The following is a 72,089-nucleotide window of genomic DNA, read 5'->3' as shown; positions in this document are numbered from 1 at the left end:
ACCTGGCACTCTACTATGCTTAATTCAATTTGTCAATCCCCATCCTAGTGCTTTCCAAATGATGCTGATATATATGCTTGTCTCAGGAAAAGATAAATGGACCATCTAGCTTGTGAAATGCAGAATCAAAATAGCAATAAGACAAACAAAAAGTTGCCTGCTGAGGAAGGCACTTACTTTTTGGGATAAGTGTACATTGGATATAAGGTCTTCAGTACGCTTATCATATCAGAGACTTTTACTGGTTTTGAACTGCAGATGTACCGTCCAGACGCCTCTGGATTTTCATATGCCAATAGAAGAGCATCGGCAACATCACGGACATCCACTACATTCCTGAGTTTATTTTCTACAGTATCACGTTCTCCTGCAAGAGAAAAGTGTTTCATTTCTACAGAAACAGAACTATAATATAAGAATAAGCAAGTTTGGTTTTTTAAACAACTTGATCTTAAAGGTTGAAAGGTCCATTGTGCTATTGGTTAATATGCTTTGTTCAGTTCAGACATCAATTTATGATGACCCAGTTTAAACAGAGCAAGGCTGAGCAAATTATCACTCTTTAATATAAATTGCATGTAAGATGAGAGAACACTGAGATAAACACATCTACCTTTGAGATAATTAAGGAGAATATTACTGCTTGTATTTACTGTAGACTGCATCAAGGGGCCAATTACCAACGACGGGCAAATAGTTACAATATCCAGCCCAGTTTTTGCTGCATAAGCAAAAGCCTCACGCTCTGCGAGTGTTTTGGAAAGGAAATACCAATCCTGCCACAATGACAACACATATAGTTTATTTCAAATAAGTCATCCGGACCAAGGAATCACAGCATAAGATCATGGACATTCTGTGTGGCTAGCTGAAGAACATCATATTATTAGAAAGCATCGAGGTTATTTGTGCAAAGATGCGGCTCACCTTTATACTGCTACCTTCATCCTAGGGCGAAACCATTAGCTCACCAAACAAGAAGCCTACTATTAAATCATTGGTAATCATGCCTAACAGTCGGTCATCTAAGCTATCGGCCAAGAGAAGTGAGAGCTATTCAAGAGTTGGAGCTGGTATGTTATTAGTCCCTTGATCGGGTACCGAAAGTTTGCTTCGAGGAAGCAGTGCTATTTGGTTCTTCTTCTTTCACGTCCATCCACAAATGATTTATGAAAGGAGGGAGTATATTCCAAATCAATATCAATCTGTGATTAATTAGCAGCTGATGTAGCATGCTATACTGTGAACTAAACAAGTTTCTTGGCAGAACAATGTTTAGCAAACGCAAAGGCATTGCTTACTTACCTCACCCTTTCTGCAGAGATCCTCGTCTGACCAGCTATCTTCATCAAATAATTTATCCTTAGGCCAGTTAGGATTATTGGACACAGCAGCAACTGAAGACACCATGACAACTCGCTTAACTTTCGCCTCGTAGCAAGCCTTCAAGACATTCAGTGTGCCTGTTACAGCAGGGGCTATAACTTCTTCCTGCAAAGAAGTAAACAACAGAATATTAGAGTACACACTTGTTTCTAGAAATTAAACATTAGTAATACATCTGTATAACAGCACTATATAAAAGAAAGAGATAGGTTACAAAATTCAGACAGGCTGATGTTGCACAAAGCTGAACAAGTTGACAAACTTTGTCTGTTTTCATGAACTTGTTTATGTAGGGAAACAGGATGGTTAAAAAATTACAGATTTCGCATTATGCGGTGAATTCAGTATATCTCCTATGAATAACAAATGGTCATGTTTGGGGGAAAATCCTTGAGAAAATCCATCAAGGCCTCAAGGTTAAGTAAACTTTACATCTAACTTGGGATGCAAAGCCACGTATAGTTGCCAATAAAATTGCACTATGCTAAATCACTCGTTCACCTGCTATTTCCTCTCTTGTTTACCTCAAAACTTCACAAAACCGTGAAAGTGAAACACATTTTCTTGAAAAAATCACCTCAGGATTGGTTGATCTGCCAGAAGGGACAGGGCTAGCAACATGAAAGACGCCCTCACAGCCAGCAACCGCTGACGCAATGCTGTCGTAGTTCAGCAGGTCGGCGCTGAGCAGCTCCAACCTTTCCCCAGCACCTTCTAGCGCCTTAAGGTGAGCATTCTTAGCATTACCTGGAGCATATGGTCACACACAAAACACACCACCATCATCATATACTCACATATAACAAATTTCTTGGGTCCATCACAACAAAGTATGCCCAAGCTATTTTTCAAAGTTTCAAGAACTAACAATACGTCGGAGCTCACAATTCCTGCAATTTCCTCTCAACATTTACACATCCTGTTCGAGGAATCTGCTAAAAAGCATCTAAATCTAATACTATCTCAAAAAGCTCCTGTTCACTTCCAACTTCCAAGAACAACATTATTTTTAGGGGACTGCTTCCCCTCAAATATGGTTGCCTGGACTGCTTCCCCTCGTTCGGTTTTCACTTTTCAGCAACAGCATGCTATTGATATATTCCTAAAAAAACACATCTATACATCCTCCTGGATAAGCATAGATCTTCGACGGCACAGCCAAGAGGAAAAGGAATCTTCGGGCGGGAGGTGGGAAGGACGGACCGAAGCGAGGAAGGAAGGCCCTTACCGGGATCGCGCACGGTGCCGCGGACCGCGTAGTGGCCCTTAGAGAGGAGGAGCTTGACGAGCCACGAGGCGACGAAGCCCCCTGCGCCGGTCACGCACACGCTCTTCCTCGCCGCCGCCGCCGCCGCCGCCGCCGCCATGCTGTTTTTTCTCCCCGCTCCGGCTAGTCCCCTCTGCTGTGCGGAGTTTGGTTGCTCCGCGTCTCGCCACGCTGCGCTGAAGTGGACAGCAGACGCCAATCCAGAGCGGTCGAGGCGGTTTCGACTTTCGAGAGTCTTCTCTTTTTACAATTTTGTCTGTTTGGTCCTTCTATATTGTTTCTCTCTGACTCTAGTCCAGTCAACGGCTTCTTTGGAAACAAAGGAATTCAAAAAACACAGGAATTTGACGGGATTGTAGGTGCAAAACAGAGGATTACAAAATAGAGGAAAACTACAAGAATGGTCATTTGGATGGAACACAGGAAAAACACAGGAAAAGTGCCTCGATCCTACGCGAATCAGTGTAAAAAAGAGGTTATAGTGGATGTTGAAATTCCTATAGGATTGAGGTGTAGGAATGCATCCATAGAAATTTTGGAGGTGTGGTTCCTTTGATCCAAAGGGCTTCTTTAGGAAAAAATCTAATGGATTGGAATCCTCCAATATTCCTATGAAAATCCTTCAATCCAAAGAGGCCCTAAACTGTTTTCGAAAGTATGTGAAATACTTTTGCCTGAGGTCAAATCTGTCAATTTTGCCCCTGTCAACATAATTTATCAATTAACACTGAAAAATGATATTCTAGAAGAAAATAAAGGATAAACATATATATATATATAGAGAGAGAGAGAGAGAGAGAAAACATTTTCTTTGGACAACATAGGAACTACGAAAATATTCACAGTTTTCTCGATCATATTTTTTTACAACTTTCATAAAAAAAATACTCCCTCCGTCTCAAAATAAATGTCTTAACTTTGTACTATCTTCAACAAAATAGCGTAAAAAAGAAATGACAACAAAATCTTGTACGACATTCATGTACCTGCAATGCCAATTTCAAATATCTTTCTTTCTTGTGAAATTAATTTCTTAGTTTCTTTCTTGTTTCCATGCAATGATGCACTTGAAGTTTCAAAAGAATAACGCAAAAAGAAGAAATGGCAATGAAAATCTTGTGTGACACTCATGTACCTACAATACCAATTTCAAATGGAGAAAGGTTCTTTAAAAATATCTTTCTTTTGAAATTAATTTCTTAGTTTATTTGTTGATTATCACTGGATTTGTCACATCCATGAAACCATCCAAGAATGACATGACTGTCCTTGACACGGCCTCAAACATTCTCTAACCAATCACCAGAAGCTAGCTGATACAAACAATACATTCTAGGTGAATCTAACTTGAGCCTTAGGAAGATCATCTAAAGTTATTATGCTAATTGTCATCCCATGCATGAGTCCTTCTACACCAAAAATTCAGTTTCTTGGATTAAACAAAATCAAAACAAAACTTTGAAACAGTTATTGCAAAAAATTAAAGTCAAGTTCTATGACGAAACTGAAAATTCTAGTTAACTGACCGCTCATGTTTGAAATCGAGCAAAAGTAAGGCCTTGTACAAATAAACCAAGTTTTTTAAGCACCAATTTCATCTCTACACGAGGAGCCTCTAATTAAGCGTATATCCTCTACAAATAAGCATTGGTGCTTTAAAAAGCTGATTTATTTCTCTAAACACCTCTCCTAAGCAAAATGCATTGTACGATGCCTAAACATTTATAGGAAAAAAGCGTGGGTGCATAAGTGCATAACGATGATCTTCACTACGGCATGAGATTGTAACACTAATAATGAGCCATGAACTCACCATGCTAAATATACCTTACTGGCAAACTGGTGGATATAGTATTCACGTGCACCCAAATGGCAGACCGGGGGATACATTATACATGGAGAACCCTTCGTCTACTTGGCAGAAGGCTATTTGCCATGGTCTAGACCTCTTGAGAAAAGGTTTAGTATGGCAGATTGGCAATGGGCAGAATGCTAGGATCTGACGTGATCGTTGAATCGCCCCTGAACCTACAATCGGGCTAATTTCCACTTAAGGCAGATGTAATTCCGCTCGGTTCCTGAGTTGGTGGACCAATGGGTAATGAATGGTTCATACAACCTATTTGTGATATGGATGAATCAATGTGATTTCCGGTTTATGATGTTGCTCGGTTTCTGAAATGAGTTGGTGCACTCCAAACCTGCCCCTCCAATTGAAGTTTCTATAAGGCTAGTCATAGTGGGAGTAACATAAGTAGTAACATAGATGCCACATAAGCAAAAAAGATGACGTGTCATGTAATTAAAGAGGAGAGAGACAAATAGAGTAACATAATATGTTACCATCACATAGCGGTTTCCAATACAAAATGAGTCTAGAAAGCAATAAATGAAGATATGCATGTTACTACACCTATGACATTTCGCACTATGAAGATGGTAACATGGACTAGTAACATATGTATGTTACTAATCTAAGTTACTCCTCACTATGACTAGCCTAAGATTCCTCTCAAGCTATTTAGCTACTCTTCACTCTATTGAGATGGATCCTTTATTACAACCCAATGAAGGGCAAAGCTCCTAGAAAAACATGATTCCTACACACTAGGAGCACATGTCATAATGGTTAGCTTCTTTCGGTTTCATGCACTTGGACTCCTCCGAATCCGGGCCTAGTCAAACTTAATTAATACAGATGGTTTACTTCTTGGATGGGTCCGCAGGGGCTGGAATGGTCTTGAGAGATCACCTGGCCAACATTCTTTTAGTTCTTGCCAGCGGCTGTTTTCATACAATGATGCAGTTGAAGCTAAAATTATAGCCCTCACGAAAGGGTTATCACTGACCTTAAAAATGGAGTAATCTGATTGTTGACATTGAGTCGGTCTGCTTGGAGGCCGTGAGGATGGTAAAGAACGATAATAATAAGAGATCAAGATATGCCATTCTTATCCATGAAACAAAAGAAATCATGAAGGAGTGTGATTCTTGTATTGCTTATATTAGACGTAGTCAGAATAGTGATAGTCATTTTTGTTGTGGATCGTAGCAGAAATTTAAAATTTTCTATGCATCACCAAGATCAATCTATGGAGTAATCTAGCAACGAGGGGAAGGAGAGTGCATCTACATACCCTTGTAGATCGCTAAGCGGAAGCGTTGCAAGAACGCGGATGAAGGAATCGTACTCGTAGCAATTCAGATCGCGGTTGATTCCGATCTAAGCGCCGAACCACGGCGCCTCCGCGTTCACCACACGTGCAGCCTGGTGACGTCTCCTACGCCTTGATCCAGCAAGGGGAGAAGGAGAGGTTGGGGAAGACTCCGTCCAGCAGCAGCACGACGGCATGGTGGTGGTGGAGGAGCGCGGAACTCCAGCAGGGCTTCGCCAAGCACTACGAGACAAGAGGAGGGAGAGAGCTAGGGCTGCGCCAAGAGGGAGATGATCTCGTGTGTGTTGCAGCCCCCAATACCTCAAGTATATATAGGGTAAGGGGAGGGGCTGCGCCCCCATCTAGGGTTCCCTCCCTAGGGGCGGCGGCAGCCCTAAAACCCATCTAGGGTTGCGGCCAAGGGGGGAGAGAGAGGAGGCGCACCTAGGGTGGGCCTTAAGGCCCATCTGCCCTAGGGTTTGCCCCCTCCCCTCTAGGAGGCGCCTTGGGCCTTGGTGGGAGGCGCCCCAGCCCACCTAGGGGCTGGTCCCTTCCCACTATTGGCCCATGTAGGCCTCCTGGGCTGGTGGCCCCACCTGGTGCACCCCCGGACCCCTCCGGTGGTCCCGATACACTACCGGTGATGCCCGGAACACTTCCGGTGGCCAAAACCATACTTCCTATATATTAATCTTTACCTCCGGACCATTTTGGAACTCTTTGTGACGTCCGGGATCTCATCCGGGACTCCAAACAACATTCGGTAACCGTGTACATACTTTCCCTATAACCCTAGCGTCATCGAACCTTAAGTGTGTAGACCCTACGGGTTCGGGAGTCATGCAGACATGGCCGAGACAACTCTCCGGTCAATAACCAACAGCGGGATCTGGATACCCATGTTGGCTCCCACATGCTCCACGATGATCTCATCGGATGAACCACGATGTCAAGGATTCAATTAATCCCGTATAAAATTCCCTTTGTCTAGCGGTACGATACTTGCCCGAGATTCGATCGTCGGTATCCCCATACCTTGTTCAATCTCGTTACCGGCAAGTCTCTTTACTTGTTCCGTAACACATCATCCCGTGATCAACTCCTTGGTCACATTGTGCACATTATGATGATGTCCTACCGAGTGGGCCCAGAGATACCTCTCCGTTTACACGGAGTGACAAATCCTAGTCTCGATTCGTGCCAACCCAACAGACACTCTCGGAGATACCTGTAGTGTACCTTTATAGCCACCCAGTTACTTGTGACGTTTGGCACACCCAAAGCACTCCTACGGTATCTGGGAGTTGCACAATCTCATGGTCTAAGGAAATGATACTTGACATTAGAAAAGCTTTAGCATACGAACTACATGATCTTGTGCTAGGCTTAGGATTGGGTCTTGTCCATCACATCATTCTCCTAATGATGTGATCCCGTTATCAACGACATCCAATGTCCATGGTCAGGAAACTGTAACCATCTATTGATCAACGAGCTAGTCAACTAGAGGCTTACTAGGGACATGGTGTTGTCTATGTATCCACACATGTATCTGAGTTTCCTATCAATACAATTCTAGTATGTATAATAAATGATTATCATGAACAATGAAATATGATATAATGATAACAAATTTATTATTGCCTCTAGGGCATATTTCCAATAGTCTCCCACTTGCACTAGAGTCAATAATCTAGTTCACATCGCCATGTGATTAACACTCACAGGTCACATCGCCATGTGACCAACATCCAAGAGTCTACTAGACTCAATGATCTAGTTCACATCACTATGTGATAAACACTCAAAGAGTTCTGGGTTTGATCATGTTATGCTTGTGAGAGAGGTTGTAGTCAACGGGTCTTGCCATATTCAGATCCCTATGTATTTCGCAAAACTTTATGTCATATCGTAGATGCTGCTACCACGTTCCACTTGGAGCTATTCCAAATTGTTGCTCCATTATACGTATCCGGTATCTCTACTCAGAGCTATCCGGATAAGTGTTAAGCTTGCATCGACGTAACTCTTTACGTCGAACTCTTTATCACCTCCATAACCGAAAAACATTTCCTTATTCCTCTAAGGACAATTTTGACCGCTATCTGGTGATCCAGTCCTAGATCACCTTTGTACCCTCTTGCCAGACATGTGGCAAGGCACACATCAGGTGCGATACTCAGCATGGCATACCGTATAGAGCCTATGACAAGAGCATAGGGGACGACCTTCGTCCTTCCTCTTTCTTCTGCCGTGGTCAAGCTTTGAGTCTTACTCAACTTCACACCTTACAACTCAGGTAAGAACCCCTTCTTTGACTGATCTATTTTGAACTCCTTCAAAAACATGTCAAGGTGTGCGTTTTTTGAAAGTATCATCAGGCGTCTTGATCTATTTCTATAGATATTGATGCCCAATATGTAAGCAGCTTTATCCAGGTCTTCCTTTGAAAAACACTCTTCAAACAACCGTTTATGCTTTCCAGAAATTCTACATTATTTCGGATCTACAATATGTCATCCACATATACTTATCAGAAATGTTGTAGTGCTCCCACTCACTTTCTTGTAAATACAAGTTTCTATCAAACATTGTATAAACCTAAAAGCTTTGATCACTCTATCAAAGCATGTATTCTGACTCCGAGATGCTTGCTCTAGTCCATAGAAGGATTGCTGGAGCCAGCATACCTTTTAGCATCCTTAGGATTGACAAAACCTTTTATTGTATCACATACAACTTTTTCTTACGAAAGCTGGTAAGAAAACTTGTTTTGACATCCATCTGTTAGATTTCATAATCGAAAAATACAGCTAATGCTAACATGATTCCGACGGACTTAAGCATCGCTACGGGTGAGAAATTCTCATCATAGTCAACTCCTTGAACTTGTGAAAAGACTCTTTCCCATAAGTCGAGCTTCATAGACGGTAACATTACCGCACACGTCCGTCTTCTTCTTAAAGATCCATTTATCTCAATGGCTTGCCGATCATCGGGCAAGTCCACCAAAGTCCATACTTTGTTCTGATACATGGAACCTATCTCGGATTTCATGGCTTCTAACCATTTGTCGGAATACGGGCCCACCATCGCTTATCCATATCTCGTAGGTTCATTGTTGTCTAACAACATGATATTTAAGACAGGATTACCGTACCACTCAGGAGTAGTACATATCCTTGTCGACCTATGAGGTTCGATAGCAACTTGATCTGAAGCTTCATGATCACTATCATCAACTTCCTCTTCAACAGACGTAGGCGCCACAGAAAACATCTTTCTGTGTCGCATCACTCTCTGGTTGAAGTAAAGGTTCGACAACCTCATCAAGTTCTATCTTCCTCCCACTCAATTCTTTCGAGAGAAACTCCTTCTCGAGAAAGGACCTGTTCTTAGCGACAAACAATTTGCCCTCAGATCTGAGATAGAAGGTATACCCACCTGTCACCTTTGGGTATCCTATGAAGATGTGTTTGTCTGCTTTGGGTTCGAGCTTCTCCGGCTAAAGCCTTAAGCATCGCAGCCCCAAACATTAAGAAACGACAACTTTGGTTTCTTGCCAAACCAATGTTCATACGGCGTCGTCTTAACAGACTTATATGGTGTCCTATCTAAAGTGAATGCAGCTGTCTCTAATGCATAACCTCAAAATAATAGCGGTTGATCGGTAAGAGACATCATAGATCGCACCATATTTCATAAGGTTCAATTACGACGTCCGGACACACCATTACCCTGTGGTGTTCCAGGTGGCTTCAATTGTGAAACAATTCCACACTGTCTTAAGTGTTTGCCAAACTCATAACTCAGAAATTCTCATTGATTAGATCGTAGGAATTTGATCTTCTTGTTATGATGATTCTTAACTTCACTCTGAAATCGCTTGAACTTTTCAAACGTTTCAGACTTGTGCTTCATTAAGTAAATATACCTATATCTACTCAAATCGTCAGTGAAGATGAGAAAATAGCGATATCCACCGCACGCTTCAATTCTCATTGGATCGCACGCATCAGCATGTATGATTTCCAACAAGTCACTTGCCCGTTTCATTGTACCTAAAAACGGGGTCTTAGTCATCCTGCCCATGAGGCATGGCTCGCATGTGTCAAGCGATTCAAAATCAAGTGACTCCAAACATCCATCGGCATGGAGTTTCTTCATGCATCTTACGCCAATATGACCTAAGCGGCAGTGGCACAAGAAAGTGGTACTATCATTATTAACTCTACATCTTTTGGCGTGAACATGTGTATTACCACGACCGAGATTCAATGAACCATTCACATAGGGTGCATGACCATGAAAGGTATTATTCATGTAAACAGAATAACCATTATTCTCTAATTTAAATGAATAACCGTATTGCAATGAACATGATCTAATCATATTCATGCTCAACATAGACACCTAATAACATTTATCTAGGTTCAATACTAATCCGAAGGCAGATGGAGCGTGTGATGGTGATCTCATCAACTTTGGAAACACTTCCAACACACATCGTCACCTCGCCCTTAGCCAGTCTCCGTTTAGTCCGTAGCTTTTGCTTCAAGTCACCAATAATAGCAACTGAACCGGTATCCAATACCCAGGTGCTACCAGGAGTACTAGTGAGGTACACATTAATAACACGTATATACTTTGTTGAAGTTGCCAGCCTTCTTATCTACCATGCATTTGGGGTAATTCCGCTACCAGTGACCGTTCCCCTTACAATAGAAGCACTTAGTCTCGGGTTTGGGTTCAACCTTGGGTTCCTTGACTGGAGCGGCAACTGGTTTGCCATCCATGAAGTTTCCCTTCTAGCCCTTGCCCTTCTTGAAACTAGTGGTCTTGTTAAACCATCAACACTTGATGCTCCTTCTTGATTTCTACCTTTTGCGGTCTTAAGCACCGCGAACAGCTCCGGGATCAACTCCATCCCTTGCATGTCATAGTTCATCACGAAGATCTAGTAGCTTAGTGATAGTGGCTAGAGAACTCTATCAATCACTATCTTATCTGGAAGTTTAACTCCCACTGCTTTAAGTGATTGTAGCACCCAGACATTCTGAGCACATGCTCACTAGCTGAGTTGTTCTCCTCCATCTTGTTGGCAAAAGAACTTGTCAGAGGTCTCACACCTCTCAACACGGGCATGAGCCTGAAATCCCAATTTCATCTCTTGGAACATCTCATATGTTCTATGGCGTTCAAAACGTCATTGGAATCCCGATTCTAAGCCGTAAAGTATGGTGCACTAAACTATCAAGTAGTCATCAGGATGTGTCTGTCAGGTGTTCACAACATCCACAGACGACGTTGTAGGGGTTTGCACATCGAGCGGTGCATCAAAGACGTAAGCCTTCTGTGTAGCAGTGAGGACACTCCTCGGACTACGGACCTAGTCCGCATCATTGCTTACAATATCTTTCAACTTAATCTTGCTCTAGGAACGTATTGAAACAGGGAGCTACAACGTGAGCTATTTATCTACAACATATTTGCAAAGACAATTTAGACTATGTTCATGATAATTGAGTTCATCTAATCAAATTATTTAATGAACTCCCACTCAGATAGACATCCCTCTAGTCATCTAAGTGAAACATGATCCGAATCGACTAAACCGTGTTCGATCATCACGTGAGACGGACTAGTCATCAACGGTGAACATCTCATGTTGATCATATCTTCTATACGACTCATGTTCGACCTTTCGGTCTTCTGTGTTTCGAGGCCATGTCTGTACATGCTAGGCTCGTCAAGTCAACCTAAGTGTTTCGCATGTGTCCCGAGGCCATGTCTGTACATGCTAGGCTCGTCAACACCCGTTGTATTCAAACGTCAGAATCTATCACACCCGATCATCACGTGGTGCTTCGAAACAACGAACCTTCGCAACGGTGCACAGTTAGGGGGAACACTTTTCTTGAAATTTTAGTGACGGATCATCTTATTTAGGCTACCATCATTCTACGCAAATAAGATGTAAAACATGATAAACATCACATGCAATCAAATAGTGACATGATATGGCCAATATCATTTTGCTCCTTTTGATCTCCATCTTCGGGGCTCCATGATCATCATTCTCACCGGCATGACACCATGATCTCCATCATCGTGTCTTCTTGAAGTTGTCTCGTCATATATTACTTCTACTACTATGGCTAACGATTTAGCAATAAAGTAAAGTAATTACATGACGTTTATGTTGACACGCAGGTCGCAAATAAATTAAGACAACTCCTATGGCTCCTGCCGGTTATCATACTCATCGACATGCAAGTCGTGATTCCTATTACAAGAACATGATCAATCTCATACATCACATATATCATTCATCACATCCTTTTGGCCATATCACATCACAAGGCATATGCTGCAAAAACAAGTTAGACGTCCTCTAATTGTTGTTGCAAGTTTTTACGTGGCTGCTATAGGTTTCTAGCAAGAACGTTTCTTACCTACGCGAAAACCACAACGTGATATGCCAATTTTGTATTTACCCTTCATAAGGACCCTTTTCATCGAATCCGATCTGACTAAAGTGGGAGAGACAGACACCCGCTAGCCACCTTATGCAACTAGTGCATGTCAGTCGCTGGAACCAGTCTCATGTAAGCGTACGTGTAAGGTCGGTTCGGGCTGCTTCATCCCATGATGCCGCCGAATCAAGATAAGACTAGTAACGGCAAGTAAATTGACAATATCGACGCCCACAACTGCTTTGTGTTCTACTCGTGCATAGAAACTACGCATAGACCTAGCTCATGATGCCACTGTTGGGGATCGTAGCAGAAATTTAAAATTTTCTACGCATCACCAAGATCAATCTATGGAGTAATCTAGCAACGAGGGGAAGGAGAGTGCATCTACATACCCTTGTAGATTGCTAAGCAGAAGCGTTGCAAGAACGCGAATGAAGGAATCGTACTCGTAGCGATTCAGATCGCGGTTGATTCCGATCTAAGCGCCGAACCACGGCGCCTCCGCGTTCAACACACGTGCAGCCCGGTGACGTCTCCTACGCCTTGATCCAGCAAGGGGAGAAGGAGAGGTTGGGGAAGACTCCGTCCAGCAGCAGCACGACGACGTGGTGGTGGTGGAGGAGCGCGGAACTCTAGCAGGGCTTCGCCAAGCACTACAAGAGATGAGGAGGGAGAGAGGTAGGGCTGTGCTAAGAGGGAGATGATCTCGTGTGTGTTGCAGCCCCCAATACCTCAAGTATATATAGGGTAAGGGGAGGGGCTGCGCCCCCATCTAGGGTTCCCTCCCTAGGGGCGGCAGCAGCCCTAAAACCCATCTAGGGTTGCGGCCAAGGGGGGAGAGAGAGGAGGCGCACCTAGGGTGGGCCTTAAGGCCCATCTGCCCTAGGGTTTGCCCCCCTCCCCTCTAGGAGGCTCCTTGGGCCTTGGTGGGAGGCGCCCCAGCCCACCAAGGGGCTGGTCCCTTCCCACTATTGGCCCATGTAGGCATCCAGGGCTGGTGGCCCCACCTAGTGGACCCCCGGACCCCTCCGGTGGTCCCGGTACACTACCGGTGATGCCCGGAACACTTCCGGTGGCCAAAACCATACTTCCTATATATTAATCTTTACCTCTGGACCATTCCAGAACTCCTCGTGACATCCGGGATCTCATCCGAGACTCCGAACAACATTCGGTAACTGCGTACAAACTTTCCCTATCACCCTAGCGTCATCGAACCTGAAGTGTGTAGACCCTACGGGTTCGGGAGTCATGCAGACATGGCCGAGACAACACTCCAGTCAATAACCAACAGTAGGATCTGGATACCCATGTTGGATTCCACATGCTCCACGATGATCTCATTGGATGAACCATGATGTCAAGGATTCAATCAATCCCGAATACAATTCCCTTTGTCTAGCGGTATGATACTTGCCCGAGATTCGATCGTCGGTATCCCCATACCTTGTTCAATCTCGTTACCGGCAAGTCTCTTTACTCGTTCTGTAACACATCATCCCGTGATCAACTCCTTGGTCACATTTTGCACATTATGATGATGTCCTACCGAGTGGGCCCAGAGATACCTCTCCGTTTACACGGAGTGACAAATCCCAGTCTCGATTCGTGCCAACCCAACAGACACTCTCGGAGATATCTGTAGTGTACCTTTATAGCCACCCAGTTACATTGTGACGTTTGGCACACCCAAAGCACTCCTACGGTATCCGGGAGTTGCACAATCTCATGGTCTAAGGAAATGATACTTGACATTAGAAAAGCTTTAGCATACGAACTACACGATCTTGTGCTAGGCTTAGGATTGGGTCTTGTCCATCACATCATTCTCCTAATGATGTGATCCCGTTATCAACGACATCCAATGTCCATGGTCAGGAACCTGTAACCATCTATTGATCAACGAGCTAGTCAACTAGAGGCTTACTAGGGACATGGTGTTGTCTATGTATCCACACATGTATCTGAGTTTCCTATCAATACAATTCTAGAATGTATAATAAACGATTATCATGAACAATGAAATATGATATAATAATAACTAATTTATTATTGCCTCTAGGGCATATTTCCAACAATTTTACCGCAACCTTTGATAGATCTCAAGGCCAAACTGCTTTGTTTGGCTAGGATCGGGTCCATATGACATCTTGAACATCAACACACATGATTTTAACTAGAGGCCAACGCGCGTTTCACCACGCCGTTCTTCACTCGCGGGTTTAACACTTCTGTCTCTGGAGGGTGTTGGGGAACGTAGTAATTTCAAAAAAAATCCTACGCACACACAAGATCATGGTGATGCATAGCAACGAGAGGGGAGAGTGTTGTCGACGTACCCTCGTAGACCGAAAGCGGAAGCGTTAGCACAACGTGGTTGATGTAGTCATACGTCTTCACGATCCGACCGATCAAGTACCGAACGCACGACACCTCCGAGTTCAGCACACGTTCAGCCCGATGACGTCCCTCGAACTCCGATCCAACCGAGTGTTGAGGGAGAGTTTTGTCAGCACGAAGGCGTGGTGACGATGATGATGATGTTCTACCGACGCAGGGCTTCGCCTAAGCACCGCTACAGTATTATCGAGGTGGACTATGGTGGAGGGGGGCACCGCACACGGCTAAAAGATCAACTGATCAATTGTTGTGTCTCTAGGGTGCCCCCTACCCCCATATATAAAGGAGCAAGGGGGGTGCGGCCGGCCAGGAGAGAGGGCGCGCCAGGAGGAGTCCTACTCACACCGGGAGTAGGACTCCTGTAAGTGCATCTAGTGCCACCCCTAGTTGGTTTTGGAGTATTGACGACAAACCTAGTTGAGGGACTAATGTGTTTGTGAGAATTGCAGGATAACACAGGTAGAAGTCCCTCATTGATTTGGTTTTCCTACCAGAGATGACCCCTAAAAATGTATGAAGACATTGATGTCAAAGGTGGTATATGAAGATATTCTCATTGAAGACTATGACAAGAGAAGACATCACATGAAGCCTATGGAGCTCGAAGACTCAGATCCTTCACAGTTCCCTTTTCTTCTTTATTGAGTCATAGGAACCACCGTACTGTTAAGTGGGGTCCAAGAGAACCAGTCAGAATGACTGAAGTGATGCTTAACCAAAACCTATGTCTTCGAGTGAAGACTATGAGAGCGAATCTTGTCCAGAGTCGGACAAGTCAGCTTTGCTTGTAGCCCAAGTAAAGTTGCCGTGTGTGTTTGAAATCTGACCGTTGGAACACGTGTCAGTTCCTTAGTGTCCGAGGGTCATTTCGGACAAATCAGGTCGGGTTGCCTAGTGGATATAAATAGCCCACCCCATACAACCATAAACGGTTGGCTGCTTAGAGTTAGAGTATGGCTTTTGTCGTTTGAGAGCAACCCACCTCGAAGCCTTTGAGAGAGAATTCCTTGCGAGGATAAAGCCCTAACCACCCAGAGCCAAAGAGTGTTAGGCATCACTTAAGTCTTCTTGTTTGTGTGATCTGAAGACTTATTACACTTGAGGACTGTGAATCCTCCAGCCGGTTAGGCGTCGCGTTCTGAGCATCCAAGAGACATTGTGGATCGCCGGTGAACAAAGTCTATGAAGGTTTGGGAGTCTACCTTGAAGACTTACCAGAGTGATTGGGCGAGGTCTGTGTGACCTTAGCTCAAGGGGAATACGGTGAGGACTGGGTGTCCCGAGCTGCGTGTTCAGGACTGGGTGTCCGGGACTGTGTGTCCTCAGGTTTAAATACCTAGCCGCCCTAACCAGACGTATAGTTGTCACAGCAACTGGAACTGGTCCAACAAATCATTGTCTTCAACGAGTCACTGATTTCATCCTTACCTTCCCTTTACTTACTGTTGGTCCTTGTGAAGTCATTGTATGATTGCACTATCTTTTGTCTTCACTGAGTGACTGCGTGTTCTGTTGGCTTCATAATATCTTCCTACCTGATCCTTACTACCTAGCTGCTATTAGTCATTGTGCTTTCACTTCATTGAATACTTGACTATGGTTTGCCTAGTGTAGTCTACCTTCCACTGCATGGTAATAGGTTTATTTCTATCGTTTGTCTTCGAAACTTCGACGTTTTGAAGACTTTCATAAAAAATCGCCTATTCACCCCCCCCTCTAGTCGATATAACGCACTTTCAATTGGTATCAGAGCGAGGTACTCCCTTGTTCTGTGTGATTCGGTTTAACCATCTGGAGTTTTAGCTATGTCGACTGCAGGGATAATTAAAGTCTCCGCTGCGTGCCCGTCTTCGATGGAACTGAATATCCCTACTGGAAGAATAAGATGCGCATGCATCTTGAAGCCATTGACGTCGACCTATGGTATGTCGTCAAGAACGGCGTTCCCAAGGCTGGAGAAGGTGTCACTGCTGCTAACGTGAAGAAGTTTGTTCAACTGGATTCTACTGCCAGGAATATCATCTGTGGTCATCTGACCAAAGGACAGTATGGCCGCGTGAGTGCTTTGGAAACATCTAAGCTAGTCTAGGACTGGCTCTCCAAGGTCAACGAAGGCGTCTCAACCCAGAGAGATCAGAGAATCAGTGTCCTTCGCAACCTCTTCAACCGCTTCAAGAGAAATGACAATGAGAATGTCCAGCTCACGTTTGATCGACTCACTGACAGAGCTTCAAGCCCTCGGCGCTACTGAGATCACCAAGCATGAAGTCGTCAAGACACTACTGAGATCACTTGACAGTTCGTTTGACACCCTAGCCCTGATGATTCAAGAATGTCCTGATTTCAAGACACTCGATCCGTCTGACATACTTGAGAGGCTCAACACGCATGAGTTTCAGCTTTCTGAGAAAAGATATATCTACGGTCCAAACTATGGGCGAACTCGTGCCTTGAAGGCAAAAGTTGTCTCCTCATCTAAAGAAGAATCTGACAGCAGTTCTAATGATCCTGAAGACATTGGAAAGGAACTCGCTATGCTTGTGAAGAAGTTCCAAAAATTCACCAAGAAGAAAGGCTTCAGAAAGTCTTCACGATCAAGCTCAAGGAATGATGAAGCTTCTGCTCATGACTACAAGAAGAAAACATGCCACAAGTGCAAGAAACCTGGCCACTTCATCTCTGAGTGTCCGCAGTGGGACAATGAGAACAAAAGAAGAAGAAGAGCAAGGAATATGACTCTGACGACAAGAAGAAGAAGAAATACTCAAAGTCTTCTTCCAAGTCTTCCTCAAAGTCTTCATCACACAAGAAGAGCTCATCTGGCAAGGCACGTGCGTTTGTTGGCAAGGAAATGGATTCAGAGGAGGAGTCCGCTTCTGAGGAGGCGGAGGTGGAGTCTGAGGAGGAGTCCGATTCTGGCATTGCGAGTCTGGCTACAGCATACATTGCCAAGTCCATCTTCAACACTGAAGACAACGACTCCATCACCGACACCTATGCAAATGACAAAGACTACTCCACTCCTACCTACTGCTTCATGGCACGCGGTGCCAAGGTAAACACACGCACTACTCACTATCAAACATCTAGTGACGATGACTCTGATTGTGGTTCCAAACCCAGCTATAAAACACTCGCTAAAATTGCAACTGAACAACAGAAAACCATGGAACACATTCAAAAACTGTTAGACAAAAGTGATGATCTGTTAGACGCTGAAATGACTCGATCTCAGTCCTTAATTGAAGACATAAAAAATCTTCACGTTAAGTATGAGGAACTTGAAAGTCGTCATGAAACGCTCTCAACAGCTCATGAAAGGCTTTCCTATGATTATCTTCAAAGGAAGCAAGATCTTGAGAAATTTAGAGCGACTCATGAAGATCTTCAGAAAGAAAACGAGTCGCTTCGCGCCAAACAGATCAGTTCCGCTCAGGAAGGATTTGAACCACCATGTCTTAAATGCATTGAGCGTGATAATGCTACTTCTGTTGCTGAATGTTCTACTGCTGCTACTGTTGCAATATCTTCAACTGTTGATGTGGGAACTAACTCCTCTGCTGAGGATACCACTGCTATTGCTGATGAGAATGCTAGGTTGAAGACATTGCTTGAAACAGGGATGTACAAAAGTCTTAAAGGGCATCAGACACTATGTGATGTCCTCAAAAGGCAGATCCTGAACCGAAACCCGAGGAAAGAGGGTGTTGGGTTCGTAAGGAAAATGAATGCTGATGGCTCTTACTGGAAACCTGAGCAGTACCCCAAAACCACATGGGTTGCTGCAAAGGAACCTTCAGCAGATCCATCCACTCTATCTGGCTTCACTTGTGCTAACCCCATTGTCATTGATGAATCCTTTGATGCAAACTATAAACTGTTTAAGAATCAGAATGGTGAAGTGTTTGCCAGGTATATTGGTACTAACTGCAGGAATGGACCGCCTATGAAGAAGATCTGGGTGCCGAAAAAGTGTTTGGAGAATCTTCCTGTGAATGTCATCATGACACCACAGGTGAAGAAGACAAACCCCAGACCACAGGCTTCATACGGTCCAAAGGCTTCATACAGACAGAGGACTCACCTGAGTCGCACTAACGCAAATGTTTTGCAGGGAAACCATACTCAGGCCTATGAATATGAGCGCGGTTCATCAAACCGCCATGTTCATAAGACCAAGAACTATTCTGCTTATTCTTATGAGTACTATTGTCCGCCTGCAAGACTTTTTGCTAGGGCTCCAAAGCCAAAGTTCTCAGATGCTGCACTTAGACTTATTGCTTCTAAGCCACCCTTGAAGATGTGGGTGGCTAAGAAAGCTTAACTCTCTTTTGCAGGGAAAGGTCTCCAGCAGAAAACCAAAATCGTCTGACGCTATTGCTGGGGACCTTAAACATCTTGTAGGGCGCAAGATCAAATGCCCGAATGGTCTTACTATGTACTTCGTTCCTGAATCGCTTGCTACTCTCCCTATCAGTCCTAATCTGGATCTAAGCTTTCATAACCCACTGGTTCGTCAAATGTTTTTGCTTCACAATTCTCTTCGTGAAGCCTATCCCCCTAACTGCACTGTAGGGTACGACACCAGCGTCTTCAGAATGGATTATTGATAGTGGGTGTACCAATCACATGACTGGCAAAAGAAGCCTTCTTATGGACTCAACCTTACGTCCATCCGACAAGAGTCACATCACATTTGCTGACACTGGTAAAAGTAAGGTATTGGGTCTAGGTAGAGTTGCAATCTCAAAGGATCAACACATGGATAAAGTCATGCTTGTTGAATCCCTTGGCTTCAACTTAATGTCTGTCTCAATGCTTTGCGATTTGAACATGATCGTAATGTTTGGAAAATATCGTTGCCTTGTTCTAATGGAATCTGACAAGTCTCTAGTGTTTGAAGGGTATCGGAAAGATGATTTGTACGTGGTAGATTTCTCAGCAGGACCACAGCTTGCCGTATGTCTTCTAGCAAAAGCTTCAGAATGCTGGCTCTGGCATCGGAGGCTAGGGCATGCTGGCATGAGGAACCTCCACACCCTTGCAAAGAAGAAGCATGTCATAGGCATCGAGGGCGTCAAGTTCAAGAAAGATCACTTATGCGGTGCCTGTGAAGCAGGAAAGATGACGAGGGCCAAACATCCCTCGAAGACAATCATGACAACTACTCGACCCTTCGAACTGCTCCACATGGATCTTTTCGGTCCCACTCATTACTCAACTCTTACTACTACTGCTTGTCTCTATGGCTTTGTCATTGTTGATGATTATTCTAGATATACTTGGGTGCACATAATCCTCTACAAGACTGAAGTGCAGGATGTCTTCAGACGCTTCGCCAATCGAGCAATGAACAACTATGGCGCCAAGATAAAGCACATCAGAAGTGACAATGGCACTGAATTCAAGAACACTGGCCTTGATACATATCTTGATACTTTGGGCATCACACATGAATTCTCAGCCCCGTACACGCCACAGCAGAATGGCATCGTCGAACGCAAGAACAGAACACTCATTGAGATGGCCCGAACGATGCTTGATGAATACAAGACTCCAAGAAAATTCTGGCCTGAAGCCATTGATACTGCATGCCATACAATCAATCGTGTTTATCTTCACAAGCTTCTAAACAAGACATCTTATGAGCTCCTTACTGGCAAGAAGCCAAATGTCAGTTACTTCAGAGTATTTGGCGCCAGGTGCTGGATCAAGGATCCACATCACACTTCAAAATTTGCACCAAAAGCACATGAGGGTTTTATGCTTGGATATGGAAAGGATTCGCACTCCTACAGAGTCTTCAATCTCTTTCATTATAAAGTGGTTGAAACAGTGGATGTGCGGTTCGATGAGACTAACGGTTCACAAAGAGAGCACCTGCCAAATGTGCTAGATGAAGTTCCATCCAGTGAATCAATCAAACTAATGGGAACTGGAGAAATCATACCCTCTGAAGCTCAACCTGAAGAGGAACTTATCATCTCCGCACCTGATCAACCTGAAGACAATGCTCAGCCTGAAGGACAATCCCTCTAACAATGACAATGATCAGCAAGAGCAAAATCTTCGCCCTGTACATCCTCGTGTTGCCAATGAAGTGCAGATTGAGAGAATAATTGATAGCATCAATGCACCCGGTCCGCTCACTCGTTCAAGGGCAACTCAGCTAGCAAATTTCTGTGGGCACTTCGCATTCGTCTCAATAACAGAACCCAAGAAAGTTGAAGAAGCCTTCATGGAACCTGAATGGATTCAAGCTATGCAAGAAGAGCTTCAACAGTTTGAGCTGAATAATGTATGGGAACTGGTTAAGCGTCCTGATCCTCGGAAGCACAATATAATAGGCACCAAATGGATATACCGCAACAAGCAAGATGAGCATGGTCAAGTTGTCAGAAACAAAGCTCGTCTCGTTGCTCAAGGATATACTCAAGTGGAAGGATTGACTTCGATGAAACATTTGCTCCTGTGGCTCGACTTGAAGCCATACGCATACTGCTGGCCTATGCAAATCATCATAACATACTTCTATATCAAATGGATGTGAAGAGCGCTTTTCTCAATGGCAAGATTGAAGAAGAAGTGTATGTTGCACAACCGCCTGGCTTTGAAGATCCAAAACATCCTGACATGGTATACAAGCTCAACAAGGCACTGTATGGCCTCAAACAAGCCCCTCGGGCTTGGTATGACACACTCAAATACTTCCTGAAGAGCAAAGGCTTCATACCTGGTTCCCTCGACCCCACTCTCTTCACGAAGACATATGATGGTGAACTGTTTGTGTGCCAAATATATGTGGATGACATTATCTTCGGCTGCACCAATCAGAAGTACAGTGAAGAGTTTGGATATATGATGCAAGAGCAATATCAGATGTCCATGATGGGAGAGCTGAAGTTCTTCCTCGGTCTTCAAATACGACAGCAACGCAACGGCATCTTCATATCTCAAGAGAAGTATCTCAAAGATTGCCTGAAGAAGTTCGGTATGCAAGACTGCAAAGGCTTCACGACGCCAATGCCAGCCAAACATCATCTGGGTCCCGACGACAATGGTAAAGAGTTCGATCAAAAGGTATACCGCTCCATGATTGGTTCTTTACTTTATCTATGTGCATCTAGGCCAGATATTATGCTTAGTGTTTGCATGTGTGCTCGATTCCAAGCGGCACCAAAGGAGTCGCATCACTTAGCTGTGAAGCGAATTCTTCGATATTTGGCTCACACCCCAACTCTAGGATTATGGTATCCAAAGGGCTCAGAGTTTGATCTGGTTGGATTCTCGGATACTGATTATGCTGGTGACAAGGTGGATCACAAGTCTACATCAGGCACATGTCATTTTCTGGGACGATCACTTGTATGTTGGTCTTCAAAGAAGCAGAACTGTGTATCTCTCTCCACTGCTGAATCTGAATACATTGCTGCTGGATCTTGCTGCGCTCAGCTTCTATGGATGAAGCAAACACTCAAGGACTATGGCATTCATCTGAAGCAAGTGCCACTCTACTGCGACAATGAAAGCGCCATCAAGATTGCCAACAACCCAGTTCAGCACTCGAAGACAAAGCACATTGAAATTCGTCATCACTTTCTCAGAGATCATGTTGTGAAGGAAGACATTGATATCATACACGTCAACACTGAAGAGCAATTGGCAGATATCTTCACCAAGCCCTTGGATGAGAAGAGATTTTGCAAGTTACGGTGTGAGCTAAATATCTTGGAATCCTCAAATGTCCTGTGATCAGGCACACATCCTAACACTTATGCATATTGATGACTTAGATGTGCAACACACGAAGTAAAGTATATCTTCAATCAATGAAGACATACATTCTAAGTGTGAATACATTAATGTGGAATTTGACTTCGGAGCGCCACGATAATTGTGCGCCGTGTCTGGGTCTAATACTTCCTATATGGTGGGTAACGCCACCACCAAAGGTTCTGTTTGAAGTGTTTCACTCATGGCGTTACATTTGCTATGTCTTCACATTTGGTTTGGCTTCAATCTCAACATGTCTTCATGATTATCTTCACTATGTTGATATATATATATATATATACTAGTGTTCTGTCCTCTACAGCATTCACTTATAGCTATGTCTTCTTGTTGAATCTTTTGAACTAAGTGAATGTGATCGGACCCTAACCTCTCTATGCTTTCTATCTCAAACTCTATCTCTCCAAATCATATGCATTCTTTGAACTGTCAAATGTCTTCTCTGCGTCCTTGTCAGCAGAAGATACAGAGACAAACATTAAGTCCGTTTCAATGCTCATTCCTTCACCTGAAACCCGGAGAAGTGGGAACGACCACCCGACAATCCAGGCGTGCGTGGGACGTGGAACAACCTCCGATATGCTGCATGATGGCCACGTGTTCCTCAGATGTGAATCGCCAGGGGCACCTGTGTAATAACACTAAGCCGCCCCTGTCCCTATAAATACGCGCCACACCACAGTCATTATCTCTTCTTTCACTCTCGCACGAACCCTAGCGCCACCGCTAGCCCTCGACGACGCCGATGACGAAGCGCTTAGCTACCGCAACCTCTCTGATGCCGTCTTCACGCCGACCGCGGACATCGTCTTCTCCGCCGTCGCCGTAGGTGTCCTCCGTCGCCAAGTTAGGGCACGGACGATCGGACTGCTCGGCCTCCTCTTCCACTCCGTCTAGCAGTTCTTCGTGTGGTAAATAAAACTTCCTTTTTACGGCCCCTTTGATCCTATAGATTCGTCACTTTCTACCACAAGCAGTTTCTGTTCACACAAGTTGGATCTATTTCATACTGCATCTCATAATATGCCTAGTATATTCACTTATGCTTCACAAAGTAGTTAGATTCCTCACTTGTACTGATCCATGGATTCGTACAAATCTGGAACCAACTCCTTATCTATGAGTGAATGTCTTCGCACGATGAGGTCAATGTCTTCTAAACTGATTTATCTTCAAAATCTTCTGAGAATGCATATGACCTCTTCCCCTTCCCTCGCAACTTAATGCTGTCACAGGTACATGTCCGTGGGAGAATCCCTTGGTTCTCATAGTCTACATTCATTTGCAGAATTCTTACAGTATCACATAAATTCTCCCGAAGCTAGTTCATGTTTGTCCAGCAAGCGAAAGCCTTTGAAGCCTTTGAACGTATTGAAGCCATTCAGTTTAAAGTTCATGGCTTCAGATAAATCAGCAAGGAAGGGTGGCAGAAAGCGTCGAGGAGAAACATCAAGAGATCTGCCCGATGACCTCTCAGAGCTGTACAAGACAGATCCTGAAGAGGATTACAATCAGCGCAAGACACGAATCCAATGGATTCGACGATATTGGGCAGAATAGTGGTTCAAGTACAGATTTGTGACAAAGGAATATGCTGAAAAGAATGCCATCAAGCGACCATGGGGAGACATCCTCTACAAAAATCTTCAACCCAGGTCCAGAGATGAAGCCATTGAACAAGGCTTCTATCCCTGCATGGTCCGTGGACCACAGCCTGCGGATGCTGACCCATCGTCACTGCTATGGTGTCGTGACGACAATCTGTTCAAGCGCAACTTCCAGTTTGCCCAGAACTCAGTGAGGCAGAACAAGAAGTCTTTGGGATTAGACTTAAACCCTGGTCCCTCTGCTCCCCGTGCCGATGGAACTCGCGAAGCTGAACCCAATCTTCTTGGGCCCTTCTACAACTTGGAAGGTCTCATCACTCATATTGTGGTTCAAGGGACAGCCGTGAATGAGCCTGCAGATGATGTTGAATTAGATGAAGCGCCTGCAGCGCCGAAGCCAAAGAAACTGAAGCAACCTAAAGCTTCAAAGCCCGCCTCTGCACCAAAAATCTCACGGGCGAAGCCACTGGCCACTGCACCTCCGGAAGACAGTGTGCAGTCTGAAGATTTGTCACGCATCTCCAAGCCCCAGAAAGTCAAGATGCCTCTGCCACACACCGGTCAAGAACTGATAGCTGCTGCTATTCTGTGCAACGATACCATCGATCTGTCCAGTGATGAAGATCTTGCAGATGACGCTCTTGAGCAACTGATCAAGAGCAAAGAAGAAGCAGAAATCTTCAATGATCTGCCTCTCTTTGACGTGGCAATCATCCACAACTTCATTGATGAGTGGTTTGACACGCCCAACCTCAGCTTCGAAGATCCGCAACTTCCAATTGGCCTCAGTGTCGCCTTCCATGGCGCCATTGCTTCAGAATTAGCTATCGCCCAGCGCATTGTTGAACTGAAGCAAAAGATTGACTATGAGAAAGCTCAGTTCAAGAAGCATATGGCCAAGCTCAGCGTGCAAGAGGTGAAAAACTTCAAGATTATGATGCACGAGCTCAAAGAAGCCTTTCTCAAGAAACATGCAGAAGCTCAGGGTTCTCGTGAGCGCATGAAGAGCTTGGCTGACAAGTGTGTGCAAGGCTACAACGAGGCTGAGAAGCGCAAGGCCCTTGGGCGTCCGGGCATTGATCCTAGGATGGCTGCTAAGAATAAGAAGAAGCCCACTATGGCCGAACCCAACGCACCAAGGCAGGAAACAGATCCCATTGTCTTCCCAACAAGCATGACTGACTCGAAGCCAAAGGCCAGGTCAACCGCTTCAGAACTGAAGAAGACGAGGACTGCTGAGGCTGAAGCCAGAAAGAGGAAACATCCTGAAGCCTCTGCTCCTGCTCCCTCCAAGAAGAAGCGAAAGACCAAGAAGGAACGGGCTGCTCCCACAGAGCCCTTAATTTTTGAACCCATCTCCATGGTTCGCCTAGCCACTGAACATCAAGAGCACCAACTGACTGTCCATTAGCCTGCTTTCACAAAGGCTCATGAAGCTGAAGACTTTCCAGCAACTGATCCCACCGCTGCTGAAGACATTGGTCACCATGACCATGTTGAAGATGATGCAGTTCTTCCTCAGATCGAGCACCAACAGGTATCATCGCCTGTGCTAACGCATAGCGAACTCATCAGCATTGGTCGTCCTCTGACACCAATTGCTCAGGATGCATCATGGGCTGATCACCCACAAGCACAAGAGGAAGATGACTTTGAGGCCCAGCCAACTCCAACTCCACAGGCGTCGCCAGCATTACGCAGGCTTCGCAAAGGACCAAGGCCTCCAGTCTCTGAGTCTGAAGCTAAAGCTGTTGAAGACATTCCGGCTGCATCAGCCGATGAAGAAGAAACCCCAAGAGCCGCTACACCCCCGTCTCACCAAGAAGTTGTTCTCGAGGAGAACGTGACTGTGACCGACCCTCCAGCTCATCAAGTGGAGGTTGAGAATCTTGAGGCTTCCACCGACGCCACTGACGCTGTCATGGCTGAAGCCAATGTGGAGCCTACACCAATCCAAGCACCAGAAGTTAGTGAAGCCAATGATACTACTGCTTCTGTTCCTGCGCCTGCTGCTGGTCCTCAGTTTGACTATCATGTTGAGCACAGGCCTCAGGTACAGAAGCCAATCCCAAGATTGCCTAGGTTTCCAGGTCCTCCATCAGCACCTGGATCCTTCAATGTCAACGGCTTCAAAGCAGACAACACTTTCTTCAATAGCTCCAATAACCCCTACTCAAGGGAAAGAATATCTTCTGATCGGTTCTGGAGCTATCCGCAACGAAGCTATTACTCCTGCATTCTGTACAATCAAGGTTGCATCTTCCCACATAAGCTTCTTGACATCGAAGCAATAGCTGGTCTGCCATGTCTGGAAGAAGCTCTGGATTGCTTCAAAGAGGTTGGATTGCTGCCGTTTGTCACCGACCAAGAGCATTGGAATGAAGAGTTGCTGCTCCAATTCTATGCCACACTTCACATCCGTGGGTACAACAGAGATCCGAAGACTTGGGTCCTGGAGTGGATGACAGGAAATGTTCATCACAAAGCCAAAGCCTTTGATATCATTGAGCTCACTGGTCTACCCACTCCTGGCAATCTCTACAAACCTGGCTGTCAGCTTCACAGTGAAGCTATGGAGAGCATCTTTCAGAAGCCTGAACCAAACATGAGTCAGATGCTCAGTATGATGAAGCCATTGCCACAAGATGCTGCATATCCTAAGGAGTTCTTTGTTGAAGACCTTGAGTATCTACCAAGGACTATTTATCACATCATAAGGCGAACTCTCTGGCCCATCAAAGGACATTCTCCACATGCCAAGCTGGAAGGTGCAATGACGACTTTGGTCTTCTATATTCTTCATGGCAAATGCTTCAATGCACAGGACTTCTTCATCCGCCAACTTGCTGCATCAGGCGCTGATCTTTTTGGCTTGAAGTTCTATGCTCCATGGATAATGCGGCTGATTAAACTCCACTCCGCTATCTCATATCAGCCATCTGCTCACAATCATCGGATCTTTCTGCCTGATGTGGATATGTCCGTTGAAGCCATTTATCCTGAGCCTGCCAAGGAGCCTCTTAGTCTTCAGAATGAGGAGCATCAAAGCTTCTCTCAGAACATTGAAGGAGTTGAAGCAGTCACTCGTGTTTATCCTCTGGCTGGAACTACACGTGCACCTCATCGTGCCCCTACTGAAGCCACTGAAAGCACTATTGGCCAACGACCTAAGAAGCGATCTCGTGTTCTCAACGACCGAGAGCTTCTGGTGGCACTTCATCAGAAACAGGATAGCCATCATGGCTGGCTGAAGCGCCAAATGCAAAGCCTCTTGGTGGATGTCAACCGCATTCGCAATCTTGCCACCAAGAATGCCTTTGTTGCCCATGAAACCTATCAACGCACATGGAAAGGGCTGACGCTTATGTGCTCTAAAGATGATCTTCAAGAGGATGGCTTCTCTGAACGCTTCAAGTTTGACTCCACACCTCCTCCAAGGGCAGTGCTGCGACGAACTCCATCTCTTGAAGACTCTGAGTTCTCTTCCTCTGCTGCAACTGTGAACGCCAGAGTGATCGAGGACGAAGACGATGCTACTTCACCGCCACCTCCTTCAGCACGCTTTGACACTACTCCAAGTTCTTCCGCACCACCTAACACCACCAACGACCCTGCTGCTTCACCTACTCTTCATGGGAACGAGTAGATGCTCTATGTCTTCAAACCTTTTTGGTCCTTACTGACAAAAGGGGGAGAAGCATATGAGTTTGATAGTCTTCAAGCGGGTCCACATGGGCGGTTGCTTTATATTTTGCCTCGTGTTTACAACTCTCGTTTTGATACATTTGGTTCTTTGAGTTGTAACACCTAAACTCAATGGTCGTCTGCTACTTATTTGCTACTTTGTGATGCGATGATAAATTCTACATGTGCGACAATAAATTCCGCACTTAGATCATTTTGCAGACGTTCATTTTCCATTATGCATGTCATTATCTTCACATACCATCACATGCATAATGAATTGTCATCATAAGTTGAAGATGATCTCCACGAGTACAACCTGCCATGTGCATTTGCATTCCAAAAGCAAATTACTTATATGCACATCTTCAGGGGGAGCCCTTGCAACTAATGAAGACAATTCCTTATCCTTTACAATTTAACATATTATATTCCCCGTTGAAAACTTCAACTAGTTTGTCATCAATCACCAAAAAGGGGAATATTGTAAGTGCATCTAGTGCCACCCCTAGTTGGTTTTGGAGTATTGACGACAAACCTAGTTGAGGGACTAATGTGTTTGTGAGAATTGCAGGATAACACAGGTAGAAGTCCCTCATTGATTCGGTTTTCCTACCAGAGATGACCCCTAAAAATGTATGAAGACATTGATGTCAAAGGTGGTATATGAAGATATTCTCATTGAAGACTATGACAAGAGAAGACATCGCATGAAGCCTATGGAGCTCGAAGACTCAGATCCTTCATAGTTCCCTTTTCTTCTTTATTGAGTTGTAGGAACCACCGTACTGTTAAGTGGGGTCCAAGAGAACCAGTCAGAATGACTGAAGTGATGCTTAACCAAAACCTATGTCTTCGAGTGAAGACTATGAGAACGAATCTTGTCCAGAGTCGGACAAGTCAGCTTTGCTTGTAGCCCAAGTAAAGTTGTCGTGTGTGTTTGAAATCTGACCGTTGGAACACGTGTCAGTTCCTTAGTGACCCAGGGTCATTTCGGACAAATCAGGTTTGGTTGCCTAGTGGCTATAAAGAGCCCACCCCCTACAACCATAAACGGTTGGCTGCTTAGAGTTAGAGTATGGCTTTTGTCGTTTGAGAGCAACCCACCTCGAAGCCTTTGAGAGAGAATTCCTTGCGAGGATAAAGCCCTAACCACCCAGAGCCAAAGAGTGTTAGGCATCACTTAAGTCTTCTTGTCTGTGTGATCTGAAGACTTATTACACTTGAGGACTGTGAATCCTCCAACCGGTTAGGCGTCGCGTTCTGAGCATCCAAGAGACATTGTGGATCGCCGATGAACGAAGTCTGTGAAGGTTTGGGAGTCTACCTTGAAGACTTACCAGAGTGATTGGGCGAGGTCTGTGTGACCTTAGCTCAAGGGGAATACGGTGAGTACTGGGTGTCCTGAGCTGCGTGTTCAGGACTGGGTGTACGGGACTATGTGTCCTCAGGTTTAAATACCTAGCCGCCCTAACCAGACGTACAGTTCTCACAGCAACTGGAACTGGTCCAACAAATCATTGTCTTCAACGAGTCACTGGTTTCATCCTTACCTTCCCTTTACTTACTGTTGGTCCTTGTGAAGTCATTGTATGATTGCACTATCTTCTGTCTTCATTGAGTGACTGCTTGTTCTGATCGGCTTCATAATATCTTCCTACCTGATCCTTACTACCTAGCTGCTATTAGTCATTGTGCTTTCACTTCATTGAATACTTGACTATGGTTTGCCTAGTGTAGTCTACCTTCCGCTGCATGGTAATAGGTTTATTTCTATCGTTTGTCTTCGAAACTTCCATGTTTTGCAGACTTTCATAAAAATCGCCTATTCGCCCCCCTCTAGTCGATATAACGCACTTTCAACTCTCCCTCTTTCCTAGTTGGATTAGGACTTGGGAGGGGGAAAGAGGAGGGAGAGAGGAAGGAAGGGGGGGCGCCGCCCCCCTCTCCTTGTCCTATTCGGACTAGGGGGAGGGGCACGCGGCCCAGCCCTGGCCGCCTCTCCTCTTCTCCTTAAAGGCCCACTATGGCCCATTAACCTCCCCGGGGGTTTCGGTAACCTCCCGGTACTCCGGTAAAATCCCGATTTCACCCGAAACACTTCCGATATCCAAACATAGGGTTCCAATAAATCAATCTTCATGTCTCGACCATTCCGAGACTCCTCGTCATGTCCGTGATCACATCCGGGACTCCGAACAACCTTAGATACATCAAAACATATAAACTCATAAAATAACTGTCATCGAAACATTAAGTGTGCGGACCCTACGGGTTCGAGAACAATGTAGACATGACCGAGACACGTCTCCGGTCAATAACCAATAGCGGAACCTGGATGCTCATATTGGCTCCCACATATTCTACGAAGATCTTTATCGGTCAGACCGCATAACTACATACGTTATTCCCTTTGTCATCGGTATGTTACTTGCTCGAGATTCGATCGTCGGTATCTCAATACCTAGTTCAATCTCGTTACCGACAAGTCTCTTTACTCGTTCCGTAATACATCATTCCGCAACTAACTCATTAGTTGCAATGCTTAAGTGATGTGCATTACCGAGAGGGCCTAGAGATACCTCTCCGACAATCAGAGTGACAAATCCTAATCTCAAAATACGCCAACCCAACAAGTACCTTCGGAGACACCTGTAGAGCACCTTTATAATCACCCAGCTACGTTGTGACATTTGGTAGCACACAAAGTGTTCCTCCGGTAAACGGGAGTTGCATAATCTCATAGTCATAGGAACATGTATAAGTCATGAAGAAAGCAATAGCAACATACTAAATGACCGGGTGCTAAGCTAACGGAACGGGTCAAGTCAATCACATCATTCTCCTAATGATGTGATCTCGTTAATCAAATGACAACCCATGTAAATGGCTAGGAAACTTAACCATCTTTGATCAACGAGCTAGTCAAGTAGAGGCATACTAGTGACATACTGTTTGTCTATGTATTCACACATGTATTATGTTTCCGGTTAATACAATTCTAGCATGAATAATAAACATTTATCATGATATAAGGAAATAAATAATAACTTTATTATTGCCTCTAGGGCATATTTCCTTCAGTCTCCCACTTGCACTAGAGTCAATAATCTAGATTACACTGTAATGATTCTAACACCCATGGAGCCTTGGTGCTGATCATGTTTTGCTCATGGAAGAGGCTTAGTCAACGGGTCTGCAACATTCAGATCCGTATGTGTCTTGCAAATTTCTATGTCTCCCACCTGGACTAAATCCCGGATGGAATTGAAGCGTCTCTTGATGTGCTTGGTTCTCTTGTGAAATATGGATTCCTTCGCCAAGGCAATTGCACCAGTATTGTCACAAAAGATTTTCATTGGACCCGATGTACTAGGTATGACACCTAGATCGGATATGAACTCCTTCATCCAGACTCCTTCATTTGCTGCTTCCGAAGAAGCTATGTACTCTGCTTCACACGTAGATCCTGCCACGACGCATTGTTTAGAACTGCACCAACTGACAGCTCCACCGTTCAATGTAAACACGTATCCGGTTTGCGATTTAGAATCGTCCGGATCAGTGTCAAAGCTTGCATCTACGTAACCATTTACGATGAGCTCTTTGTCACCTCCATAAACGAGAAACATATTCTTAGTCCTTTTCAGGTACTTTAGGATGTTCTTGACCGCTGTCCAGTGATCTACTCCTGGATTACTTTGGTACCTCCCTGCTAGACTTATAGCAAGGCGCACATAAGGTCTCGTACACAGCATTGCATACATGATAGAGCCTATGGCTGAAGCATAGGGAACATCTTTCATTTTCTCTCTATGTCATGCAGTGCTCGGGCATTGAGTCTTACTCAAATTCACACCTTGTAACACAGGCAAGAACCCTTTCTTTGCTTGATCCATTTTGAACTTCTTCAAAACTTTGTCAAGGTATGTGCTTTGTGAAAGTCCAATTAAGCGTCTTGATCTATCTCTATAGATCTTGATGCCCAATATATAAGCAGCTTCACCCAGGTCTTTCATTGAAAAACTCTTATTCAAGTATCCCTTTATGCTATCCAAAAATTCTATATCATTTCCAATCAACAATATGTCATCCACATATAATATTAGAAATGCTACAGAGCTCCCACTCACTTTCTTGTAAATACAGGCTTCTCCAAAAGTCTGTACGGAACCAAATGCTTTGATCACACTATCAAAGCGTTTATTCCAACTCCGAGAGGCTTGCACCAGTCCATAAATGGATCGCTGGAGCTTGCACACTTTGTTAGCTCCCTTTGGATCGACAAAACCTTCCGGTTGCATCATATACAACTCTTCTTCCAGAAATCCATTCAGGAATGCAGTTTTGACATCCATTTGCCAAATTTCATAATCATAAAATGCGGCAATTGCTAACATGATTCAGACAGACTTAAGCATCGCTACGGGTGAGAAGGTCTCATCATAGTCAATCCCTTGAACTTGTCGAAAACCTTTCGCAACAAGTCGAGCTGTATAGACAGTAACATTACCGCCAGCGTCAGTATTCTTCTTGAAGATCCATTTATTCTCAATTGCTTGCCGATCATCGGGCAAGTCAACCAAAGTCCACACTTTGTTCTCATACATGGATCCCATCTCAGATTTCATGGCCTCAAGCCATTTCGCGGAATCTGGGCTCACCATCGCTTCTTCATAGTTCGTAGGTTCGTAATGGTCTAGTAACATAACTTCCAGAACAGGATTACCGTACCACTTTGGTGCGGATCTTACTCTGGTTGACCTACGAGGTTCAGCAACAACTTGATCTGAAGTTTCATGATCATCATCATTAACTTCCTCACTAATTCGTGAAGGTGTCGCAGAAATCGGTTTCTATGATGAACTACTTTCCAATAAGGGAGCAGGTACAGTTACCTCATCAAGTTCTACTTTCCTCCCACTCACTTCTTTCGAGAGAAATCCCTTCTCTAGAAAAACTCTGAATTTAGCAACAAAAGTCTTGGCTTCGGATCTGTGATAGAAGGTGTCCCCAACAGTCTCCTTTGGGTATCCTATGAAGACACATTTCTTCGATTTGGGTTCGAGCTTATCAGGTTGAAGCTTTTTCACATAAGCATCGCCGCCCCAAACTTTCAGAAACGACAACTTTGGCTTCTTGCCAAACCATAGTTCATAAGGCGTCGTCTCAACGGATTTCGATGGTGCCCTATTTAACGTGAATGCGGCCGTCTCTAAAGCATAACCCCATAACCCCAAAACATGGAAAGGGCTGACGCTTATGTGCTCTGAAGATGATCTTCAAGAGGATGGCTTCTCTGAACGCTTCAAGTTTGACTCCACACCTCCTCGAAGGGCAGTGCTGCGACGAACTCCATCTCTTGAAGACTCTGAGTTCTCTTCCTCTGTTGCAACTGTGAATGCCAGAGTGATCAAGGACGAAGACGATGCTACTTCACCGCCACCTCCTTCAACACGCTTCGACACTGCTCCAAGTTCTTCTGCACCGCCGAACACCACCGACGACCCTGCTGCTTCACCTACTCTTCATGGGAATGAGTAGATGCTCTATGTCTTCAAACCTTTTTGGTCCTTACTGACAAAAGGGGAAGAAGCATATGAGTTTGATAGTCTTCAAGCGGGTCCACATGGGCGGTTGCTTTATATTTTGCCTCGTGTTTACAACTCTCGTTTTGATACATTTGGTTCTTTGAGTTGTAACACCTAAACTCAATGGTCGTCTGCTACTTGTTTGCTACTTTGTGATGCGATGATAAATTCCGCATGTGCGATGATAAATTCCGCACTTAGATCATTTTGCAGACGTCCACTTTCCATTATGCATGTCATTATCTTCACATACCTTCACATGCATAATGAATTGTCATCATAAGTTGAAGATGATCTCCACGAGTACAACCTGCCATGTGCATTTGCATTCCAAAAGCAAATTAATTATATGCACATCTTCAGGGGGAGCCCTTGCAACTAATGAAGACAATTCCTTATCCTTTACAATTTCACATATTATATTCCCCATTGAAAACTTCAACTTGTTTGTCATCAATCACCAAAAAGGGGGAGATTGTAAGTGCATCTAGTGCCACCCCTAGTTGGTTTTGGAGTATTGACGACAAACCTAGTTGAGGGACTAATGTGTTTGTGAGAATTGCAGGATAACACAGGTAGAAGTCCCTCATTGATTCGGTTTTCCTACCAGAGATGACCCCTAAAAATGTATGAAGACATTGATGTCAAAGGTAGTATATGAAGATATTCTCATTGAAGACTATGACAAGAGAAGACATCGCATGAAGCCTATGGAGCTCAAAGACTCAGATCCTTCATAGTTCCCTTTTCTTCTTTATTGAGTCATAGGAACCACCGTACTGTTAAGTGGGGTCCAAGAGAACCAGTCAGAATGACTGAAGTGATGCTTAACCAAAACCTATGTCTTCGAGTGAAGACTATGAGAGCAAATATTGTCCAGAGTCGGACAAGTCAGCTTTGCTTGTAGCCCAAGTAAAGTTACCGTGTGTGTTTGAAATCTGACCGTTGGAACACGTGTCAGTTCCTGAGTGACCCAGGGTCATTTCGGACAAATCAGGTCGGGTTGCCTTGTGGCTATAAATAGCTCACCCCCTACAACCATAAACGGTTGGATGCTCAGAGTTAGAGTATGGCTTTTGTCGTTTGAGAGCAACCCACCTCGAAGCCTTTGAGAGAGAATTCCTTGCAAGGATAAAGTCCTAACCACCCAGAGCCAAAGAGTTTTAGGCATCACTTAAGTCTTCTTGTCTGTGTGATCTGAAGACTTATTACACTTGAGGACTGTGAATCCTCCAGCCGGGTAGGCGTCGCGTTCTGAGCATCCAAGAGACATTGTGGATCGCCAGTGAACGAAGTCTGTGAAGGTTTGGGAGTCTACCTTGAAGACTTACCAGAGTGATTGGGAGAGGTCTGTGTGACCTTAGCTCAAGGAGAATACGGTGAGGACTGGGTGTCCTGAGCTGCGTGTTCAGGACTGGGTGTCCGGGACTGTGTGTCCTCAGGTTTAAATACCTAGCCGCCTTAACCAGACGTACAGTTGTCACAGCAACTGGAACTGGTCCAACAAATCATTGTCTTCAACGAGTCACTGGTTTCATCCTTACCTTCCCTTTACTTACTGTTGGTCCTTGTGAAGTCATTGTATGATTGCACTATCTTCTGTCTTCACTGAGTGACTGCTTGTTCTGATCGGCTTCATAATATCTTCCTACCTGATCCTTACTACCTAGCTGCTATTAGTCATTGTGCTTTCACTTCATTGAATACTTGACTATGGTTTGCCTAGTGTAGTCTACCTTCCGCTGCATGGTAATAGGTTTATTTCTATCGTTTGTCTTCGAAACTTCCACGTTTTGAAGACTTTCATAAAAATCGCCTATTCGCCCCCCTCTAGTCGATATAACGCACTTTCAACTCTTCCCCTTTCCTAGTTGGATTAGGACTTGGGAGGGGGAAAGAGGAGGGAGAGAGGAAGGAAGGGGGGGCGCCGCCCCCTCTCCTTGTCCTATTCGGACTAGGGGGAGGGGCGCGCGGCCCAGCCCTGGCCGCCTCTCCTCTTCTCCTTAAAGGCCCACTATGGCCCATTAACCTCCCCGGGGGTTTCGGTAACCTCCCGGTACTCCGGTAAAATCCCGATTTCACCCGGAACACTTCCGATATCCAAACATAGGCTTCCAATATATCAATCTTCATGTTCGACCATTCCGAGACTCCTCGTCATGTCCGTGATCACATCTTGGACTCCGAACAACCTTCGGTACATCAAAACATATAAACTCATAAAATAACTGTCATCGAAACATTAAGCGTGCGGACCCTACGGGTTCAAGAACTATGTAGACATGACCGAGACACGTCTCCGGTCAATAACCAATAGCGGAACCTGGATGCTCATATTGGCTCCCACATATTCTATGAAGATCTTTATCGGTCAGACCGCATAACTACATACGTTGTTCCCTTTGTCATCGGTATGTTACTTGCTCGAGATTCGATCGTCGGTATCTCAATACCTAGTTCAATCTCGTTACCGACACATCTCTTTACTCGTTCCGTAATACATCATTCCGCAACTAACTCATTAGTTGCAATGCTTAAGTGATGTGCATTACCGAGAGGGCCTAGAGATACCTCTCCGACAATCGGAGTGACAAATCCTAATCTCAAAATACGCCAACCCAACAAGTACCTTCGGAGACACCTATAGAGCACCTTTATAATCACCCAGCTACGTTGTGACATTTGGTAGCACACAAAGTGTTCCTCCGGCAAACGGGAGTTGCATAATCTCATAGTCATAGGAACATGTATAAGTCATGAAGAAAGCAATAGCAACATACTAAATGACCGGGTGCTAAGCTAACGGAATGGGTCAAGTCAATCACATCATTCTCCTAATGATGTGATCTCGTTAATCAAATGACAACCCATTGTAATGGCTAGGAAACTTAACCATCTTTGATAACGAGCTAGTCAAGTAGAGGCATACTAGTGACATACTGTTTGTCTATGTATTCACACATGTATTATGTTTCCGGTTAATACAATTCTAGCATGAATAATAAACATTTATCATGATATAAGGAAATAAATAATAACTTTATTATTGCCTCTAGGGCATATTTCCTTCAGTCTCCCACTTGCACTAGAGTCAATAATCTAGATTACACTGTAATGATTCTAACACCCATGGAGCCTTGGTGCTGATCATGTTTTGCTCATGGAAGAGGCTTAGTCAACGGGTCTGCAACATTCAGATCCGTATGTGTCTTGCAAATTTCTATGTCTCCCACCTGGACTAAATCCCGGATGGAATTGAAGCGTCTCTTGATGTGCTTGGTTCTCTTGTGAAATCTGGATTCCTTCGCCAAGGCAATTGCACCAGTATTGTCACAAAAGATTTTCATTGGACCCGATGTACTAGGTATGACACCTAGATCGGATATGAACTCCTTCATCCAGACTCCTTCATTTGCTGCTTCCGAAGAAGCTATGTACTCTGCTTCACACGTAGATCCTGCCACGACGCATTGTTTAGAACTGCACCAACTGACAGCTCCACCGTTCAATGTAAACACGTATCCGGTTTGCGATTTAGAATCGTCCGGATCAGTGTCAAAGCTTGCATCTACGTAACCATTTATGATGAGCTCTTTGTCACCTCCATAAACGAGAAACATATTCTTAGTCCTTTTCAGGTACTTTAGGATGTTCTTGACCGCTGTCCAGTGATCTACTCCTGGATTACTTTGGTACCTCCCTGCTAGACTTATAGCAAGGCGCACATAAGGTCTCGTACACAGCATTGCATATATGATAGAGCCTATGGCTGAAGCATAGGGAACATCTTTCATTTTCTCTCTATGTCATGCAGTGCTCGGGCATTGAGTCTTACTCAAATTCACACCTTGTAACACAGGCAAGAACCCTTTCTTTGCTTGATCCATTTTGAACTTCTTCAAAACTTTGTCAAGGTATGTGCTTTGTGAAAGTCCAATTAAGCGTCTTGATCTATCTCTATAGATCTTGATGCCCAATATATAAGCAGCTTCACCGAGGTCTTTCATTGAAAAACTCTTATTCAAGTATCCCTTTATGCTATCCAAAAATTCTATATCATTTCCAATCAACAATATGTCATCCACATATAATATTAGAAATGCTACAGAGCTCCCACTCACTTTCTTGTAAATACAGGCGTCTCCAAAAGTCTGTACAGAACCAAATGCTTTGATCACACTATCAAAGCGTTTATTCCAACTCCGAGAGGCTTGCACCAGTCCATAAATGGATCGCTAGAGCTTGCACACTTTGTTAGCTCCCTTTGGATTGACAAAACCTTCCGGTTGCATCATATACAACTCTTCTTCCAGAAATCCATTCAGGAATGCAGTTTTGACATCCATTTGCCAAGTTTCATAATCATAAAATGCGGCAATTGCTAACATGATTCAGACAGACTTAAGCATCGCTACGGGTGAGAAGGTCTCATCATAGTCAATCCCTTGAACTTGTCGAAAACCTTTCGCAACAAGTCGAGTTGTATAGACAGTAACATTACCGCCAGCGTCAGTATTCTTCTTGAAGATCCATTTATTCTCAATTGCTTGCCGATCATCGGGCAAGTCAACCAAAGTCCACACTTTGTTCTCATACATGGATCCCATCTCAGATTTCATGGCCTCAAGCCATTTCGCGGAATCTGGGCTCACCATCGCTTCTTCATAGTTCGTAGGTTCGTAATGGTCTAGTAACATAACTTCCAGAACAGGATTACCGTACCACTCTGGTGCGGATCTTACTCTGGTTGACCTACGAGGTTCAGCAACAACTTGATCTGAAGTTTCATGATCATCATCATTAACTTCCTCACTAATTCGTGAAGGTGTCGCAGAAATCGGTTTCTATGATGAACTACTTTCCAATAAGGGAGCAGGTACAGTTACCTCATCAAGTTCTACTTTCCTCCCACTCACTTCTTTCGAGAGAAATCCCTTCTCTAGAAAAACTCTGAATTTAGCAACAAAAGTCTTGCCTTCGGATCTGTGATAGAAGGTGTCCCCAACAGTCTCCTTTGGGTATCCTATGAAGACACATTTCTTTGATTTGGGTTCGAGCTTATCAGGTTGAAGCTTTTTCACATAAGCATCGCCGCCCCAAACTTTCAGAAACGACAACTTTGGCTTCTTGCCAAACCATAGTTCATAAGGCGTCGTCTCAACGAATTTCGATGGTGCCCTATTTAACGTGAATGCGGCCGTCTCTAAAGCATAACCCCATAACCCCAAAACATGGAAAGGGCTGACGCTTATGTGCTCTGAAGATGATCTTCAAGAGGATGGCTTCTCTGAATACTTCAAGTTTGACTCCACACCTCCTCGAAGGGCAGTGCTGCGACGAACTCCATCTCTTGAAGACTCTGAGTTCTCTTCCTCTGCTGCAACTGTGAATTCCAGAGTGATCGAGGACAAAGACGATGCTACTTCACCGCCACCTCCTTCAACACGCTTCGACACTGCTCCAAGTTCTTCTGCACCGCCGAACACCACCGACGACCCTGCTGCTTCACCTACTCTTCATGGGAACGAGTAGATGCTCTATGTCTTCAAACCTTTTTGGTCCTTACTGACAAAAGGGGAAGAAGCATATGAGTTTGATAGTCTTCAAGCGGGTCCACATGGGCGGTTGCTTTATATTTTGCCTCGTGTTTACAACTCTCGTTTTGATACATTTGGTTCTTTGAGTTGTAACACCTAAACTCAATGGTCGTCTGCTACTTGTTTGCTACTTTGTGATGCGATGATAAATTCCGCATGTGCGACGATAAATTCCGCACTTAGATCATTTTGCAGACGTCCACTTTCCATTATGCATGTCATCATCTTCACATACCTTCACATGCATAATGAATTGTCATCATAAGTTGAAGATGATCTCCACGAGTACAACCTGCCATGTGCATTTGCATTCCAAAAGCAAATTAATTATATGCACATCTTCAGGGGAGCCCTGCAAACTAATGAAGAACAATTCCTTATCCTTTACAATTTCACATATTATAGTCCCCATTGAAAACGTCAACTAGTTTGTCATCCAATCACCTAAAAGGGGGAGATTGTTAAGTGGATCTAGGTGCCACCCCTAGTTGGTTTTGGAGTATTGACGACAAACCTAGTTGAGGGGACTAATGTGTTGGTTGAGAATTGGCAGGATAACACGAGGTAGAAGTCCCTCATTGATTCGGTTTTCCTACCAGAGATGACCCCTAAAAAATGCTAGCAGAGACATTGATGCCCAAAGGTGGTTATTGAGATAGTCTCATTGGAAGACTAGACAAGAGAAACATCGCATGAAGCCTATGGAGCTTCGAAGGAACTCAGATCTCTTCATAAGTTCCCTTTTCTTCTTTATTGAGTCATAGAACCACCGTACTGTTAAGTGGGGTCCACGAGAACCAGTCAGAATGACTGAAGTGATGCTTAACCAAAACCTATGTCTTCGAGTGAAGACTATGAGAGCGAATCTTGTCCAGAGTCGGACAAGTCAGCTTTGCTTGTAGCCCAAGTAAAGTTGCCGTGTGTGTTTGAAATCTGACCGTTGGAACACGTGTCAGTTCCTTAGTGACCCAGGGTCATTTCGGACAAATCAGGTCGGGTTGCCTAGTGGCTATAAATAGCTCACCCCCTACAACCATAAACGGTTGGCTGCTCAGAGTTAGAGTATGGCTTTTGTCGTTTGAGAGCAACCCACCTCGAAGCCTTTGAGAGAGAATTCCTTGCGAGGATAAAGCCCTAACCACCCAGAGCCAAAGAGTTTTAGGCATCACTTAAGTCTTCTTGTCTGTGTGATCTGAAGACTTATTACACTTGAGGACTGTGAATCCTCCAGCCGGTTAGGCGTCGCGTTCTGAGCATCCAAGAGACATTGTGGATCGCCAGTGAACGAAGTCTGTGAAGGTTTGGGAGTCTACCTTGAAGACTTACCAGAGTGATTGGGAGAGGTCTGTGTGACCTTAGCTCAAGGAGAATACGGTGAGGACTGGGTGTCCTGAGCTGCGTGTTCAGGACTGGGTGTCCGGGACTGTGTGTCCTCAGGTTTAAATGTTGGGGAACGTACCAGAAATTCAAAATTTTCCTACGTGTCTCCAAGATCTATCTATGGAGAGACCAGCAACGAGTAGAAAGAGAGTGCATCTACATACCCTTGTAGATCGCTAAGCGGAAGCGTTCAAGTGAACGGGGTTGATGGAGTCGTACTCGTCGTGATTCAAATCACCGATGATCCTAGTGCCGAACGGACGGCACCTCCGCGTTCAACACACGTACAGCCCGGTGACGTCTCCCACGCCTTGATCCAGCAAGGAGAGAGGGAGAGGTTGAGGAAGACTCCATCCAACAGCAGCACAACGGCGTGGTGGTGGTGGAGGAGCGTGGCAATCCAGCAGGGCTTCGCCAAGCACCATGGGAGAGGAGGAGTAGGAAGAGAGGTAGGGCTGTGCCAGAACTTCGTGTATAGCTCCCATGCGCCTCCCCACTATATATAGGGGTGGAGGGGCTGGTTTCTTGCCCTCCAAGTCCATTGGGGCGTTGGCCAAGGTGGGAGGAAAGAAATCTCATTATTTCCTTCCCCACCGATTGTTATCCCCCCTTTTTAGGGATCTTGATCTTATCCCTTCGGGATATGATCTTATTCCTTCTAAGGGGGGATCTTGGTGCGCCTTGACCAGGGGTGTGGGGCCTTGCCCCCACTACCCACGTCCATGTGGGTCCCCCCATGCAGGTGGGCCCCACTCCGGAACCTTCTAGAACCTTCCCGGTACAATACCGAAAAATCCCGAACATTTTCCGGTGGCCAAAATAGGACTTCCCATATATAAATCTTTACCTCCGGACCATTCCGGAACTCCTCGTGACGTCCGGGATCTCATCCGGGACTCCGAACAACATTCGGTAACCACATACAAACTTCCTTTATAACCCTAGCGTCATCGAACCTTAAGTGTGTAGACCCTACGGGTTCGGGAGACATGTAGACATGACCGAGACGTTCTCCGGTCAATAACCAACAGCGGGATCTGGATACCCATGATGGCTCCCACATGTTCCACGATGATCTCATCGGATGAACCACGATGTCAAGGACTTAATCAATCCCGTATTCAATTCCCTTTGTCTATCGGTATGTTACTTGCCCGAGATTCGATCGTCGGTATCCAATACCTTGTTCAATCTCGTTACCGGCAAGTCACTTTACTCGTTCCGTAACACATCATCCCGTGATCAACTCCTTGGTCACATTGCGCATATGATGATGTCCTACCGAGTGGGCCCAGAGATACCTCTCCGTTTACACGGAGTGACAAATCCCAGTCTCGATCCGCATAAAACAATAGATACTTTCGGAGATACCTGTAGTGCACCTTTATAGTCACCCAGTTACGTTGTGACGTTTGATACACCCAAAGCACTCCTACGGTATCCAGGAGTTACACGCTCTCATGGTCGAAGGAAGAGATACTTGACATTGGCAAAGCTCTAGCAAATGAACTACACGATCTTTTGTGCTAGTCTTAGGATTGGGTCTTGTCCATCACATCATTCTCCTAATGATGTGATCCCGTTATCAACGACATCCAATGTCCATAGCCAGGAAACCATGACTATCTGTTGATCACAACGAGCTAGTCAACTAGAGGCTCACTAGGGACATATTGTGGTCTATGTATTCACACGTGTATTACGATTTCCGGATAATACAGTTATAGCATGAATAAAAGACAATTATCATGAACAAGGAAATATAATAATAATACTTTTATTATTGCCTCTAGGGCATATTTCCAACAGTCTCCCACTTGCACTAGAGTCAATAATCTAGTTCACATCGCCATGTGATTAACACTCACAGGTCACATCGCCATGTGACTAATACCCAAGAGTTTACTAGAGTCAGTAGTCTAGTTCACATCACTATGTGATTAACACTCAATGAGTTTTATGTTTGATCATGTTGCTTGTGAGAGAGGTTTTAGTCAACGGGTCTGAACCTTTCAGATCCGTGTGTGCTTTACAAATCTCTATGTCATCTCCTAGATGCAGCTACCACGCTCTATTTGGAGCTATTCCAAACAACTGTTCTACTTGGAGCTATTCTAAATTATTGCTCCATTATATGTATCCGGTCTCTCTACTCAGAGCTATCCGGATAGGTGTCAAGCTTGCATCGTCGTAACCTTTACGACGAACTCTTTTACCACCTCCATAATCGAGAAAATTCCTTAGTCCACTAGTTACTAAGGATAACTTTGACCGCTGTCCTGTGAGCCATTCTTGGATCACTCTTGTACCCCTTGACTGACTCATGGCAAGGCACACTTCAGGTGCGGTACACAGCATAGCATACTGAAGAGCCTACGTCTTAAGCATAGGGGACGACCTTCGTCCTTTCTCTCTATTCTGCCGTGGTCGAGCTTTAAGTCTTAACTTCGTACCTTACAACTCAGGCAAGAACTCCTTCTTTGACTGGTCCATCTTGAACACCTTCAAGATCATGTCAAGGTATGTGCTCATTTGAAAGTATTATTAAGCATTTTGATCTATCCTTATAGATCTTGATGCTCAATGTTCAAGTAGCTTAATCCAGGCTTTCCATTGAAAAACACTTTCAAAATAACCCTATATGCTTTCCAGAAATTCTACGTCATTTCTGATCAACAATATGTCAACAACATATACTCATCAGAAATTCTATAGTGCTCCCACTCACTTCTTTGGAAATACAAGTTTCTCATAAACTTTGTACAAACCCAAAATTTTTGATCATCATCAAAGCATACATTCCAACTCCGAGATGCTCACTCCAGTCCTTAGAAGGATTGCTGGAGCTTTGCATACTTATTAGCATCTTTCGGGATTGACAAAACCTTCCGGTTGTATCACATACAACCTTTCCTCATTAAAATCGTCGAGGAAACAATGTTTTGACATCCTATCTGCAAGATTTCATAAATAATGCAGTAATCGCTAATATAATTCCAACAGACTCTTAGCATCGCTACGAGTGAGAAAATCTCATCGTAGTCAACTCCTTGAACTTGTCGGAAAACATCTTAACGACAAGTCGAGCTTTCTTAATGGTGACATTTACCATCATTGTCCGTCTTCCTTTTGAAATCCATCTGTACTCATTAGCCTTACGACCATCGAGCCGTTCTGCCAAAGTCTACACTTTGTTTTCATACATGGATCCTCTCTCGGATTTTATGGCCTCAAGCCATTTATCGGAATCCGGGCCCACCATCGCTTCTCCATAGCTCGTAGGTTCATTGTTGTCTAGCAACATGACCTTCAAGACAGGATTACGTACCACTCTGAAGTAGTACGCATCCTTGTCATCCTACGAGGTTTGGGAGTGACTTGATCCGAAGTTTCATGATCAATATCATAAGCTTCCACTTCAATTGGTGTAGGTGCCACAGGAACAACTCCCTGTGCCCTGTCACACACTAGTTGAAGAGACGGTTCAATAACCTCATCAAGTCTCCACCATCCTCCCACTCAATTCTTTCGAGAGAAACTTTTCCTCGAGAAAGGACCCGATTCTAGAAACAATCCATATTGCTTTCGGATCTGAATTAGGAGGTATACCCAACTGTTTTGGGTTTCCTATGAAGATGCATTTTATCCGCTTTGGGTTCGAGCTTATCAACCTGAAACTTTTTCATATAAGCGTCGCAGCCCCAAACTTTTAAGAAACGACAACTTAGGTTTCTCTAAACCATAATTCATACGGTGTCATCTCATCGGAATTACGTGGTGCCCTATTTAAAGTGAATGTGGTTGTCTCTAATGCCTAACCCATGAACGATAGTGGTAATTCGATAAGAGACATCATGGTACGCACCATATCCAATAGGGTGCAACTATGATGTTCGGACACACCATCACATTATGGTGTTCCAGGCGGTATTAATTGCGAAACAATTTCCACAATGTCTTAATTGTGTGCCAAAACTCGTAACTCAGATATTCATCTCTATGATCATATCATAGACATTTTATCCTCTTGTCACAATGATCTGCTACTTCACTCTGAAATTACTTGAACCATTCAATAATTCAGACTTGTGTTTCATCAAGTAAATATACTCAACATTTACTCGAATCATCTGTGAAGTAAGAACATAATGATATTCACTGCATGCCTCAGCACTCATTCGACTGCACACATCAAAATGTGTTACTTCCAACAAGTTGCTATCTTGTTCCATCTTACTGAAAATGAGGCTTTTCAGTCATCTTGCCCATGTGGTATGATTTGCATATCTCAAGTGATTCAAAATCAAGTGAGTCCGAACGATCCATTTGCATGGAGTTTCTTCATGCATATACACCAATAGACATGGTTCGCATGTCTCAAACTTTTCAAAAACGAGTGAGTCCAAAGATCCATCAACATGGAGCTTCTTCATGCGTTTTATACCATTATGACTTACATGGCAGTGCCACAAGTAAGTGGTACTATCATTACTATCTTATATCTTTTGGCATGAAAATGTGTATCACTACGACCGAGATTCAATAAACCATTCCTTTAGGTGCAAGACCATTGAAGGTATTATTCAAAAATAGAGTAACCATTATTCTCCTTAAATGAATAACCGTATTGCGATAGACATAATCCAATCATGTCTATGCTCAACGCAAACACCAATCTCGGTGGTAGAGGGAGCGTGCGATGCTTGATCATATCAACCTTGGAAACACTTCCAACATATATCGTCAGCTCACCTTTAGCTAGTCTCCGTTTATTCCGTAGCTTTTATTTCGAGTTACTAACACTTAGCAACCGAACCGGTATCCAATACCCTGGTGCTACTAGGAGTACTAGTAAAGTACACATTAACATAATGTATATCCAATATACTTCTATCGACCTTGCCAGCCTTCTCATCTACCAAGTATCTAGGGTAATGCTGCTCCAGTGGTTGTTCCCCTTATTACAGAAGCACTTAGTCTCGGGTTTGGGTTCAACCTTGGGTTTCTTCACTAGAGCAGCAGCTGAATTGCCGTTTCATGAAGTATCCCTTTGTTCCCTTGCCCTTCTTGAAACTAGTGGTTTCACCAACCATCAACAATTGATGCTCCTTCTTGATTTCTACTTTCGCGGTGTCAAACATCATGAATATTTCAAGGATCATCATATCTATCCCTGATATGTTATAGTTAATCACGAAGCTCTAGCAGCTTGGTGGCAATGACTTTGGGGAAACATCACTATCTCATCTGGAGGATCAACTCCCACTCGATTCAAGTGATTGTTGTGCTCAGACAATCTGAGCACAAGCTCAACGATTGAGCTTTTCTCCCTTAGTTTGCAGGCTAAGAAAATCGTCGGAGGTCTTATACCTCTTGACGTGGGCACGAGCCTGAAATCCCAATTTCAGCCCTCGAAACATCTCATATGTTCCGCGACGTTTCGAAAACGTCTTTGGTGCCTCTACTTAAACCATTTAATTGAACTATCACGTAGTTATCAAAACGTGTATGTCCGATGTTCGCAACATCGACAAACGACGTTGGGGTTCAGCACACTGAGCGGTGCATTAAGGACATAAGCTTTCTACTGATCGCATAATCGCTACTATCAACTTTCAACTATATTTTCTCTAGGAACATATCTAAACAGTGGAACTAAAGCGCGAGCTTACGACATAATTTGCAAAAGGTCTTTTGACTATGTTCAGGATAATTAAGTTCATCTTATGAACTCCCACTTAGATAGACATCCCTCTGGTCATCTAAGTGATCACATGATCCGAGTCAACTAGGCCGTGTCCGATCATCACGTGAGACGGACTAGTCATCATCGGTGAACATCTTCATGTTGATCGTATCTACCATACGACTCATGCTCGACCTTTCGGTCTCCGTGTTCCGAGGCCATGTCTGCACATGCTAGGCTCGTCAAGTTAACCCTAAGTGTTTTCGCTGTGTAAAACTGTCTTACACCCGTTGTATGTGAACGTAAGAATCCATCACACCCGATCATCACGTGGTGCTTAGAAGCGACGAACTGTAGCAACGGTGCACAGTTAGGGGAGAACACTTCTTGAAATTTTGTAAGGGATCATCTTATTTACTACCGTCGTCCTAAGCAAACAAGATGCATAAACATGATAAACATCACATGCAATCAAATAGTGACATGATATGGCCAATATCATTTTGCTCCTTTTGATCTTCATCTTCGGGGCTCCATGATCATCATCGTCACCGGCACGACACCATGATCTCCATCATCATGATCTCCATCATCGTGTCTTCATGAAGTTGTCACGCCAACGACTACTTCTACTTCTATGACTAACGCGTTTAGCAATAAAGTAAAGTAGTTTACATGGCGTTCTTCAATGACACGCAGGTCATACAATAAATAAAGACAACTCCTATGGCTCCTGCCGGTTGTCATACTCATCGACATGCAAGTCGTGAATCCTATTACAAGAACATGATCAATCTCATACATCACATATCATTCATCACATTCTTCTTGGCCATATCACATCACATAGCATACCCTGCAAAAACAAGTTAGACGTCCTCTAATTGTTGTTGCATGTTTTACGTGGCTGCTATGGGTTTCTAGCAAGAACGTTTCTTACCTACGCAAGACCACAACGTGATATGCCAATTGCTATTTACCCTTCATAAGGACCCTTTTCATCGAATCCGTTCCGACTAAAGTGGGAGAGACTGGCACCCGCTAGCCACCTTATGCACCAAGTGCATGTCAATCGGTGGAACCTGTCTCACGTAAGAGTACGTGTAAGGTCGGTCCGGGCCGCTTCATCCCACAATACCGTCGAAACAAGATTGGACTAGTAACGGTAAGCATATTGAACAACATCAACGCCCACAACTACTTTGTGTTCTACTCGTGCAAAGAATCTACGCAATAGACCTAGCTCATGATGCCACTGTTGGGGAACGTAGCAGAAATTCAAAATTTTCCTACGTGTCACCAAGATCTATCTATGGAGAGACCAGCAACGAGTAGAAAGAGAGTGCATCTACATACCCTTGTAGATCGCTAAGCGGAAGCGTTCAAGTGAACGGGGTTGATGGAGTCGTACTCGTCGTGATTCAAATCACCGATGATCCTAGTGCCGAACGGACGGCACCTCCGCGTTCAACACACGTACAGCCCGGTGACGTCTCCCACGCCTTGATCCAGCAAGGAGAGAGGGAGAGGTTGAGGAAGACTCCATCCAACAGCAGCACAACGGCGTGGTGGTGGTGGAGGAGCGTGGCAATCCAGCAGGGCTTCGCCAAGCACCATGGGAGAGGAGGAGTAGGAAGAGAGGTAGGGCTGTGCCAGAACTTCGTGTATAGCTCCCATGCGCCTCCCCACTATATATAGGGGTGGAGGGGCTGGTTTCTTGCCCTCCAAGTCCATTGGGGCGTTGGCCAAGGTGGGAGGAAAGAAATCTCATTATTTCCTTCCCCACCGATTGTTATCCCCCCTTTTTAGGGATCTTGATCTTATCCCTTCGGGATATGATCTTATTCCTTCTAAGGGGGGATCTTGGTGCGCCTTGACCAGGGGTGTGGGGCCTTGCCCCCACTACCCACGTCCATGTGGGTCCCCCCATGCAGGTGGGCCCCACTCCGGAACCTTCTAGAACCTTCCCGGTACAATACCGAAAAATCCCGAACATTTTCCGGTGGCCAAAATAGGACTTCCCATATATAAATCTTTACCTCCGGACCATTCCGGAACTCCTCGTGACGTCCGGGATCTCATCCGGGACTCCGAACAACATTCGGTAACCACATACAAACTTCCTTTATAACCCTAGCGTCATCGAACCTTAAGTGTGTAGACCCTACGGGTTCGGGAGACATGTAGACATGACCGAGACGTTCTCCGGTCAATAACCAACAGCGGGATCTGGATACCCATGATGGCTCCCACATGTTCCACGATGATCTCATCGGATGAACCACGATGTCAAGGACTTAATCAATCCCGTATTCAATTCCCTTTGTCTATCGGTATGTTACTTGCCCGAGATTCGATCGTCGGTATCCAATACCTTGTTCAATCTCGTTACCGGCAAGTCACTTTACTCGTTCCGTAACACATCATCCCGTGATCAACTCCTTGGTCACATTGCGCATATGATGATGTCCTACCGAGTGGGCCCAGAGATACCTCTCCGTTTACACGGAGTGACAAATCCCAGTCTCGATCCGCATAAAACAATAGATACTTTCGGAGATACCTGTAGTGCACCTTTATAGTCACCCAGTTACGTTGTGACGTTTGATACACCCAAAGCACTCCTACGGTATCTAGGAGTTACACGCTCTCATGGTCGAAGGAAGAGATACTTGACATTGGCAAAGCTCTAGCAAATGAACTACACGATCTTTTGTGCTAGTCTTAGGATTGGGTCTTGTCCATCACATCATTCTCCTAATGATGTGATCCCGTTATCAACGACATCCAATGTCCATAGCCAGGAAACCATGACTATCTGTTGATCACAACGAGCTAGTCAACTAGAGGCTCACTAGGGACATATTGTGGTCTATGTATTCACACGTGTATTACGATTTCCGGATAATACAGTTATAGCATGAATAAAAGACAATTATCATGAACAAGGAAATATAATAATAATACTTTTATTATTGCCTCTAGGGCATATTTCCAACATTAAATACCCAGCCGCCCTAACCAGACGTACAGTTGTCACAGCAACTGGAACTGGTCCAACAAATCATTGTCTTTCAAACGAGTCACTGTTTCATCCTTACCTTCCCTTTACTTACTGTTGGTCCTTGTGAAGTCATTGTATGATTGCACTAGCTTCTGTCTTCACTGAGTGACTGCTTGTTCTGATCGGCTTCATAATATCTTCCTACCTGATCCTTACTACCTAGCTGCTATTAGTCATTGCTTTCACTTCATTGAATACTTTGACTATGGTTGCCTAGTGTAGTCTACCTTCCGCTGCATGGTATAGGTTTATTTCTATCGTTTGTCTTCGAAACTTCCACGTTCGAATCGTACGCCTATTCGCCCCCCTCTAGTCGATATAACGCACTTTCAACTCTCCCCCTTTCCTAGTTGGATTAGGACTTGGGAAGGGGGAAAGAGGAGGGAGAGAGGAAGGAAGGGGGGGCGCGCCCCTTCCCTTGTCCTATTCGGACTAGGGGGAGGGGCGCCGCGGCCCAGCCCTGGCGCCCTCTCCTCTTCTCCTTAAAGGCCCACTATGGCCCATTAACCTCCCCGGGGGTTTCGGTAACCTCCCGTACTCCGGTAAAATCCGATTTTCACCCGGAACACTTCCGATATCCAAACATAGGCTTCCAATATATCAATCTTCATGTATCGACCATTCCGAGACTCCTCGTCATGTCCGTGATCACATCTTGGACTCCGAACAACCTTCGGTACATCAAAACATATAAACTCATAAAATAACTGTCATCGAAACATTAAGCGTGCGGACCCTACGGGTTCAAGAACTATGTAGACATGACCGAGACACGTCTCCGGTCAATAACCAATAGCGGAACCTGGATGCTCATATTGGCTCCCACATATTCTATGAAGATCTTTATCGGTCAGACCGCATAACTACATACGTTGTTCCCTTTGTCATCGGTATGTTACTTGCCCGGGATTCGATCGTCGGTATCTCAATACCTAGTTCAATCTCGTTACCGACAAGTCTCTTTACTCGTTCCCTAATACATCATTCTGCAACTAACTCATTAGTTGCAATGCTTAAGTGATGTGCATTACCGAGAGGGCCTAGAGATACCTCTCCGACAATCAGAGTGACAAATCCTAATCTCAAAATACGCCAACCCAACAAGTACCTTCGGAGACACCTGTAGATCACCTTTATAATCACCCAGCTACATTGTGACATTTGGTAGCACACAAAGTGTTCCTCCGGTAAACAGGAGTTGCATAATCTCATAGTCATAGGAACATGTATAAGTCATGAAGAAAGCAATAGCAACATACTGAATGACCGGGTGCTAAGCTAACGGAATGGGTCAAGTCAATCACATCATTCTCCTAATGATGTGATCTCGTTAATCAAATGACAACCCATGTAAATGGCTAGGAAACTTAACCATCTTTGATCAACGAGCTAGTCAAGTAGAGGCATACTAGTGACATACTGTTTGTCTATGTATTCACACATGTATTATGTTTCCGGTTAATACAATTCTAGCATGTATAATAAACATTTATCATGATATAAGGAAATAAATAATAACTTTATTATTGCCTCTAGGGCATATTTCCTTCAGTCTCCCACTTGCACTAGAGTCAATAATCTAGATTACACTGTAATGATTCTAACACCCATGGAGCCTTGGTGCTGATCATGTTTTGCTCATGGAAGAGGCTTAGTCAATGGATCTGCAACATTCAGATCCGTATGTGTCTTGCAAATTTCTATGTCTCCCACCTGGACTAAATCTCGGATGGAATTGAAGCGTCTCTTGATGTACTTGGTTCTCTTGTGAAATCTGGATTCCTTCGCCAAGGCAATTGCACTAGTATTGTCACAAAAGATTTTCATTGGACCCGATGCACTAGGTATGACACCTAGATCGGATATGAACTCCTTCATCCAGACTCCTTCATTTGCTGCTTCCGAAGAAGCTATGTACTTTGCTTCACACGTAGATCTTGCCACGACGCATTGTTTAGAACTGCACCAACTGACAGCTCCACCGTTCAATGTAAACACGTATCCGGTTTGCGATTTAGAATCGTCCGGATCAGTGTCAAAGCTTGCATCAACGTAACCATTTACGATGAGCTCTTTGTCACCTCCATAAACGAGAAACATATCCTTAGTCCTTTTCAGGTATTTCAGGAGGTTCTTGACCGCTATCCAGTGATCCACTCCTGGATTACTTTGGTACCTCCCTGCTAGACTTATAGCAAGGCACACATAAGGTCTGGTACACAACATTGCATACATGATAGAGCCTATGGCTGAAGCATAGGGAACATCTTTCATTTTCCTCTCTATCTTCATGCAGTGGTCGGGCATTGAGTCTTACTCAACTTCACACCTTGTAACACAGGCAAGAACCCTTTCTTTGCTTGATCCATTTTGAACTTCTTCAAAACTTTGTCAAGGTATGTGCTTTGTGAAAGTCCAATTAAGCGTCTTGATCTATCTCTATAGATCTTGATGCCCAATATGTAAGCAGCTTCACCGAGGTCTTTCATTGAAAAACTCTTATTCAAGTATCCGTTTATGCTATCCAAAAATTCTATATCATTTCCAACCAACAATATGTCATCCACATATAATATTAGAAATGCTTCAATGCTCCCACTCACTTTCTTGTAAATACAGGCTTCTCCAAAAGTCTGTACAAAACCAAATGCTTTGATCACACTATCAAAGCGTTTATTCCAACTCCGAGAGGCTTGCACCAGTCCATAAATGGATCGCTGGAGCTTGCACACTTTGTTAGCTCCCTTTGGATCGACAAAACCTTCCAGTTGCATCATATACAACTCTTCTTCTAGAAATCCATTCAGGAATGCAGTTTTGACATCCATTTGCCAAATTTCATAATCATAAAATGTGGCAATTGCTAACATGATTCGGACAGACTTAAGCATCACTACGGGTGAGAAGGTCTCATCATAGTCAATCCCTTGAACTTGTCAAAAACCTTTCGCAACAAGTCGAGCTTTATAGACAGTAACATTACCGCCAGCGTCAGTCTTATTCTTGAAGATCCATTTATTCTCAATTGCTTGCCGATCATCGGGCAAGTCAACCAAAGTCCACACTTTGTTCTCATACATGGATCCCATCTCAGATTTCATGGCCTCAAGCCATTTCACGGAATCTGGGCTCACCATCGCTTCTTCATAGTTCGTAGGTTCGTAATGGTCTAGTAACATAACTTCCAGAACAGGATTACCATACCACTCTGGTGCGGATCTTACTCTGGTTGACCTACGAGGTTCAGCAACAACTTGATCTGAAGTTTCATGATCATCATCATTAACTTCCTCACTAATTTGTGAAGGTGTCGCAGAAACCGGTTTCTATGATGAACTACTTTCCAATAAGGGAGCAGGTACAGTTACCTCATCAAGTTCTACTTTCCTCCCACTCACTTCTTTCGAGAGAAATCCCTTCTCTAGAAAAACTCTGAATTTAGCAACAAAAGTCTTGCCTTCGGATCTGTGATAGAAGTTGTCCCCAACAGTCTCCTTAGGTATCCTATGAAGACACATTTCTCCGATTTGGGTTCGAGCTTATCAGGTTGAACCTTTTTCACATAAGCATCGTAGCCCCAAACTTTCAAAAACGACAACTTTGGCTTCTTGCCAAACCATAGTTCATAAGGCGTCGTCTCAACAGATTTCGATGGTGCCCTATTTAACATGAATGCGGCCGTCTCTAAAGCATAACTCCAAAACGATAGCGGTAAATCAGTAAGAGACATCATAGATCGCACCATGTCTAGTAAAGTACGATTACGACGTTTGGACACGCCATTACGCTATGGTGTTCTGGGTGGCGTGAGTTGCGAAACTATTCCGCATTGTTTCAAATCAAGACCAAACATATAACTCAAATATTCTCCTCCACGATCAGATCATAGAAACTTTATTTTCTTGTTACGATGATTTTTAACTTCACTCTGGAATTCTTTGAACTTTCCAAACGTTTCAGACTTATGTTTCGTTAAGTAGATATACCCATATCTGCTTAAATCATCTATGAAGGTGATAAAATAACGATATCCGCCACGAGCCTCAACATTCATCGGACCACATACATCTGTATGTATGATCTCCAACAAATCTGTTGCTCTCTCCATAGTACCGGAGAATGGCGTTTTAGTCATCTTGCCCATGAGGCATAGGGATGGCACCCGCAGGGTATGGGTACGGGTGGAGCTACCCCATACCCTTACCCGTCCGCCCTGAGTTTACCCATCACCCATACCCATACCCGTCACCCGACAAGGTATATGGATACCCGTGGTTAAAAATACCCACGTTTACAGCACATCAATTGAGTAGAAAATAGTTGTAAAAAGTAACATATAATCATAAATTATTAATAGCAACACATTTTAAACAACAATGTACAACAACATATTGTAACAACAACATATTCTCATAAACAAAAATACTTTCCTATAAAGTGACATATAAAAATGATAAATAACAACACATAATCATAAATAACAACACATATGCATACACTTTAAGTTCACGAAATCATGATAAATTATAGAGATAATTTGAATACACATTAGAGTTTTTACCTAGCGTGATTAAGAGGGGAAATGAATACATTGGGATATTAATGGAAACCCACCTGTTAACATTTTAGATGGGTACATGGGTACGCGGGCATGGGTTATACGATCTCATACCCGTACCCTCTCTACCCGATGGGTATGATATTTTCCCATTTAAGTACCCATGGGTAATTTTTTGTCCCATACCCTTACCCTAATAGGGTTTTTACCCACAGGGTACGCGGGTAATGGGTACCCATTGCCATCCCTAATGAGGCACGGTTCGCAAGTACCAAGTGATTCATAATCAAGTGGTTCCAAAAATCCATCAGTATGGAGTTTCTTCATGCGCTTTACACCGATATGACCTAAACGACAGTGCCATAAATAATTTGCACTATCATTATCAACTCTGCATCTTTTGGCCTCAATATTATGAATATGTGTATCACTACTATCGAGATTCAACAAAAATAGACCACTCTTCAAGGGTGCATGACCATAAAAGACATTACTCATATAAATAGAACAACCATTATTCTCTAATTTAAATGAATAACTGTCTCACATCAAACAAGATCCAGATATAATGTTCATGCTCAACGCTGGCACCAAATAACAATTATTTAGGTCTAATACTAATCCCGAAGGTAGATGTAGAGGTAGGGTGCCGACTGCGATCACATCGACTTTGGAACCATTTCCCACGCGCATCGTCACCTCGTCCTTAGCCAATCTTCACTTAATCCGTAGCCCTTGTTTCGAGTTGCAAATATTAGCAACAGAACCAGTATCAAATACCCAGGTGCTACTACGAGCATTAGTAAGGTACACATCAATAACATGTATATCACATATATCTTTGTTCACCTTGCCATCCTTCTTATCCGCCAAATACTTGGGGCAATTCCGCTTCCAGTGACCAGTCTGCTTGCAGTAGAAGCACTCAGTCTCAGGCTTAGGTCCAGACTTGGGTTTCTTCTCCTGAGCAGCAACTTGCTTGTTGTTCTTCTTGAAGTTCTCCTTCTTCTTCCCTTTACCCTTTTTCTTGAAACTGGTGGTCTTATTGACCATCAACACTTGATGCTCCTTCTTGATTTCTACCTCTGCAACCTTTAGCATTGCGAAGAGCTCGGGAATTGTCTTATCCATCCCTTGCATATTATAGTTCATCACGAAGCTCCTGTAGCTTGGTGGCAGTGATTGGAGAATTCTATCAATGACGCTATCATCCGGAAGATTAACTCCCAGTTGAATCAAGTGATTGCAGTACCCAGACATCTTGAGTATATGCTCACTGACAGAACTATTCTCCTCCATCTTGCAGTTGTAGAACTTATTGGAGACTTCATATCTCTCAATCTGGTCATTCTTTTGAAATATCAACTCCAACTCCTGGAACATCTCATATGCTCCATGGCATTCAAAACATCGTTGAAGTCACGGTGCTAAGCCGTGAAGCATGGCACACTGAACTATCGAGTAATCATCAACACGTGACTGCCAGGCATTCACAATGTCTGCAGTTGCTGGTGTAGGTGGTACACCTAGCGGTGCTTCCAGGACGTAACTTTTCTATGCAGCAATGAGGATAATCCTCAAGTTACGGACCCAATCCGTGTAATTGCTACCATCATCTTTCAACTTTGCTTTCTCAAGGAACGCATTAAAATTCAACGGAACAACATCACGGGCCATCTATCTACAATCAACATAGACAAGCAAGATACTATCAGGTACTAAGTTCATGATAAATTTAAGTTCAATTAATTATATTACTTAAGAAATCCCACTTAGATAGACATCCCTCTAATCCTCTAAGTGATCACGTGATCCATATTAACTAAACCATGTCCGATCATCACGTGAGATGGAGTAGTTTCAACGGTGAACATCACTATGTTGATCATATCTACTATATGATTCACGCTCGACCTTTCAGTCTCCGTGTTCCGAGGCCATATCTGTTATATGCTAGGCTCGTCAAGTTTAACCTGAGTATTCCGCGTGTGCAACTGTTTTGCACCTGTTGTATTTGAATGTAGAGCCTATCACACCCGATCATCACGTGGTGTCTCAGCACGAAGAACTTTCACAATGGTGCATACTCAGGGAGAACACTTATACTTTGATAATTTAGTGAGGGATCATCTTATAATGCTACCGTCAATCAAAGCAAGATAAGATGCATAAAAGATAAACATTACATGCAATCAATATAAGTGATATGGTATGGCCATCATCATCTTGTGCTTGTGATCTCCATCTCCGAAGCACCTGTCATGATCACCATCGTCACCCGCGCGACACCTTGATCTCCATCGTAGTATCATTATCGTCTCGCCAATCTTATGCTTCTACGACTATCGCTACCGCTTAGTGATAAAGTAAAGCATTACAGGGAGATTGCATTGCATACAATAAAGCGACAACCATATGGCTCCTGCCAGTTGCCGATAACTCGGTTACAAAACATGATCATCTCATACAATAAAATTTAGCATCATGTCTTGACCATATCACATCACAACATGCCCTGCAAAAACAAGTTAGACATCCTCTACTTTGTTTGTTGCAAATTTTACGTGGCTGCTACGGGCTTAGCAAGAACCGTTCTTACCTACGCATCAAAACCACAACGATAGTTTGTCAAGTTGGTGCTGTTTTAACCTTCGCAAGGACCGGGCGTAGCCACACTCGGTTCAACTAAAGTTGGAGAAACTGACACCCACTAGCCACCTGTGTGCAAAGCACGTCGGTAGAACCAGTCTCGCGTAAGCGTACGCGTAATGTCGGTCCGGGCCGCTTCATCTAACAATACCGCCGAACCAAAGCATGACATGCTGGTAAGCAGTATGACTTATATCGCCCACAACTCACTTGTGTTCTACTCATGCATATAAATCTATGCATAAAACCTGGCTCGGATGCCACTGTTAGGGAACGTAGTAATTTCAAAAAAATTCCTACGCACACGCAAGATCATGGTGATGCATAGCAACGAGAGGGGAGAGTGTTGTCCATGTACCCTGGTAGACCGAAAGCGGAATGTTAGCACAACGCGGTTGATGTAGTCGTACGTCTTCACGATCCGACCGATCAAGTACCGAACGCACGTCACCTCCGAGTTCAGCACACGTTCAGCCCGATGACGTCCCTCGAACTCTGATCCAGACGAGTGTTGAGGGAAAGTTTCGTCAGCACGACGGCGTGGTGATGATGATGATGTTCTACCGACGCAGGGCTTCGCCTAAGCACCGCTACATTATTATCGAGGTGGACTATGGTGGAGGGGGGCACCGCACACGGCTAAAAGATCAACTGATCAATTGTTGTGTCTCTAGGGTGCCCCCTGCCCCGTATATAAAGGAGCAAGGGGGGTGCGGCCTGGCCAGGAGAGAGGGCGCGCCAGGAGGAGTCCTACTCCCACCGGGAGGACTCCCCCTTTCCTAGTTGGATTAGGACTTGGGAGGGGAAAGAGGAGGGAGAGAGGAAGGAAGGGGGGCGCCGCCCCCCTCTCATTGTCCTATTTGGACTAGGGGGAGGGGCGCGCGGCCCAGCCCTGGCCGCCTCTCCTCTTCTCCGTAAAGGCCCACTAAGGCCCATTAACCTCCCGAGGGGGTCCGGTAACCTCCCGGTACTCCGGTAAAATCCCGATTTCACCCGGAACACTTCCGATATCCAAACATAGGCTTCCAATATATCAATCTTCATGTCTCGACCATTTCGAGACAACTCGTCATGTCCGTGATCACATCCGGGACTCCGAACAACCTTCGGTACATCAAAACATATAAACTCATAATATAACTGTCATCGAAACGTTAAGCGTGCGGACCCTACGGGTTCGAGAACTATGTAGACATGACCGAGACACGTCTCCGATCAATAACCAATAGCAGAACCTAGATGCTCATATTGGCTCCCACATATTCTACGAAGATCTTTATCGGTCAGACCGCATAACTACATACGTTGTTCCCTTTGTCATCGGTATGTTACTTGCCCGGGATTCGATCGTCGGTATCTCAATACCTAGTTCAATCTCATTACCGACAAGTCTCTTTACTCGTTCCATAATACATCATTCTGCAACTAACTCATTAGTTACAATGCTTGCAAGGCTTAAGTGATGTGCATTACCGAGAGGGCCCAAAGATACCTCTCCGACAATCGGAGTGACAAATCCTAATCTCGAAATACGCCAACCCAACAAGTACCTTCGGAGACACCTGTAGAGCACATTTATAATCACCCAGTTACGTTGTGACATTTGGTAGCACACAAAGTGTTCCTCCGGTAAACGGGAGTTGCATAATCTCATAGTCATAGGAATATGTATAAGTCATGAAGAAAGCAATAGCAACATACTAAACGATCGGGTGCTAAGCTAACAGAATGGGCGAAGTCAATCACATCATTCTCCTAATGATGTGATCCCGTTAATCAAGTGACAACACATGTCAGTGGCTAGGAAACTTAATCATCTTTGATCAACGAGCTAGTCAAGTAGAGGCATACTAGTGACATACTATTTGTCTATGTATTCACACATGTATTATGTTTTCGGTTAATACAATTTTAACATGAATAATAAACATTTATCATGATATGATGAATAAATAATATCTTTATTATTGCCTCTAGGGCATATTTCCTTCACAGGGTTATTACAATTGGTTGTTTTGTCATGATTTTTATCTACATTAGCTTGAGTTTTAATTATATTTGAGTAGTATTATCTTACGTTGTATATCATCTTGGTCTACTGATGGAGACGATATTTATTCTGAGAGGAGAGGGAAGTTGGTAGGTGTGTGGTTCTGTAGTGCTTATAAGTTTTTTCCTTGGTGTCAGTTTTTTTTTTGAGAAGATACCCTCGGTGTCCGGTGGTGGTGGTTGGCTGAGCCCCTTGGGAGTTCTTATTCCACATTGAAACCATGGAATTACAATTATAACGCTCACATGGGGAGGCCCATAAAGCTCTTTCTCACTCAGCACCGTGCTCCCTCGCTCGCTTAGTTGTTTTTGTGCTCACTCCACTACTAGTTCCGAAAAAGACGTACAATATTCTTTATTCGAAGAAGCTTATTTAATCAAAAGAAGTTCAAGTATTTTTTAGAAAAACAATTGGATTTTAAAATATGTTGCTAATTTAAAACATGAATTTCAAAAAAATGTATGCAGATTTATTTATTTTTGTGGATTTCAAACAATGTTCATAGGGTTTAAAAAGGTTCAAAAATTAAAAATGTTCATAGGGTTTAAAAATACTAGTGAATTATGTTCATAAATTTGGAAAATGTTTATGAATTTCAAAAAATCTTGATATTTTTTAAATGTCACGCCTTTTAATAAATATTCATGAGTGAACATGTGAAAAAAATAAAATGAACCAATAAAAAAGAGAAAAAAAAAGAAATAAAAATAAAAATAAAAAAGCAGGAAAATATATCAAAATAACATTATTAAAACCGGTGAAAGCACAGGGAAAAAAGTATAACAAAAATCAAGCAATACCTTCTCAAAACCGCCTGGCCCAACGACACACACCGTTTCAGGATAGACCTATAGCGTCCCCACAACTCTCGATGCACCAGGCGGCGAGCTTATAATATCTTAATAGAAGATTCTCAGTTTTTGAGTAATACAAGTAGCTGATTCTTTAGCTGCCTTTGGTGCTAGCCTAGAGCTTGCTTCCTCAACTGTATGGGAGGATGGTGTCCCGGACTTTGCTTGTGGTCTGGTTACCAGCGATTTAGCTGGTTGTTTTGGCTAATGAAATAGAAGTTTTCCAATTTAAAAAAGAAGAATATTTTCCTGCAAAAAAGAAACACCCTACAATTTTCAGGGTACAGTTTGATCATGGCACAAATCAGCTAACCAGCTGCCCATGAATTGAAACTAGCAACATCTGGCTACACTTCAGGCCTTGTACAATGGGAGATGCTTAGGAGAGGTGTTTAGAGAAATAAATCAGAATTTTCTTAAGCACCTGTGCTTATTTGTACAAAACAGACGCTTAACTAAGCGTCTCTTCTATAAAAATAGGCGTCGATGCTTCAGAAAAATCCGATTTATTTTTTTAAGCATCTTTCGTTGTACAAGGCCTCACACTCACTCCTTTTGCACATACACCATGGCCAAATTCAGTTTGTTTGACAGTCGCATTGCCAAGCTCAGTTTAGGATTCCTGCAGCCATGTAGGACTCAACGCTGTCCTTAAGCATCTCCTCCAGCGTCGTGAACTTCCACCCCAGCCTCCGCAGCTTCTCGGAGCTGAACACCTTCTGATCTCCCACCTGAACGTACCTGCCAAAATCATCGTCACCGCCGTCAAAATCACGAGCTTACTGTCAGTTTGCACACAATCACTGCACATACGTGGCGTAAGGCGAGCGTAAGTGTGGCGTCTTACTTCTTTGGGTAGTTCAGGTTCGGATACATGCTCCTGACGATGGAAACCGTTTCAGAGACCTTCCTGGCATGCGCGCTGCAGATGTAGCGGCCGGCCGCCTCCGGGCTCTCGTACGCCAGTACAAGGGCGTCGGCGACGTCCCTGACGTCCACCATGTTCCTCACCTTGTCCTCCATGGCGTCCGCGCCTTCGCCTGCATTCGTAGATCAAGATCAAACCAACCGTATGTTAGCAAGAACTGCATCTGTATTTACATATCTGAATCTGAATGCGAAAAGATCAAAGTGCGCAAAATGGAGCTTACATTTCAAGTAGTTGATGAGGAACAAGCTGCTGGCGTTCACCGTGGGCTGCAGCAGAGGGCCGAACACCAGCGAGGGACACACGGTCACCACGCTTAGCCCGGTCTTCTCTGCGTAGGAGAGTGCCTCGCGCTCGGCTAGTGTCTTGGACAGACAGTACCAGTTCTGGCATAAGCCATCGTGTCAGTTCAGCAGTACTAGTAGCTACTCCCTCCATTCCTTCATTTCACAACGTAATGCGTCCGTATTTCTCAAGATTCAAGTTTGATCGTAAATTTAACCAACAAGACTGACTGTGGTGGGAGCAAAAATTATATCACTGAATTCATATCGAAAATACGAATTCAGTGATATAATTTTTGCTCCTACCGCAATTGGTCTCATTGATTAAATTTATGGTTAAATTTGAATCTCGGAAAGCGTGGACACACTAATATTGCGAAATGGATGAAGCAGGATCCGGATGAAAACGGCTTTTTGAACAAACTGGATGAAAACAACAGTGACTGGCAGATTGGTGCAAGCTTTCTCATGAAAATCAGTTTGGAAAACAACTAGTACTACAGCTTAATCTACTCCTGAGTGGTCAGAGCGAGAGAGAGAGAGAAAATAGACCGAGTCGTCACCTCAGTTGTTCTGCAGTACTCCTCATTGGACCAGCAGTGTTCGTCCAGGACGGGGCCCTCGGGGAGCTTGGGGTTGATGAAGACCGCGCCGACCGACGATACCACGACGACGCGGCGGACGCCGGCCTCGCGGCAGGCCCTGAGCACGTTCAGCGTGCCGGCCACCGCCGGGGCAAGCAGCTCCACCTGCGCCGTGCAACCAATTAATTACCGTCGCCTATGCTCACGCTTGTGTGCTACAGCTAGGCTGTTAATTACCTCGGGGTTCGTCGATTTGGCGGCGGGACAGGGGCTTGCGATGTGGAAGACGCCGGCACAGCCGGCCACGGCGGACGCCACGCTCAAGTAGTCCAGCACGTCGGCCTTGAACAGCCGCAGCCGCTCGCCGGCGCCGGCCAGCGCCCTCAGGTGATCATTCTTGGGGTCGCCTGCAGACGGGGAACTTCGCATCTTAAAGCTTTCGCCTAGACCTGCGAGAGATAGGAGGATGGATCATCTCAAGAAAATCTTACTGGGATCACGGACGGTGCCATGCACCGCGTAGTCTCCTCTGGATAGGAGGCGCCGGACGAGCCACGAGGCGATGAAGCCTCCCGCGCCGGTCACGCACACGGCCGCCGCTTTCCCCGCGCCGGCCGCCGCTTTCCCCGCGCCGGCCGCCTCCATGTCCCTCCTCCTGTCTGTGCTGCGACCCGAAACTGAAAGAGACCACTGGTAACTGAGGCAAATCCTCGATAATATATCTCCAGCAGGGTGAAGCGGGGCTGTCCCAATAACAGTGTCTGGATTATGATGAGGTGCCGCGGATCCCAAATTCCCAGTACACTCGCCCCCCAAATAAAATCCCAATTTATTTTAATTTGAAAGTTTACCAATTTTTAGTGTCCTCCCCCTGCCATCATCCCTCAGCACCTCCCACCCCTCTCAGGGCAACTCCCGCGTCGCCTAATTGTCTCCTGACCGCTCACACAGTTTTGGACACGTCGGCTGCTCCTAGTGGTCTGGAGTGGCCTACCTATTTAAAAAGTTTTTGTTTCATGTGATTTAAAAAAAATTAATGTATTATTTTTCGTGTGAACCAAAAGTGCTAAAAAATACATTACTATTATGATGTCTGCATGCATCTAGCTCACGTTGTCTTTTGTGTAATAATTTTGGTTTTTAAAATTTTTAAAAAGCTATATCTTTCAAACTGTGTGTCAAAATTTAGATCCGTTTTCATCGTTGGAACCCTCGCGACGTGCTCTTCGAAACTACATCCCGCATGGATATATTTCGACGAATTTTTTTTGTGCAACTAAGTCCCTTGTTTTGTACAACTGCATAGCAGTCGGTGTGTAACTACCCGATAGTGGATGTGCAACTTTTCACCTATCTTGTGGAAGTGTAGTTTATGGCACATCTACCCCCAAACTACCTCCTCCTAGTGAGATGTTCAAATTCGTGTTTGCCAAGACCAACTGCCTAGTAGTTCATGTGCAACTTTCCCCTTGCTCCATGATTGTGCTTTCACTGTTTGCTACATCAGCCAACTGTCTAGTAGTGGAAGTGCAACTTCGGATACCATCACCTCCAACTGTTTACCAGTGATGTGCAACTATCTCTCATACCTCATGGATGTGTAATTTCCTTACTAGCACCCGAAACCACCCATCTAGTGGGATGTGCAACTTTAGCGCCCCGTTTATATGCAACTTTTACTACCCTCGTGAATATGTAACTTTTCACTACCCTCATGAATGTGAAATTTTCACCATCCAACTATCTCTGCTTGTGAGATGTGCAACTTTATATGTTGCTCCGGCCAACCGTCTAGCAGACTTTGTGCAACTCCATTTGTTGCCCCCGCCAACTGAAACTACAAATCCACAACTAGGGAGGGGAAGGAGTTGCACATTTAATAATAGGAAGTTGGCTCGAACAACAGACTAAGTTGCACATATCACTGGTAGGGAAGGTGGGGCAGGGTGTGTCAACTATAAAAAAACCTACACATCCACGAATAGGGACAAGGGTTGCACACTGACTACTACATAGTTGGTCAGGACAGTAGACTAGTTGCACATCAAATTTTCATGGTTGCTAGGTTGTAACCTCATGTGAAATTAGATCATGCAGCTCCAAAAACTAATTTTGAAAAAAAAAATGCACCATGTAGTACTAAAGTTGCACAGTGCAATATTGAAGTTGCACAATATAGCGTCAAAGTTGGCATCAAAAAAATTTCGTCAAAATATACCCATGCGGGATCTAGTGTCAAAGATCTCGTCGCGAAGAATCCAACGGTGAAGACGGGTCTGGATTCCGACGCGCGGTTTGAAAGATATGACTTTTTAAAAATTTGAAAAACCGAAATAATTGCACGTGAAGCTGTTGCTTTCAAATAGAACTAACCAGTGTGGACACATTTAATACTAATAACGACATGCATTAGTAGACAAAAAACAACTCATGCATGGCTGTGAAGCCTGACCGCTTGTTTCCTCCAAAAAGTGCGCGTGCACTTTAAAGAACCTGGGGACAGTTTTAGCCACGAAATTGTTTGTATTACCCCGGCGTTTAAAACCCCCCAAACTCGGGGGGGGGGGGGGGGGGCTATGCCTGGCCCGCTGTTAGTTGATTCGGTTGTCCCCATTTATTTTCTCTTTGTCCACTTGACCCATTGTCAGTCATAATCCACAACCTAGATTTGACAAACACGGTTGGATGGTTGGGCTGTTCACGGACACGTCATTTGGTGATCCGCGTTTGAATTTTTCTCAACCGGCCTCTCCATCGTCTATGGCGAGGTGGGTGTGGCAGGGTCTTGTCCCACGGCGAGCTCGCGACAAGGAGTTGGGGGTGCCCAATCTCAATTTGGGACGTGGGAGTCGGTGTAGTCACAATCAGGGTTGGGACAGGAGGGGGGGGGGGGAGGGGGCGACCTTGGGACCTGACAGGGAGGAGCTCAGCGGTAGCTCCATGCGAGCAGCGGGGTTTTGAGTTGAGAGTTGGCGAGGTGTGGCGGTTGCATCTGCCGGGAAGGAACGATTGGCCTTGGCCCCAACCGGGAGAGAATATCAGGGGAGTTGCACCCCCCTCCCCCCTATTTAGAGGGAGTTGGGGTGATTTTTTGTGATCACGAAATCTGGGGATGAGAAAGGAGAACTAGACATGCCCAAAGTAGTCTCAACTTCCCACAGTGGAAGGTTTTATATGTGTCTATGGGGGGGGGGGGGGGGCTGAAGATGGTCTTAGAGCATGAGCAACATTGGCCAACGTTCAATGCAACCCAGGGTGATGCTAAATATTTTGAGAGTGTGGTGCTAAGGCGAAAGTCGCTAAAATTGAGGTACCGATTATTCCAACTGAGAGCTGATCCCAAGTGTCTTAGCTAGATGACCCTCTCACTACTATAGATTGGTATACTACTGACCCCCCATCATTGACCGGTCTCTGGCCCCATGTCAGTGATAAGGGTCAACATTGACTGACACGAAATGTGCATCATTCATGACTATTTAAAATAAGTCATCATTGACCGGCCAATTGGCGGACAACTCAACGCTGATAGCGATTACAGGGGCATTGATGACTTGTCACCGGTCAGATATGATCCGGTCATTCCACATTGGGAGGTCACTGATGACATGTCATCACTGACCGATCAATCTTTGTGACGGGTCACTTGATTCATATCACTTTAAGAATTTTCATACCCATTCCATAACACGTAACACAAGCTAACCAACCACTTCCAAGTCCCCTGCCCCAACAGCCCCACCCATCGCCTCCCTTTGAGTCGATTTGCTGGGGCGAGGGACAAAGGTGGTGGCGGCGCTGCAACAGCGGCTGGTGGAGGAGATGCCACAATGTGCCCCCGTGCTGCAACCACGGGGTCGTCGGGAGCTACAATGGCGACCTCGGGCACGACAATGGCGACTTGTTGTGGCGAGCAATCGAGGGCAAGCCTGGGTCACAAGGACGGCCGAGGAGCGCATGTTGTGCCGCCGTGCGGGAAGCCAGCGAGTGCGGATGAGGATGAGCGGTTGCGCTGGGTTCTATCCTCTTTTTTTTTTTTTTTTTTTTTGCTTTTTTTGTGAGACGAACGAATGATCGTACCGGTACCGGTTTAGAAGTGGCGTATCGTGTCGTAGTGCAGAGACCGGCCCAAATTTTTGGGCCGGCGTGCGGGCGCCTATCACTCGCCTAAGAAAAAATGGGCAAAATGTTCCTGCTTTAACAGGTTCAGTAATCACACAATATATGCAGGCAGTCACTCATAGAAGCACCAGAACACTGCGCGAGACCTCAGAAATAAAAACACACATAATATTCCAATGTTTCTTTTATTTCACATGATTCCCTTGATGATCGTGTCACCAACTTATTTTGTTTCACTGCTTACATGAACCAGAAGGAGTTTGCAAGCATTATTACTTTCCCTAGTTGGATGTTCAGTTCAGGATGCCAGATGCTTTGTAGGATTCGACGCTGTCTCCGAGGGTCTTCTCTACAGGCCTGAAGGTCCACCCTAGCTTCTGAAGTTTCTCTGAACTCATAACGTTACCTTCTTCCACCTCCGTAAAGCTGCAAACCAATTCGAAGAGAGCAAATTGCGCCCAAGTTAAGTATGGAAAAGCATTTGTCAGAAGGGAGAAAAAACAGTAGGATATTTCCGTATCGTAAGCATTTTATGATATCGTGACAACATTTTCTGTTAAAAGTTTTTACATTTCATATCGTAAAATACATGCTAAATTGTATGTGCAGTTGGTATTACACTTTGAAAAACTATGCTTTATTCGATTTGACAAATGACAACAATCCCCATTCCAGTGCTTTCCAGGTGATGCTGAATTGCTGATACTTGCTTATCTCAGGAAAAGATAACTAGACTTATATTTATCCTTCCTTTTCAGGGGGTGCCATCTAGCTTGTGAGGATTGAAATAGTAGTAAGATGAAACAAATTTGCCTGCTGAGAAAGGCGCTTACTTTTTGGGATAAGTGTATGTTGGATATAAGGTCTTCAGAATGCTTATGACATCAGAGACTTTTATTCGTACTGGACTGCAGATGTACCGTCCAGATGCCGCTGGATTTTCATATGCCAGAAGAAGAGCATCGGCGACATCACGAACGTCCACTAGATTCCAGAATCTATTTTCTACAGTCTCATGTTCTCCTGCAAAAGAGAGGTATTTCAGTTTTATAGAAACAAAACTATATACAAGCCCAAACTAGTTTGGTCTTTTGAACAACTTTGATTTTAAAAGTACAAAGGTCCATTGTGCTATGCTTGGTTCAGTTAGAAACAAGCAACAGAGGGCAGACATCATTTTCTGATGCCCAAGTTTAATAAACAGAGCAATATTGACTCATTTGTGTACTGTTTCATATAAGGGCATGTAAAACAAACGAACCCGAAGATAAACACACTCACCTTTGAGATATTTAAGGAGAATTTTACTGCTCGCATTCACTGTAGGCTGCATCAAGGGGCCAAGTACCAAGGATGGTAAAATGGCTACAACATCCAGCCCAGTTTTTGCTGCATAAGCAAAAGCCTCACGCTCTGCGCGTGTTTTGGAAAGCAAATACCAATCCTGCCAGGACGACACAAAGATAACTTATTTCATAGGGGTCATCCATAGCAAGGAATTACAACAAGAGACCAGGAATGGTTTGTGCAGTTAGCTGAAGAAGATCATATCGTTAGCACACAAAGGTTTACCAAATGCAAAGGCTTACTTACCTCACCCTTTCTGCAGAGATCCTCGTCTGACCAGCTGTCTTCAGTAAATACTTTGCCCTTAGGCCAGTCAGGATTGTTGAACACAGCAGCACATGAAGACACTATGACAACTCGCTTAACTTTTGCCTCGTGGCAAGCCTTCAGCACATTCAGTGTGCCTGTTACAGCAGGGGCTATAACTTCTTCCTACAAACGAGTAACAGATTGTTAGAATACACACTTGTTAAAATTTGCACATCTCACTCACACGTTATGCCCTGAATTCAGTATGTCTCCTATGAATAAGAAATGGTCCCTTAAACTGTGAAACACGTGATCTTGAGAATATCACCTCGGGATTGGTTGATCTGCCAGAAGGGACAGGGCTGGCAACATGGAAGACGCCCTCACAGCCAGCAACCGCCGACGCAATGCTGCCGTAGTCCATCAGGTCGGCGCTGAGCAGCTGCAGCCTCTCCCCGGCACCTTCTAGCGCCTTGAGATGAGCATTCTTAGCATCACCTGCAGCATGTGGGCACGCACAGAACACAGCACCACCATCACAACCCTTGCAATTTTTCAGAAATTCAAGAACTACAATACGTCGGAGGTCAGCATCTTCATGTCAACATTGGGTTCTCATTTTTCAGCAACTACTACATTACATTCTATTGACCAATCCCTACATACTCGTGCGTAAGCATAGATCTCCGATGGCACAGCCCAGATGAAAAAGAATCTTCGGGAGTTGGTGGGAAGGGCCGTCGGATCGAAGCGAGGAGGTCGAGGGCTCTTACCGGGATCGCGCACGGTGCCGCGGACGGTGTAATGGGGCTTGGAGAGGAGGAGCTTGACGAGCCACGAGGCGACGAAGCCCCCTGCGCCGGTCACGCACACAACGCTCCTCTCCACCGCCGCCGCCTCCATGCTCCTCTCTCCCTCTCTGTCTCTGTCCGTCTTATGCTCTAGTACTGCTCACACTGCGCGGCGGACGGTGGTCGTGGTAAGTGTGTTTTGTAGTGCGCGTGAGGAGGAGCTTGCTGCGTCACGCGCGCCACGCACACTGTCTTGCCACGCGCTGCGCTGCGTTGGGAAACGAATCAACGATTCCCCCGACCGCTCCTACTGTTCTCGGAAAGACTTCGATTTCATAATGCTCGTTCCATCTCATCGCTGTCTCCGTCTATAACAAGTAACGATGCGTTGTTGGTGGAGGAAAACAATGGACAGACCTAGCGCACACAGGCCAGGATTACCAGTAGAGTATTACTCCCTCTGTAATAAACTAATATAAAAACCAAGAAGAATAAAACATCCACTGGCTGCTGAAGAAGAGGGGGCATGAGGCCAACTCCACCGCGCGACCCCATTCTGTCTGGCCCCGTTCGTTTGAGGTAAAAGAGACAAAACGGTCGGCCCAGCGCGCGACGGACCGGACCCATCTGGTCCGTTTTGTGTCCGGATCGACCCATTTCGACCGCAAACATGCGCCGGGTTTGGGTCGCGGCGGACATCAAACGGACGCGTCGCTCGTCCGCGTCGGAGCCGCGTGGCAGGCGGCCACCTACCTCCCATCCGCCCACATCAATGCGCACGCGCGGGCGACCCCGCCTGTCATCCGCCCAGGCGAACGGTCACGGTCCTTCTTAAATGGGGAAGCCGTGGAGCGGTCGTCGTCCACACTCCCACTCCACCCCGCGGCCTCCTCGAAACCCAACATCACCAAACCCTAGCCTCGAACTCGCCGGCCGGCTGCCTCGCAACCATAGGGTTCTGGAACCACGGCCGCAAGGGGAAGCATGACCGCGAGGCCGGCTCCTCCTCGGGACGTCGCCGTGGCTCCATGAAAGAGGGGGCCACTTCGCCGTCGCGTCGGGCCCCCGCCACTGCCCCGTTCAACATCACCCCTGGGCCGCCGGCGAGCACAACCGGCAGTACCTGGGCGTCGACGTGTGCCGGCGTTATTGGGAGACGCAAACGCCGGTCCCGTGGAGCGACATCCACCTCCCCAACAACTGGCACCTTTTCGCCGACTGGGTCCCGATCCCGCCGGTCCCGATGAGTGGCCATGCGCGCCGCGATGAGATCGCACGCCGACGCCGCCTCCTCCCCGACGACCTCTACTACGACGAAAGGTACGCCCCCGACTCCGGGCTCTGGGACACGTGGCTCCAGGACGAGCACGGCGTCCGGCGCGCTTCCTACTTCGCCGACACGGTGTCTGGGCCGCGGCGGCCACGTCGGGAGGTGCGCGGGCGTACGCGGGTGCGCGGCCTCACGCCCACGCCGTCGCCTTCCCCGTCTCCGTCACCACCTCCACCTCCTCGCATGACAGCGGGGGAGGAGGCCCGGCTCATGCAACGTGTCATGGAGGACTCCATGAACACGCATGATGAGCGCCAATGGCCGGGCCTAGAGGAGACGATGGCCCTCTCTGCGGCCGGCGACGTCGCCATCCCTGAGCTGGAGATGGTGGCGGCGGAGGAGGTGATGGAGGAGGCCCTACTGGGCCAGCAGTGGAGCTGGTCGTGCACGGATCCGGAGATGGCGCATGCCGTGGGGGGCGTGAACTGGCGCCCCACGCCGCCGCGGTCACCGGAGCGGGACGCGTCACCACGGGAGGAGGTGGTGCAGACACCTCCTGAAGGAAATATGCCCTAGAGGCAATAATAAAGTTGTTATTTATATTTCCTTATATCATGATAAATGTTTATTATTCATGCTAGAATTTTATTAACCGAAAACTTAGTACATGTGTGAATACATAGACAAACAGAGTGTCCCTAGTATGCCTCTACTTGACTAGCTCGTTAACCAAAGATGGTTAAATTTCCTAGCCATGGACATGTGTTGTCATTTGATGAATGGGATCACATCATTAGAGAATGATGTGATGGACAAGACCCATCTGTTAGCTTAGCATAATGATCGTTTAGTTTTATTGCTACTGCTTTCTTCATGACTTATACATGTTCCTCTGACTATGAGATTATGCAACTCCCGAATACCGGAGGAACACCTTGTGTGCTATCAAACGTCACAATGAAAAAGGGTGATTATAAAGATGCTTTACAGGTGTCTCCAATGGTGTTTGTTGAGTTGGCATAGATCGAGATTAGGATTTGTCACTCCGTCTATCGGAGAGGTATCTCTGGGCCCTCTCGGTAATGCACATCACTATAAGCCTTGCAAGAAATGTGACTAATGAGTTAGTTGTGGGATGATGCATTACAGAACGAGTAAAGAGACTTGCCGGTAACGAGATTGAACTAGGTATTGAGATACCGACGATCGAATATCGGGCAAGTAACATACCGATGACAAAGGGAACAACATATGTTGTTATGCGGTTTGAACGATAAAGATCTTTGTAGAATATGTAGAAACCAATATGAGCATCCAGATTTCGCTATTGGTTATTGACCGGAGATGAGTCTCGGTCATGTCTACATAGTTCTCGAACCCATAGGGTCCGCACGCTTAACATTCTGTGACGATTTGTATTATGAGTTATGTGATTTGATGACCGAAGTTTGTTCGGAGTCCCGGATGAGACCGGGGACATGACGAGGAGTCTCGAAATGGTTGAGACGTAAAGATCGATATATTGGAAGACTATAGTCGAACATCGGAAAGGTTCCGAGTGATTCGGGTATTTTTCGGAGTATCGGAGAGTTACGGGAATTCGTATTGGGCCTTAATGGGCCATACGGGAAAGGAGAGAAAGGCCTCAAGGGTCGCCGCGCCCCTTCCCCATGGACTGTTCCGAATTGGACTAGGGAAAGGGGGCGTGATACGTCTCCATCGTATCTATAATTTTTGATTGTTCCATGCTATTATATTATCAACCTTGGATGTTTTATATGCATTTATATGCTATTTTATATGATTTTTGGGACTAACCTATTAACCTAGAGCCCAGTGCCAGTTTATGTTTTTTTCCTTGTTTTAGAGTATCGCAGAAAAGGAAAATCAAACGGAGTCCAATTAACCTGAAACTTCATGGAACTTATTTTTGGAACGGAAGCAATCCAGAAGACTTGGAGTGTACGTAAGGGAAGCAACGAGGAAGGCACGAGGCAGGGGGGCGCGCCCTCCCCCCTGGGCGCGCCCTCCACCCTCGTGGGCCCCTCGTGGCTCCCTTGACGTAATTCTTCCTCCCATATATACCCATATACCCTAAAAACATCGAAGAGCACAATAGATCGGGAGTTCCGCCGCCAGAAGCCTCTGTAGCCACCGAAAACCAATCTAGACCCGTTCCGGCACCCTGCCAGAGGGGGCAATCCCTCTCCGGTGGCCATCTTCATCATCCCGATGCTCTCCATGACGAGGAGGGAGTAGTTCTCCTTCCGGGCTGAGGGTATGTACCAGTAGCTATGTGTTTGATCTCTCTCTCTCTCTCATGTTCTTGATTTGGCACGATCTTGATGTATTGCGAGCTTTGCTATTATAGTTGGATCTTATGTTTCTTCTCCCCCTCTACTCTCTTGTAATGGATTGAGTTTCCCCTTTGAAGTTATCTTATCGGATTGAGTCTTTAAAGATTTGAGAACACTTGATGTATGTCTTGCCGTGCGTATCTGTGGTGACAATGGGATATCACGTGATTCACTTGATGTATGTTTTGGTGATCAACTTGCGGGTTCCGCCAATGAACCTATGCATAGGGGTTGGCACACGTTTTCATCGTGATTCTCCGGTAGAAACTTTGGGGCACTCTTTGAGGTTCTATGTGTTTGTTGAATAGATGAATCTGAGATTGTGTGACGCATATCGTATAATCATACCCATGGATACTTGAGGTGACATTGGAGTATCTAGGTGACATTAGGGTTTTGGTTGATTTGTGTCTTAAGGTGTTATTCTAGTACGAACTCTAGGGCTGTTTGTGACATTTATAGGAATAGCCCAACGGATTGATTGGAAAAAATAACTTTGAGGTGGTTTCATACCCTACCATGATCTCTTCGTTCATTCTCCACTATTAGTGACTTTGGAGTGACTCTTTGTTGCATGTTGAGGGATAGTTATATGATCCAATTATGTTATTATTGTTGAGAGAACTTGCACTAGTGAAAGTATGAACCCTAAGCCTTGTTTCCTAGCATTGCAATACCGTTTGTGCTCACTTTTATCATTAGTTACCTTGCTGTTTTTATATTTTCAGACTACAAAAACCTTTATCTACCATCCATATACCACTTGTATCACCATCTCTTCGCCGAACTAGTGCACCTATACAATTTACCATTTGTATTGGGTGTGTTGGGGACACAAGAGACTCTTTGTTATTTGGTTGCAGGGTTGCTTGAGAGAGACCATCTTCATCCTACGCCTCCTACGGATTGATAAACCTTAGGTCATCCACTTGAGGGAAATTTGCTACTGTCCTACAAACCTC

At 44.9% G+C, this 72,089-nt stretch overlaps 3 protein-coding genes across 3 annotated transcripts in view; all 3 read right to left on the bottom strand.

The window, feature by feature from the left end:
• The window catches only part of LOC123148394 (cinnamoyl-CoA reductase 1), a 3,357-nt gene extending 470 nt beyond the window's left edge, over window positions 1-2,887 (bottom strand). The window contains exons 1-5 of the mRNA XM_044567792.1: window positions 2,615-2,887; window positions 1,964-2,133; window positions 1,306-1,491; window positions 614-776; window positions 178-367 (exon numbers count right to left, since the gene is read on the bottom strand). Of these exons, the coding sequence (XP_044423727.1) occupies window positions 178-367; window positions 614-776; window positions 1,306-1,491; window positions 1,964-2,133; window positions 2,615-2,753 (848 nt within the window). The 5' untranslated portion in view covers window positions 2,754-2,887. The remainder of the gene's footprint in view (window positions 1-177; window positions 368-613; window positions 777-1,305; window positions 1,492-1,963; window positions 2,134-2,614) is intronic.
• Window positions 2,888-59,422: 56,535 nt separating this feature from the next.
• Window positions 59,423-61,842, bottom strand: LOC123152289 (cinnamoyl-CoA reductase 1). Its single transcript, XM_044571871.1, has 6 exons — window positions 61,483-61,842; window positions 61,229-61,398; window positions 60,971-61,156; window positions 60,347-60,509; window positions 60,043-60,235; window positions 59,423-59,936 (listed from the first exon to the last, which is right to left on the bottom strand). Exons 1-6 carry the CDS (start codon window positions 61,634-61,636, stop codon window positions 59,804-59,806), a joined length of 999 nt encoding a protein of 332 aa, XP_044427806.1. The 5' UTR covers window positions 61,637-61,842; the 3' UTR covers window positions 59,423-59,803.
• Window positions 61,843-65,282: 3,440 nt separating this feature from the next.
• Window positions 65,283-67,744, bottom strand: LOC123152285 (cinnamoyl-CoA reductase 1). The gene is made up of 6 exons (XM_044571869.1): window positions 67,483-67,744; window positions 67,038-67,207; window positions 66,707-66,892; window positions 66,395-66,557; window positions 65,947-66,136; window positions 65,283-65,539 (listed from the first exon to the last, which is right to left on the bottom strand). The coding sequence occupies exons 1-6, from the start codon at window positions 67,610-67,612 to the stop codon at window positions 65,407-65,409; spliced, it is 972 nt and encodes a 323-aa protein (XP_044427804.1). The 5' UTR covers window positions 67,613-67,744; the 3' UTR covers window positions 65,283-65,406.
• Window positions 67,745-72,089: the final 4,345 nt, after the last annotated feature.

This window comes from Triticum aestivum, chromosome 7A (genome assembly GCF_018294505.1).
Source record: "Triticum aestivum cultivar Chinese Spring chromosome 7A, IWGSC CS RefSeq v2.1, whole genome shotgun sequence".
Classification (NCBI taxonomy): Eukaryota; Viridiplantae; Streptophyta; class Magnoliopsida; order Poales; family Poaceae; genus Triticum; species Triticum aestivum.
This window is presented reverse-complemented; position numbering and strand designations above follow the sequence as displayed.

Excerpts from the sequence above, each read along its gene's own strand:
- LOC123152285 (XM_044571869.1), bottom strand. The coding sequence starts at position 67,612 with ATGGAGGCGGCGGCGGTGGAGAGGAGCGTTGTGTGCGTGACCGGCGCA. Across the intron at positions 67,208-67,482 it reads CGGCACCGTGCGCGATCCCG|GTGATGCTAAGAATGCTCAT; the intron begins GTAAGAGCCCTC and ends CACATGCTGCAG. Across the intron at positions 66,558-66,706 it reads ATCTCTGCAGAAAGGGTGAG|GATTGGTATTTGCTTTCCAA; the intron begins GTAAGTAAGCCT and ends TCGTCCTGGCAG.
- LOC123152289 (XM_044571871.1), bottom strand. The coding sequence starts at position 61,636 with ATGGAGGCGGCCGGCGCGGGGAAAGCGGCGGCCGGCGCGGGGAAAGCG. Across the intron at positions 60,236-60,346 it reads CCTCATCAACTACTTGAAAT|GCGAAGGCGCGGACGCCATG; the intron begins GTAAGCTCCATT and ends CTACGAATGCAG. Across the intron at positions 59,937-60,042 it reads AACCTGAACTACCCAAAGAA|GTACGTTCAGGTGGGAGATC; the intron begins GTAAGACGCCAC and ends TGATTTTGGCAG.